We start from the raw sequence: 60,000 nt of genomic DNA on the forward strand, positions 1-60,000 counted from the left end.
GATCGGATAGACCTCTGCCTCCCGGGCGCTCTCTCGCAACAATGGCGACCCCTAAACCAAGGGCGCCGCAGAGGCCTCCCCCGCCTTCATCTCCGCCTCCTGGGAAGATGGCCTCGCCGCCATTACGGTGGCATCAGTGCCCTCGAGGGCTCCAACCTCCGCCATCATGGCCTCGGAGGACGTAGAAACAACGACCGCGGCCACTGCGGTCTCGGCGGTCTTACGCGCCCTGTCCTCCGTCGCCTCAGCCTCAGAGACCTCGGGGGCCTCGGCAACCAAGGGCATGCTGGCCCCATCCGACTCATGAGCCTCGCCCCCATGGGGCGGAGGCGCTCCCTCCCTCGTCTGTGTAGGGGTCACCTCGTCATCGGCAGCCCCACCTTGGGCGGCCAGCTCCTTCGGGTTGACCCTCGTCGACACTGCGCCGCGTTGGATAGCGGCTTGGGCCTCCGCCACCTAGTGGGCGGAGGAGCCGGGGCTTGCCTTGAGCGCCTTAAGGGGCGCCAAGGGGAGCTCGTCCGCAGGCCGCTTCCGACTAAAGAAAAATAACCTATAGGGTCAGCACGAGACCAAAAAAGCGAACGGAAGGCACTATGACCCTGCCAAAAATACACTTACCTTGAACGGGGGCGGCAACCGCTTCGCCACGGCAAACCTCGTCTGCAACGGTGGAGGCGGCGGCAGAGGCGTCGCCTCCGTATCCATGGGCGCCGGTCGGTCCTCGATGGACCCCGGCGCCCCTTCGGTCCTCTGCAGGGGCGGTGGCGTTGCCTCCACCGCCGCTTGTTCCACCATGGCCGCCGAGCCTAGTGGGCTGATGGCACGCTTGCCCAACACCCCCGCCTCGGGCGTGTCGGCCTCGGCCTCGGAGCCGGCAACCGCCGACCCCGGGTCCGCTTCTCCTCCCCTTCCCGGGAGTGCCGGGCTGCTTGCTGACGCCCTGGGCGCCACCTCCACTACGTCCAGAAGGTGGTCTAGGGGACCTCGCCCTATCTCGCCCCCATCATCCCCATCCAAGGCCTCTGTCGATGGTGACGTCGACGGGGATTCCTCCAGCGGGAGACCCTCCTTCCTTTGTTGACGGTGGCGCTTATCTAGCTCCTCGTGCGCGAGGAGTTGCTTCATGTGTTTCGTCACCTTGGCGTCTTTCCGTTTTTTCTGCGCGTCGGCGTGTGCGCGGTTGATCGCCCACCGCCTCGTGTCCTCAGGAACGGGCAAAGGAGAGGAGCGCACATCCCTCATCCCCTGCAAGAACGATGGACGTGCATAAGGAAACAAGGGGTAAGGGGAGATTGAGGAGGCTCGGAGGCTACGGCGGCACACGACTTACCAGCAAAAGGAACCCCCACGATGGCCGCATCGTGATAGGGGTCAAGTTGCCGCCCCTCAGCTTCGCCTCTACCATCTCCCCCACTCGACGAAGAATTTCCTCATCGGAAAGGGCAGAGGAGGAAATCCGGGTGCCCTCAATGGGCTCACCCAGCTTCATCTCGAATAGCCGCCGGTGCTGAGCCATCAGCGGCAGCACTCTCCAGCGGTGGAAGGCGGCCATGACCATAGCCACGGTGAGACCATGGCCCCGCAGCCTCGCCAGCCCCTCTAGAAGCGTCAGGGGACCCCCGACCGCCCTCTGTTCGAACAAAAAGGATATGTGAGGGTCGGATGAAAAAGTCAGGGGACCCCCGACCGCCCTCTTGCTCCAGGCGGAGGCTCGGGGGCTCTTCTTACACCCAAGACCAAGACAAATGGTCCCAGCCCATGCTAGAGGTTTAATTACAACACACGATAAAGGGCACCGAGCCCGTTACGGTCTAGGGGTTCGAAGGCTGGGCCTCCAAGAGGTTTCGACAGCTGCCCTAGGGCAACAGAGTCAGGGATGACTTCGGGGCGAGCCTACGAATGGCCCAGGCCCGAGCAAACAGTCGCTCGGGGCGTCCTAAGTCATGTCCGAGACCGGCAGGGAAGTATCCGAATGGGATCCCACCGTAGGGAGGCACCGAGCCACCGAGGCCCAGTGAACGGCCTCGGCACCCACTAGAGAAACCCTCTGGTACTCTTGGAGTGCGTCTCTAGACCGCTAGCTGTCCCCTAGCGAATGGGGTACGGGCCTCCACTCGGACTCACCCGATAACAGCTCACCGGAAGTGTCCACGCTCGTGCCCATCGAGGGTAGCCTAGCACATTCCACCCCTCCTTCCGAGCGAAAGGAAGCGTGAGGGTCGTACCCAAAGTTAGGGGGACCCCTGACGAACCTCTTGCTCTGTGCGGAGGCTAGAGGGCTCTTCCTGTAGCCTCGTCGAGACCCCCGCAACCCGAACTTGCGCTTATGGGCTCGGCAAATGCGATAAAAAGCTACTCGCTTAAACGCGAAAATGAAAAAAGCCCCTGGAGGAGTAACTCCACTCCTCCAGGGCCTCGGGGGCTACACCCGGTGGGTGCGCTCACGCGCACCCATCGGAACCTCAAGAAACAAAACCCAACTCCTACGAGGGCGGGTATAAACCAAGCCTCGGCAAACCCTCAGGGAGAGTGCACGCACTCCCCCGGAGGCTCGGGGGCTACTGTCGGGTACCTTAGAACGGGGTACCCCGAGCGAACAATCAAAGGGGTCACTTAAATCCCATCAAAAAACAAAGCTAGAAGGTAAGCCGTGGGCCCCTCACCCACCACGTCTGAGCCCACCAGGCCCTCCGCCTGACCTTGAGCCTCGCGCAGGAGGTCTCGGCGTCCTGACGCAATCTCCGCCTCGCGTGAGGCTCTCCACGGAAGGCCTCGGCAGGGAACACGATCTCTGCTTCACGCGAGGCTCTCCATGGAAGGCCTCGATAGGGGGTGCCTTCTCCGTATCGCGCGAGGCTTCTCACGAAAGGCCTCAGCAAGGAGTCCGATTTCCGTCCCGGGCGAGGCCTCATTCCCCGTATCACGCGAGACCAGCTTATCCATAGTCCGTCGCCCCCACCTCGGCCGGTCTTCCCGACAGCACATCATGTCTCATTAATACTTCAACCACTCCCACGATCTCAGCCGGACGATGACTCGACGCCACAGAATGGCCGACAGGACCTGAGGTCGCATCAATGCCATACCGGCTGGGACAGGGCATGGCGGGGATTACCGGCCACTGTGTTCTAACGCTGTGCCCACGATCAGTGCCCACACTGCACTGTACCCCGCGATCCCCACCTCAAAAACAACGCGACATGGACAACTTGGCCCGGGTTATCATCGCCTCCAAGCCGGTGCACCAGGACAGCCGCCCATTCGGGGCCTCGGCACTGTGCACCAAGGTCTTGGCTATCTTGGGGTTTGTGCCCACCGAGACCCCCCACTACGGTGCAGCCTCGGCACCGACCAAGCCTCGGCCTCGCGCACAGTCCGTCCACACCGGCTTGCACGTCCACCGTCGCACCCACTCCGAGGCAGTCCTAGGGCTCTCACGGCGCACAGGATCGGATGGGACTGGCACGCCGCCCCCAGTGCTCCAAGGACAGACCACTCCGACGACCATGCCGCCACAGGAACAGCCATAGGGCTCGGACATGCCGCCCCTATTGGCACGACGTCGCATAGTTAACATATGTACTGTCCTTGTCTTCCCTTCAACTATAAAAGGAGAGGACTTGGGCCACTTAGAGGACGGGAGGAACACATTGTAACACACACACACGCATCCCAACCGCCTGAGAGCAACGCCTCAAGCGGCCCATATGACACCCTGCCGAGACCTGGGACCAGCTCCCTCTCTCACCTAGCTTGTAACCCCCTACTACAAGCACCTCGGTGCAAGGAATACAAGATCGATCTCTCAGACTGGACATAGGGCACCGATTTCCCGAACCAGTATAAAACCTTGTGTCTCTTTGCATCACCATTCGGGATTAGGGGCATGTAGTTCTAATTCACTGGTTGGTTGAGGACCCCCCAGTCCGGAACACCGACACTAACCCATTTCCTTTCTTGAAACATCTCCTTCATGCCATCCACCAGGAGGCTTTTGGCTTAAGCTGGGATTCCTGACAGCTTCCAATCATTTTTATTTTGGTAAAGAAACATCTTCCACTTGTTATCGACTTGAGTGATCCAAGTAGCCTTTAAGGTCTTATGGCTAAGTGCTTCAGCTTCTCCAACTTTGTCTTGAACTCCACGTTCTTTTTCTTTGGACAAAGATCACTCCAACCTTGGAGCATAACTATTACCTTTAATAACAGGGATCGCCCATCCTTCCACCGAATCCCCTAAAAGCATGAACTATTTCTTAGCATCTAAAGCCCCCATAGGGCAGCAGCACAGAACATATTATCTACTAAAAACCTTGAGTTACTCAGCCATATAGCATCTACAACAACAACAACAACAACAAAGCCTTTTAGTCCCAAATAAGTTGGGGTAGGCTAGAGTTGAAACCTAGCAGAAGCAATCAAGGTTTAGGCATGTGAATAGCTGTTTTCCAAGCACTCCTATCTAAGGCTAAGTCATTGGGTATATTCCATCCTTTCAAGTCTCTTTTTATTGCCTCTACCTAAGTCAACTTTGGTCTTCCTCTGCCTCTCTTCACGTTACTATCCTGGCTTAGGATTCCACTACGCACCGGTGCCTCTGGAGGTCTCTGTTGGACATGTCTAAACCATCTCAACCGGTGTTGGACAAGCTTTTCTTCAATTGGTGCTACCCCTAATCTATCACGTATATCATCGTTCCAAACTCAATCCCTTCTTGTTTGACCGCAAATCCAACGCAACATATGCATTTCCGCGACACTTATCTGTTGAACATGTCATCTTTTCATAGGCCAACATTCTGCACCATACAACATAGCAGGTCTAATCGCCGTCCTATAAAACTTGCCTTTTAGCTTCTGTGGTGCCCTTTTGTCACATAGGACACCAGATGCTTGGCGCCACTTCATCCACCCTGCTTTGATTCTATGGCTAGCATCTTCATCAATATCCCCGTCTCTGTATAGCATTGATCCTAAATATCGAAAGGTATCCTTCCTAGGCACTACTTGACCTTCTAAACTAATATCTTCCTCATCCCGAGTAGTAGTGCCGAAGTCATATCTCATATACTCAGTTTTAGTTCTATTGAGTCTAAAACCTTTGGACTCCAAAGTCTCCCGCCATAACTCCAGTTTCTGATTCACTCCTGTCCGACTTTCATCAACTAGCACTACATCATCCGCGAAAAGCATACACCAAGGGATTTCCCCTTGTATGTCCCTTGCGACCTCATCCATCACTAAGGCAAACAGATAAGGGCTCAAAGCTGACCCTTGATGTAGTCCTATCCTAATCAAGAAGTCATCCGTGTCTCCATCACTTGTTCGAACACTAGTCACAACATTGTTGTACATGTCCTTAATGAGCTCGACGTACTTCGTTGGGACTTTATGTTTGTCCAAACCCCACCACATAACATTCCTTGGTATTTTATCATAAGCCTTCTCCAAGTCAATAAAAACCATATGTAGGTCCTTCTCCTTCTCCTTATACCGCTCCATAACTTGTCTTATTAAGAAAATGGCTTCTATGGTTGACCTTCTGGGCATGAAACCAAATTGGTTCATAGAGCCCCGCGTTATTGCTCTCAAGCGATGCTCAATAACTCTCTCCCATAGCTTCATAGTATGGCTCATCAACTTAATTCCCCAGTAATTATTACAACTTTGAATATCCACTTTATTCTTGTAGACCGGTACCAATATACTTCTCCACTCGTCAGGCATCTTGTTCGATCGAAAAATATGGTTAAATAGCTTGGTTAGCCATACTATAGCTATGTCCCCAAGGCATCTCCACACCTCGATTGGGATACCATCCAGTTCCATCGCCTTACCTCCTTTCATCCTTTTCAATGCCTCTCTGACCTCAGATTCTTGGATTCTCCGCACAAAGCACCTATTGGTGTCATTAAAAGAGTCATCCAACTAAAAGGTTGTGTCCGTATTCTCACCATTGAACAATTTATCAAAATACTCTTGCCATCAATGTCGGATCTCATCATCTTTCACCAAGAGATGCTCCCTTTCATCCTTAATGCACTTAACTTGGTTGAAGTCCCTTGTCTTTCTCTCATGAACCCTAGCCATCCTATTTTTTATGTTTTTATTTTCTATATATGTGATGTTCAGGTAGTATACATTTAATATTTTATTACTACTTCACAAAATCTTTTGTGAGGAATTTGCAAATGGGGCTCCGAGGCGGGCGGGCCAGTGGCCCGCCTCCATTATTCGGTGGCCGGGCTGCCGGCCAAGCGCCCGCCTCGGTTAAAACTTAACGGAGGTGGACATCCTTAAGCGACCGCCTCGGTTAATACCGATTAACCGAGGCGGTTGCCCTTAAGTTCCCCGCCTCGGTTAATCCTAGGCTATAAATGCCGCGCCCAGCCACTCCCAACCTTTGTTCCTCACGGCTTCTCCTCCATTTTTTGCGGGGTTTGAGCTCCAACTCCCCAAAAATTGAGCATTCTAAGGGGGAAGTTTTGTCCTTAGATTTGTTGAAGGGGGGCACCGCAAGAGGTTGCTACACACTCTCCAATCCTCATTCTTCTCTCTTTTTTAACAATTGGGTGCTTTTTTCTAGATCTAGATCTACAGCTACATAGAGAGAGAGAGAGAGAGAGAGAAAACAGATCTAAAGCTATCCGGCTGCATTTTTTAATACAACTATGTTTATATGTCTTTTTCCGCTGTGGGTGCTCCCTATAACTTAATGTTGGTGCCTTTATAATAACTTAATGTTGGTTCGTGGAGGATGACATACGAATGAATGTAATATATGTTTGTCCTCTATATGCGTATTATCTGCTTTGTCTATGTTTAATTTGCGAAAATAGAATTCATATTCAAATTCAAATTTGAATTTGAATTAAAAAAAGTATTTTTCCTATAAAATCATTAACGAAAGCGGGCAAGTAATAAGAACCGCCTCCGTTAAACTAACGGAGGCGGGCGGTTAAGGGTGCCCCGCTTGGTTAATATGCATTAACCGAGGCGATTGCCGTAAGGTGCCTGTCTCGGTTAATGTATTAACCGAGGCGGGCGAACCAACCGCCTCCGTAGTCATGGATTAACCGTGATCTTTTGACGGAGGCGGATGGTTTGCCTGCCTCCGTTAATCTCTTTTGCCCGCCTCCGTTAAGTTTACAATAGTAGTGTATGTTGTGTTCTATCATGTTCACATAATATACATATGATGTTCTATTATGTTTTTGTGTTGTTCACGTAGTATACATGTGATTTTTATGTAGTATACATGTGATGTTCCATAATGTTTTTTAATGTTTTATGATGTTTTTTTTATGTTCACTTAGTATGCATGTGATGTTCTATGATGTATTTAGTGATGTTCATGTAATATATATTCGATGTTCTATGATATACTTAGTGATGTTCTATGATATATTTAGTGATGTTCACTTATTATACATGTGATATTCTATAGTATATTTTAGGATGTTTGAAAAGTATCTATATGATGTGGTTCAAAATTTTTCTCTATTACGTGTTTTTATTTTTTTCCTTATCTTTGCTCTAGATTTTATCTTTTTTATTTATGTCATGTATTTATTTATTTACTATTTCTATATATTTCATCATTTTTGTTATTATTATTTTTATTTTTATGTATATTATAATACCAATTGCATGAACCTAAAACTAGAATATAGTGCTTCTAAACCGAGAAAAATTTTCTTACGAAGACGGAACATTGTTCTCTGAACCTAGAACATCATCTCTTATCAATAAAAAAAATGTTCTATCTTCATAAGATAAATGTTCGTTAATAAAGTTTTTATCAAAATATATGCACGTGGGATCTTGTTTTGAAGGATTTATTGCAAGAAATCCAATTTAATTTGGATGTTTGATTTAGGAGTTATAACTTTTTTATTTGTAGGAAATCACTACATCACAAACTGACGCTACGTCCATGGGTGAGCTGATGTGGTGTGGAGGGGCCGTGCGTGAACGGGCCAATCGGACGCGAGCCGGAAGCAGAAAATATTTTATCGGCACATGGATTGCGTCCGAACAGCCGGACCCTATCATTGCCCAGTGCTTCGTGGCTCGTGCCGGGGAAGATGTTGCATGAACGCCATCTCCTCCCATGCCGAATTGCTTCGTAGCAAGAGGCCTACCTCGTGGGATCTGATAGAATCGTGATGTCTGCATATCACACCCCTAAAATTTCCATTTTGGACGTAAACAGAAAACACTAAATAAAACAAATGATTTTAGTATATCTCTAAAATTTTCAACATTTCTTTAATTTGTTATCAGTTTGAATTATGAAGAATGTGTTTTAAAAAATTATAGTTTAATAAAATTTGCTTGGTGCATTCTTGGGTGTTCGCTTTGATTTTTATTTTGTGAAAATGAATTCAATAATCTGTTTAAGCCTTGAGTAGTTTTTGTTCCATCATGAAAAATCATATTTCAAAAAAAAAACACGTGATTGAACCCAAGCCTTGCAAGAATCAGCAGCCCACCACATCCCATTACAGTTGGGTCGTTGTCCATCTATTATTTATTTGATCTAGCTGCTTCCTTTTCCATTGGCTCAGGCAGTCAGGCTGAAAAAGCCCATCATTAGGACGATCCCAACAGGCACCTGCTCCTTTTCCTGGATTTTTTTTTATTTTTATAACTCTTTTTAAAATTCTATTTTGTAAAAAATATTTATTTAAGTCAAAAAATTGCAAAACTATACTACTGCTTCCAATTGAATCGGCGGGAAGGACATACCGTCAGTTGAGCTGGCGGAATATTAGTTACCGCCGGGTGAATAGGCAGATTTTTTTTTCTGCTATTCCATCTTAAAAAAATCATAATTTTTATATATGAACTCACATAAAGATACAATTTATAGTTATAGATAAAAATGAGACCTACAACTTGGTAGTTTACGACTTTATTCATTTGATGTCGTTTTGACACCTACAAAAGTGATACAATGTTCAGATCTATATTTTTAGATCTAAACATTATATCGATTATTTTGGTGCCAAGATGGTTTCAAACAAAAATATTGTGAACTAAAAGGTTGTAGATTTCATCGTTAAATACAACTCTTATGTAATTTTTATCTTCATATCTGACTATATGGAAAAGTTGTAACTTTTTGAAGATGGTCTGAATAAATTGTCTCGATCGTCCACTAGCAGTGTAGTATATTTAGAAAAAAACATAACTTTTCCATATAACCACGTATAGGAATAATGTTTATAAAAATACTATAGTAAGATCTACAATTTTATAGTTTATATTATTTTATTTTATTGCCACCTAAATAATCAATTTAATGTTCAGATCTACAAATACACAGCTGAACATTGTATCAATTTTTTAGTATCAAAGCGATCTCAAATGAAAAAGGCAAAATACAAAGTTGTAGATCTGTTTTTTATGTACAGCTTTCATACAAACTGTATCTTCATCTGAGTTCATATATAAAAGTTATGATATTTTTAAGATGAGCTATCAGAAAAAAAGAAAATCTACCAATTCATATAGCGGTAACCAATATTCCGCCGGCTCAACCGGCTGTATGTCCTTCCCGCCACTTCCAATCGGCGGTAGTAGTATAGTTTTGTAATTTTTTTTATAAAGACCAATATTTTTGCAAAAAGTAAATTATAAATTATAAATAAGTAAAAATTCCTCATTTCCATTTTCTTGTGCCCCTTTCTCTCCCGTTGAGTAATCTCTGCTTGACACTTCAGTCTGGACCGATGCCCCCTATTCCTCCCTTCCATTTCCTCAAATTAATCACCCATGTTCAGTGGCGAAGGAAATAGCCGTGCAATCTTTTCTCTTATCCCAATCTAGCATCGATGCACCCTCCTCTTCCACCCCTCCTTCCCCTCACCTATAACTAATAACTCTCGGTTCACTGGTTCCATTTTGCCTCTTAATCTCCAATTCTCCATCACATCCCATCTCGATGGTATAGGTACACAGGCTGCCGCCACCGCCTTTGCCCAGTGATGCGGCCCGTGGCCCTTGTGGTGGAGCTGCTCCCTTTCTTTCACTACTTAAAAAAATGATTTTTAGAGACCTCACCTTTTTTTATCCAAAGAAGGCTCAATCAAAAGTTGTTCTAAAAATGTTTTAGAGACAACCTATCTCTAGAAATCGATTTCTAGCGGCGTTTGGTGTTTCTGGCTGCATCTAGAAATCCTAGATTTTTAGAGGCAAACATGGTCCACCACTAAAAATAGGTGTAGCACCAAAAATTTATAACTTTTTCAAATCAAATCAGATAAAGACAAACTTTGTAGAGGTCGAAGGGATCTATAAATGTCGTTGACATCTTTTTCATTTGAAATGGTTTAGTGTCCAAAAAGTATGTGTTAAGCTCTTAGATTTTGAAATTCATTTTTTTTTGAAATTTTCAAATGACCTCAAATGAAGAGACCTAAACCAAACTTGTTGTATCTGACAAAATCTAAAACTTTTTAGTTCAATTTTTTCATTTGAAATCGTTTAAAGGCTCAAATATTCATTACATTAATATTCACTGAAGTGAATACAAAAGGATAGCATCATTTAGTTAGTCACGAATTAGTTTGGAGTGGAATGGTATGGGGAGAACGCATAAGGCCTGAAGTTCTGATTCGATCCCTCCAGATCTCTCATGTGGGTATTTTGTGTAAAAATCTTATGATTTGTCACTACAGATGGCAGTGCCCCATTCTCTTTGAGGTTCTGAGTTCGATCCCTCAAGACTCCACACGTCGGTATTACTCATAAAAATCTTATGGCTTATGACTAGAGATGTCAATGCCCCCATCCCCGTCTCTCAAAGCTCACTAGAATCAGTATTATAAAAAAAAATCACAAATTCATAAATCACACCACCACCACCAAGATCTGAAACGTGTCTTGATTTCAATCTAAAACTCTCACACACCTTTGTCTCAATCTAAAACTCTAGCATGCCTGGTCTTGATGCTGAAGTTCACCACCACCACCACCATGGTCACCGCTCGCGTGGCGTCTGCCTCCAAGACTGGCGGCTGGTACTAGCGCATGCAGAAAGGACTGGTGGTGGTGGTCGGCAACTAGCAGGTGGACACGAACAGGGGCACAGGGCTAGGGCGACGATTGATGTGCTAGAATTGTAGTGTTGGGCAGTTGGACGGGTAGATAAGGTTGGGGAATTAGGGTTTGTGGGCACTTTTATATACTCAACTATGCGACTTGGGCCTGTAGATGGTCCTGGTGCCCTAGTTCACGCGCGATGTGTGTATGTAGTGCCTTGGTTCACACATGATACCTATATGCGGCCTAGAGTGGTAGGTTGGCGGGGAACGTGGATAGGCAATGGTTTGTCCATCCCCATCCACGCAAAACCATTTCCATCCCTGTCCCACAAAACCCAAATGGGATTGTTTTCCCATTTCATTTGGGACTAAATAAGCCCCATCGTCATCCCCTAAAAGGGGAATTCCCCATGGGGAATTAGGGCCCCATTGCTATCTCTACTTTGTGACTTGCAACCATGGTTGCTTGCTAGGCTTCTGTTGGGTAAATCTTTTTTTTCTATGTTTTGGCATGATTTACGAATTCTGTAAAATGATTTTTAGAGGCGAGCCACCTTGTCAATCACCTTTACGGTTAGATTTCAGCTCGCCTCTAGAAATCAATTTCTACGGGTGACTAGATACCTGCTTGTAGAAATCGACGATTTCTAAAAAAAATAGGGTGATAAAGGTGGACGAGCTAGCCACATCCAAATATCGTTTTGACCAATTCTGAAAATGGGCTCTGGCATAGTGCTCTCTATTGTTTGCATCACAGATGACTTGGTGATAAAAATAGAGGCTAGTTAGTACGATATCCTGCCAACAGGTGCCAACCCCCCGCCTGCCATCGCCCTTTGAGATGCATGATGTCAGGATCATCTCCCTTTTAAGTAGATTACCTAACTAAGTAGTCTTCCATTGACTACTAGGTTAGATAAACACTTAATTCGTCATCCTGGTACACCACTCATATGATGTACTAAATCCAACCTTCATCCAAGATCACTCAGGTGGAAAGGAATTATTACAACACACAGGTAGCTTCACATAACATTAAAATAGTACATTAAGTTTTACAACAAGTTGTTCACACATTAAGTCATAACACAGTACATTCATCCATCCAATAAAAGAGTACAAGCGGAAGTCTTTAAACAACATAGTTTTTAAGATAACATGTGTGGATTGTGCCATCTTCCACACATCTATGAAACACCGATTCTTCTACCATTTCTAATCCTCGCGGGACTCAGGTGCATAGAAGAAACCATAAGAGGAGCAAGACTACCTACAAAACTTAAACAATCACACGGTGAGTTCTGAAATGTACTCTGCATGACTTACCCAATATAAGTACAATGATTATACATTTGGCTAGTAGCAAGGATTGCATTGTGTTTTGCATAAAAGCATTTATATAGTAAGAGTAAATGTGAACCTTACAACTAAGCAATGACAAGCGCAACATGGTTCAAAATAAATGTAATCAACTTCCAATTGGATCTCGATCTTCCATGAGTCCTTGTTCAACTCTAGTCTGTATCTAGAAGCACAGAACTTATAGCATTCGAAAGTAAGACGTTGCAGAGGGGTACACATTAACCCCACCAAAGATAAGGGATATCACCTAAACGACCCCTTGGTACATAAGGGATACCTCGATGCCTCAACCTTTCCCAAGTTCGGCCATGGATGCCCACGAACGGTTTGAATAGGTACCAAGATACTAGCCTCCCAGCTACCCTATGTCACCCTCGCGCCGAACCCATAGGAAAATTGGTTGCAACTAAGTACTTGGCTTGCCACACTCATATATGACAAGTGGTTTGTACAAGTATGTTCATGTCTTGCTACCATAGATACATGGTACTTAACCGGTAGTGAGCTACGCCATTCAAGATCCCAATCATCTTGCCATAGCACAACCCCTCCATGACCATTCACATTCATTTTCATTATCTTGGTCAAGTTTTAGATCATAACTCCATATATATGTTGCTTAGTGGAAAAGCATTTCCTAAAATGCATGAGAAACAAGAAACCCATCATCGTCTCGACTTCTATCGTCTAAGCAAGCTAAACACGAATTATTCGATGAAAGAAATAAACAAGCAATGGTTAGTGGTGATGGATGAAACACAAGGGATGATAGCCCAAATAGGCAAACATAGGCATAATAGTCATATTGTAACATAGCAATGCATTTACTTAACCTTAGGCACATTATGCAATCTGCAAAAAGAGTTAGAAATATGCTTAGGTTCCTACCTTGAGATTGTTTGGACTGAGGCTCATCGGACACTTTTAGTGTTTGGGTCTCCTCGGTGTTGACTTCTTCGAAGACCTCGTTGCCTAAGAATCTATGATGCGAAATGAGTACAATGTGTTGAACTAGATGCTATGATATACTTTGCAATGATGTATAACATATGAGCTTCAATAATATATAACATATGTGTCAATTGTAACTCAATAGGTTCTATTGATGTTCTCACAGACGGTTCGTGTGAACACCAGATGGTTCGCCAGAACGGCCTGCCAGAACATTTCTAAAAAAATCTGTTGAGCCATCGGACGGCCCGTGGTGCGGCAGACGGTCCTAGAAATGCAAACCCGAAAAGGGTGTTCTTGGAGTGAATATTTGAATATTTTTCTAGATGGTCTGGTGTTTTCATGGACTACCTATGGGAACATCGACCGTCGAGACTAAGTGTTGAAACTCAGTGAGTGATCTCTCGAATGGCCTGATGAGCAGGTGGACGGTTCATGGGAACACTGAGTGTGCAGTTTAAGATCTCGAAATTGAAATCTTTACCTAGGGTTTGTACATGACCAAACTATGTTTGTGGGGTGTTCCTAGGGTTCTATAGACCACATCTAGCTAATTGAATCTAGGTACATTGCATCTAAACATCATCTAGTGCATTGGGGATGTTTTCTAGGTGATAAACACTAAATCTTGGTTTTTGGTGAGAATGATGGTTGAGCTTGAATCCATCTTACCTAGGGGAGTCAGGAGGTGTTGTTGAGCCTCAACAAGTTGGAGAAGTTGAATTCACCTCCTTCCTCCCTTGCTCTTCTTGATTTCTTCGCCTTGCTCCTAGTTGCTAGGGAGAGAGGACTCCTTCTTTAATCCCCAACTATTGTGGAAATCTCTGGGTTGATTTCCATGGTCTCTTTGTTGTTGATGATCTCCTCCACTCCTTCTCCCTTGCTCTTCCTTGCTCTAGGTGTGCTAGAGAGAGAGAGAGTGTGACTGTGAGACCGAGGAGAGTGAGTGAATGAGTGCTGGTGAATTCCATTCCCAAAAATGGAGATAGGTGGCCTAACATGTGGGGCCAATGGAGCTGTTGTGGTGACAGCTCACTGTTGTGCATGAAGTGTTCGGGCAGATGGTCTAGGTGATCACCATACGGTCTGTGTGGACACTGACTTCGTGAAAATTGCTAAGTCTATGAAGATGCTCTCGCGAATGGTCCAAGATTGCACAGGACGGTTCGAGGGAACACAACAAAGCCTAGAAAGTACTGTTTTATGCATATGTAGTTCAAAATCAGAATTGCAATGCATATGATGCTCATGATGATTATGAAATTGACCATGTCACGATCGGGTCATGACAACTGGAAATGAGGTTGTCACCATGTCCACTTTCTATTTGTCACTACCTGTCAAAATCCATCACTCATAGCTAATCCAATAATCTCTCACTAGATCCTTTATGTGTTCTCTGTGCCCCTCATGGAGGTGTGATGTGCCTTCCATGGCTGTTCAATGCATGGTTGATTTCCTATTATAGAGTTTATCGTCCGACTAGTAGATCTATGATCTATGCGTAGGGAATAAGAGGGGTAGCACGAATACACATATGTATACTAGCTCAGGTACGGGGTACTCTACATCTAGCGTGGATGGCTCCTTACATTTCGTATGCTCAGGATTTACAGGGGCACTAGTGTTTTAGTCTAGGGTTCCTAGCAATGAATGTTGAGGCTCTCTAAATGGGTCATCCCTGTCTCCCCTTATATAACTCAGGGGGAGGGGTAGGGTTACAGATGGGATGCCAAATGATATGATCTGCAATTTCCTAGTTTTTTACAAGATAATTTTATCAGATCCTATCATATCAACATTATTTGCTTGCTCTCAAGGCTATCTATCCGATACCTTCTTTCCATGTAGTTGATGCACCCTGTTTGGTTGGGCCTCTTCCTTAGCAGGCTCAACCCACCCTATCCTGGCTAGGTTTATCTCTTAGTGGTGAGAATACCCAAGGCCCAAGCGCAATATACTAATAGTAGCCCCCCAAAGGTCTTTATGACAAGCTGATCGAGTGCTTGGTCCATTAGTTACTCCATTGAAGGCGCAGTCTTCAATCCTCTAAATATTTCTCATCTTGAAGGCCTATTAAAGATAAGGATGCAGAGGTAATGGGGGAATATCCAAGCTGCTTCATCTTCCTCGCCTCTCCTATTCTGCTCATGATGTTGAAGTGTGCGGATCTTGGTTGTCCGATCCACCTACCCCTCTCCGCTAAAGGCCTATAAAGCTCGACATGGCTAGAACCACGTAGAGTGCTCCATATCGTCTTCTTCATTGAGAACTTTTCAGTTGAGTGAGCTCACCATGTCTCTTTTTCCCAACATCGGGAAACACGTGCAACGACATTGGGAAAAGGCCATTTAGGTTAGTCTTGTCTGACATCTTGATGCGGCGGTGGCTGCTCAACCAAGGTACCAAAAAATGCTTATAAAGTATGGGTAGCAGTCAGCAATGGATGTTCTAGGACACCTGCTGCTGATGGTGGATCACCTTCAAAGTCTCCCAAGGTTTCTCACTGTTGCCTCTTCGATAGCACTAGTGGGGAAGTCCATCGCAAGTAGGCGGTGGAGGTGAGTGTGGCTTTAATGCTAGATGACAGGAGGAGCTAGCCATTAGTGCTATTATGTAGATGGTCACGACGCTGGTGACCATGGCTTTAAGGGTAACAATAGGTAAGCATGGTGATGCTTTCCATTGTTTTGTTGTTAGTCTCTGTGCTAGATTGATGCTCTTGTTTGGTTGTTGGATTGAAACAAAGAATATGATACCAAAGATGTTCAATGACATTCCCGTGGAAGCAACTATGAGGATGATGACAAGGAGGTGCAGTGGTGGCATTGGATGTTCCCCATTGCTAGATTTTTGTTAAAAAATTATTTAATTTCTAGAGACAAGCATCATAATGCACTCACCTCTAGAAAGACTATTTGTAGGCATATAGTTGGACCACCTATGTTAATGACGATTAATAGAGGACCTCCCCTAGAGGCAGGCAGTTTGCCTAACTCTAGAAAGCCTTTTTGCCTGTATGTGAAAAGGCTTAATGTAGTAGTGCACCTAGACTTAAAATTGTCTAAACCCTTGGGTAAACAATGGAAAAGGTTGGGGATCCTTATCTAGGGTTTCCCCTTTGATGAACAACAAGGAAATAGATGGGAAGCTACCGATCTAACACCACTATTGTTAGTCCTCTCCATGTTCATGTCCCATTCCTACCACTTTACTCCTTAGTTTTGCTACAATGGAGGGTTGGGATGTGGAGGGAGAGGGATATGGGAAGGAGAGGTGGTGCATAGGGAAAAATAGGAGCCGCACAGGGGTGGGGTGATAGGGAAGGGAGAATTGGAAGGGCTAGGGTAGCTTTCCTTCATTTACATCTCACCTCTTCAAAATTTTATCACACAAAATACCATGATCCTTACTTTGAATATTGCATATGACTAGTCAAATGGAATGCACTTGATGAGCTCTAAGAGCAATGGATCAAAAAGTTTTTTTTGGCCACTATTGATATTTGTAAACTCACAGATAAATCCACAAACCAACAGATACCGATGTAGCTCTTTCACTTGGAGGTATAATAAGGTAATTCAATCCTATCAACTATCCTAGCAAGCTAGGCTAGAAATGTAAAGCACACACCAAGGAATGCAAAGTAAATGTGGAATGTAAATGAGTTAGAGAATGTAAACTCCCATGATGTCAATTTTTCCTTAGGTATCAAAAAGCTCGCACCCCTAGTACTCATTGCAGAACCTCACAAGGATGTTCTCTAGCATGGGTCAAGTTCCTAGTCGCATAACTTCATGGATAGCCCACATGTCTTCCTAGCATGCAAGTGGTCTCCATGTGGCCTCATTCAGACCACTCCCTACCGTCTTCACTATGGATAGCTTTGGTCAAAATGTCAAGGGCCTCTCGTCCCTTGTAATTGTTGATGGTCACTAGACACCAACTTTGACCATCAACATTGCGCCAAAATTGAAAGTAAATCAACACCATAGTAGTGATTTATGTTTACAATTGACCTATTTCCACTTGTACTTGGAGATCTTTGCTTATGTAGGAAAACTATACACATACACCAAAAATCAAGCACTAGAAGCAAGTGGAGCAAGGCAATGCCGCCATAGGCCACTTGGTGGGGTTGGCCGACCCCACCAAGCGTCGCCTGATGTGGCTCCACCAATGCACCTCACCAATCCATGTGATTGGCCAAGAAACATGACTCCTGAGCCCTGACCATGTAACCGTACAGAGGTTTAGTGTTGGTTGTATTCATGAAACAAGTAAGGACTAAAATAATAAAAGAAACTAAAAATGACTAAACCTTGATTCACACAGTCAGATATCACTTGACTGCTAATCTGCTGTATAGGGCTGAGACTCTCAGCCTGGAAAAGCTTCACTTGCATGGGTATTTGTGTTATCTGAAGCAGTTTACAGAAACCCAAATTATAGGAATCTGTTTTCAAATTGATGTATGTCCATAGTTGAATAGTTAGTTGGTGAGTTGGATGGTTCTGGAGTATTTGTTCTGTAGCATATCTGTTTTTTAATGAAAGAGAAGGTCTGGAGGTGTGTTTGGAGCATTTCACATCTGCTGCTCTGTTACTCTATCTGCCCTGCATGGGTGAGGATTAGTTTAATTTCGGAAATTGGGTCTTCTTACAACCCTATGCAAGTGGGGGTCTACATTAGTGATTAAATTGGATAAAGGTGAGCTGCAAAAGTTAAATTAAGGTTAGATAAGTGGAATAATGCTGGTTACATTCCGATGGCATAACATTGTATTTTCAGCATCCATCGTGCCAACCAGATGCCATCTTGTGTTCTTAGTTCATTCTGCATCGTCACACACAGCTGACCAAACAGAACCCTGACTTGTATCTTCTCTTGTTCAAACCAATCTGGGCCCCAGCTGTATTATTTGATTCACTGCTTACAAGTAGAAATTGAAAGATAGCTCTTCTTCAGAGAAGACCAGAATAGGAAATCAGAGATGCTTGTACCAAATAGGAAATACTACTGGTATTATCAAAGCTACAATTCACTTGAGTATAATACATAAATTATCCATAGAGTTATATCCCAAAATCTGGTTTAGCCCTTCAAATGCATATATGGTTCAACGTGAGCAATGCTGGCCTGATCTGAATCCTCACATGTAAAAGAAAAAGTTCATCCAAATAACTTCTACCTTGATTTGTGAAGAAGCAAAAAGAAACCAAAACTGAGATATGAAGAACTTAATCCTTTTAACTGACGTTACAGTCATCACCATATTGAATGAAATTGGCACCATAAAGCCCTTTCTAGAAAATTATGGGTCTGTCTACATGTCTGGCGACAGATTTTTCAACCAGAAATCTGTCAACTTTTTGGCAAATCAACAGCTAACACGTCACCAACAAAAAAAACTGACAGATTTACAATACCAAAATCTGTCAGATTTTCAATACACGGGTAAAGATCAACAAAGATCCAAAACCCGTTAGCTGCTTGCTCCTATCTGCCCATGTGGCTTTTGCTGCTGCTTCTGCTGTTCCACCAGTCCTTGTTCATTTAGCTAAATAGGCAAAATGGCAACATCATAATTAACAACTCTTGGCTGAACTACAAAATCCAGGTACTCCTTTTCAAATTGCCCATACTCATGCCTCGGTCTGCTCCCGCAGGCGCCAGATTGAGCTCCTGACAGTGACCGCATTAGCAATGCTGGAAATGCAGAGAACAAGTACACACGTGCTTATCCTCCTCTTCTGGGATCTTCTGTAGAGAACAAGTTCACAAAAAGAATTAACTTTAGAGATGTTCAGTTAACTTTCTGAATGATCAGGGTTGCGATGTGCCAACCTTAATATTGGTTGGATGAGCCAAGTTGTCCTTGACGAAGCTCTTGAACTCTTGGAAGTTCTCCTCTGTCGTCCAGTAGTGCCCGCTGAGAGGCCAAATCACCTGACACAAAAAAACAGGTCTGCGTCACCAAGACATCAAACAAACTGGTCATCGAAAAAAGTGAAATTGAATATTTGCTCATACTAGAATGGTAGCAGATTGATAGATACCTTCAAAGTTCCATTATCAACAACCAATAGCCCGGCAGTACGAGTGGCCCCTATGGCAAGTAAGCTAGAGTGTTAAAATGTTCCCTTTTTCTTCTGCATTTGAAGTTGAAAGTTAGAACCTGTCCACTCACATGAGTATACCTGAAAATGGGCATCTAACTTTTACATTGCAACACACACACACAAAAAAAAGACGAACCAAATGGTGAACCTACAAACAAGCTTAGATATACTAAAATTAGTTACACAAAAAAAAAAGATCTCAATTTTATTGTTCTAAAACAATTAGTTAGCCAAGTCAACCACTTGTAGTTAAACACTTACATATGGGAAGTACATACAGTCTTGCAGCAGTACTCAGAAAATACTAGTAGGGATCATTCTATTTTCTCTTCAGACACATCTTGCATTGGGTGAAAAAGAAAACACCCACTTGCGTGCCAACGAAAAATAAAAATACACACCCTTTTTCAAATCACAGCAAAACAAGGCCGGCATGCAGGCTCGCATAGTTTGGCAGAGACCAAATGCTGTGGTGAACATGTGGAAAATACATGCTGATGCAAGAGGCAAAACACAAAATGGATCACAAAATCATACAGCCTGCTCGCTTGTGCTAGCTGCAGCAGCTGCCGCCACACTCAGACAGCAGTTGCTATTGCACATACAAATCAAACAGCAGCAGCTGCAGCCAATGTGAAAGAAGGGCAGCCGACACAGCCATAAACACTAACACCAGGATAAATCACAAATCTCAAGGGAAGGGACAGACAAGCATGCAGGACATCCATCTATTAGGGAAAAAACATTGGAAAAAACATGATGGTTCAGTCAAATAAAAGCAACGAGGAGCATCAGAGCTGCTATCCTAGCACATGTCAAATCAATAGCTAGTTGCACGCAAAGTTCCAAAGCAAACCAGAAAAAGCTAGCATCAGTGCACACCACCTCCCTTCCACAGCAGATCACAGAAAAGCTAGCAGAAACCGGGGTTCCAGTCCATGTTCTCACATTCGGGAGAAGGCAGCATGAATCCCACCACAACCGCTCTCTCCAGGATGGCAGCATCGGCGACGGAGGCGGAGCTCATGAGCAGCGCCACCACCCATTTGATTCCCTCCTGGTTGAACTCCTCGACGAGGTCTTGCTCCCAGTCCCGAGGCCGGCCCACCCTCATTCACGTCGCGACCGCCTTGACGAGCTGGCGCCGCGCCATCGCCACCTCGTTCGATCTGCGCCTCCGCTGACGCCAGTGACAATCAGCGCACACAGCAGCAGCTCCTCAATCAATAGCAATCGACGAATAACTACATGAAAGAACAACTACACTTACAAATTCGACCGCGCGCGTCGGAGTTGAGCGCATACGCACGAAGAGAGTCCGAAGAACTTCCCCGCAATCGACGCCTTGTCACGCAGGGGCACCTCTGCCGCCCTCGGCACAGGGGAAAGCGGCGGCGAGGCTCGCGCTCCACCCACCGCCCGCGCAACCGCGACGGAGGAGACGAGAGAGGTGGAGGGGATTGGGTGTCATGGATGATTGGGGAAAAGGAAATAGAACGGGGTTTGCGGGTTTCGTTGCGCCAGTTTTAGAATCCGCTAGCGTAGGTTTATGCCCGAAACACCACACGAATCTTGAAACACAATGAACAGCCCAAAATCTGACAGATCCAAATCAACAAAATCAGTCGACAGAAATATAGCAAAATTCGAAAATTATTATGCTTTTATTTGTGTTAGCACTGGTAGTGGATCAGTATCCCTCTGCTTAAACCATATATTCTCGAGGGTCAACAACTATAGAATCATACAATCGGTAGAGGTCCCCTGTATGACTTATTGGATTAGTGAGCACAAGATCCTATATTTTAACTAACACAGTGTTCTAAAAAGTGCTAGGTGGGTCCTGGAGTCGTGGTGTCTTGCTCCAGATTGTGTATTTGTTATCCTTTTTTGGTCTTCTGCTGTGAAGCCTACATGTATAATCAGAAAGTTCCACTTTTCTATTTTCTTTAATTTTTCAGGTAAAGGTTTGGTTATGATGAAGGGGTTTAAAGGATCATTTCCTGATGCTGCGTCATCTGCTAAGGTATAAGGATATTCTTTCCACATGTGGATACCACTTTGTGCCTATTGTTTACCAACATCTCATGGTGTAAATCTTGCCTTCTTGATCTAGATATTTGCTGTTCTTGCTGGTGTTCAAAGTTTGGTAGCCTGCTCTTTGAGAAAACTTCGTGGAAAAGATGATGGTTTGTATTTGTCTGTGTTCTGTTTGTTTCTTTTTTTATTCCTCTGGATTAATAAAATGCTAAAAATGCATGAATGCATTAACATGTCAATTATTTTATTTCCAGGAATCAATGCAGGAGTCGCAGGCTGTTGTACTGGCCTTGCTTTGAGCTTTCCAGGTAGAGTTTCAGGAAATGTGCAATCAATAGCTTTGAACTTTTTTAATGTACAATTGTGGCACAGCCTGTTCCTTAATGGCCTGGTGAGGACAAAGGTTACACAAACAATAGCCACATTGTTTATGCCGAGTTCTGGCTACGAGACAATTGCTCTTTTTATATATGCTCTTTGCAATTTTGACACTGTTTGTTGAAAAGTGAAAACACAATGTCTGTGTTAAAAAAATTATGATCACTTGCTCATGTGTGGTTCTTGGGTTCTACCTTTGCTTGCAACCCTTGATCTAGTTGACCTTTGGAGCATAGCATAGAAACCTTCCTATGCCGGGGACTAGAGGAAGCTGGTTGTAAACTTGTGTTAGTTGATGGCATGCCTGTTTCTTTAGATTGAATGGTCTGAGTGTCTGTTACGAATAGAAAGTTTGATGCTAATTATGCTTAACAATTCCGCATTTTGATATCTCCTTAGGATGCCTCCATAATCAGTTGTGGTTTGTCTCGTGCACTATGGAGTATCAATGTTTAGATTCCAATTACTCTTCTGTTGATGTCCATGGCATACATTGACTATTTGCATTCCATTCAAGTTAATTTGTTATGCTCACTTGTTTTTTGATTTCTTAGAATATGATGGCCCGGTGCAGTAATTGTTGAAATCAATATCACATTTTTTTATTGGGTTTCAGGTGCTCCGCAAACTCTGATTCAGAGCTGCCTGACCTTTGGGACTTTCTCTTACATCATTGAGAAGCTAAACAAGCAGCAGCCTGCGCTGGCGCTCCCGCCTGCGACAGGTGTGATGGATCTGAAGGCTGGACAAAGCGTTCTTCCCCCCTTCACACTTCCTCTTCCGGATGCGATGGACGAATTTTCCAAGTTCCAAAACTTTTTGTCATCCAAATTTCGGGGAAACTGAGTTATCCTTATGGAGTGACGCTTAGTTACCTACTCTGGAACGTGTCCTTGTAAATGCGTCAATGGTGTTTATTTCTTGGCGAACGAGTGTTCCCAAGGTAGTGTTTTGCTAGTGTTGATGATTCTACCCTGTTATGCGACAATTTTGCAAATAAGGGGAGCAGCTTGTCCTTTGTTCAACTGGTCGGATCTTCGGAGTTGTACCCACGTATCCTTACCTTGTCGACATTCACCACGTAGAGCCAACATGATTTACCACAACCATGGTAAATAGTATTTTTTATATAACTTTAGTTGAACTTTAAATTATTGACTCTTAAAAAGTGGAAATTGCGTTCTTTTGTGAAGGAAGAGAGTACTAGGCATTCGATCGATGCCCTGTTCGCTTGGCTTATATGTTCATGAACAATATTTTTTTCTTACAGTAAATTAATCGATAATACTTTCAGTCATGATTTATCAGTCAAATGAACATGGCGCAACACTGCTTCCATTTCAGACTCGTCCTCTCTTTTGTGAAGGAAGGGAGTACTAGGGATTCAATCAACACTGCTTCCATTTCAGACGACTCAACCTCGTATCAATCTTTCTTTTCGCGATCCCTGAAGGTGCATCCCCCTTTTTCAAAAAAAAGAAAGAGAGAGAGAAGCTGCATCTCTATAACCTGCTCTTCCATTTCATCATGCATGATCATGGTATTGGTCTGCTCCATCCATAACTTTATTAGAGCATCACGTTTATCTTCAACCTTCAATTATTGTACCGGAGTACGTTAGCCTACAGTTACATATCACATCACAGGACTGATGTGATGTAAAATTATTGAAGCAGCTGGAAGTGGTGGAGCGCCGGGCGACCGTCGAGGCCTTTCTTGTCGTAGTGCGCCAGGAACTCCGGGACCGTCACGCTCCTGTACAGCGCCCTTCCCGCGCCATCGCCGGAGGTGATGAGCTCCGCGATGGGTCCATACAGCCTCGTGGACCTCGCGATGTCCGCGTTGAAGAAGCACGCCACTGACACCCTAGCCGTGTCCCTGCTCCGGTTGGCCACCACCCGGTGCTCCACGCTCCTGAACCGCCCGTTGCTGACCAGCTGGAGGAGGTCGCCGACGTTCACCAGGAGCGCGCCGGGCACCGGAGGCACGTCCACCCACTCGGAGGCCAGCAGCGCTTGCAGGCCGCCCTGCGCGTGCTCGTCCTGCAGCAGCAGGGTCAGGAAGCTGGGGTCCGAGTGCGCGCTGCACCCCAGGGTGAGGTCGGGCTCCGGGCACGGCGGGTAGTAGTTGCACACCAGGCTGAGGCCGTCCGCGCACCCCATCCCGGCGAGGTGCCCGGGGCCCAGCCCCAGGGCCTCCGACAGCAGCGCCAGCACCCGCGCCGCCACCTCCCGCGCCGCGCCGCTGTACTCCAGCATCACGTGCCTGACCGCGGGCGGCAGCTCCTCGGCGCGCGGCGGCTCCGGCGCCGCCTCGCAGAAGAGCGTGTCGCGCCAGTTGGCCGCCGGTGACTGGAACAGGTCGAAGTTGGAGTTGAACCGCAGCTTCCGCCGGGCGTCCCGCGTGTAGTAGGCGCGCTTCGTCTCGGGGGCCTCCTCGTTGAACCGCCTCACCGACGCCAGCATCTCCGACAGGAGCTCGCCGGGAACGCCGTGGTTCACCAGCTGGAAGAACCCCACCGTCTCGGCCGCGGCCTTCACCTGCGCGACCACCTCCTCCCGCGCGGCTGCGTCCTCCGCCGACGCCGCCGAGAGGTCGATGACCGGGATAACGCTAATAGTGTTGCAGCTGCTACTGCTAGATGACGATACCTGCGGCCCGTCCTGGCGGTGGTGGCGGAAGATGGTGGGGACGGTCGTGACGCCGGCGTCCACGAGGCCCTTGACGCCGGCCTTGGTGTCGTCGAAAGCCTTCAGCTCGCTCAGGCGGCGGTCGTAGTCGTAGCCACCAGCTGCCTCTTCCGTGGTGGACATGGCTGCCAGCCGGCCGGGCTGGCGATCGAGGCGAGTTGGATGGATCGAGATGAGATGTCAGATGTCCGTGGTGTACTGGTGTGGTTGATTGGATACTTCTCAAATTCGTCAGCACGTACGTAAGCACGACTAGCAGCTTTGGAGCCTCGGACAAACAAGCAGATGGTTGAAAGTGGTGTTCGGATACGGTGACTACAAGTTTTAAAAGTTAGGCCTCGTTTAGAACACGGGAATAACGTAGAAATTTCACGGGTATAGAAACAGTAGGAAAGGAAACAAGATTTGCCGTTTAGAACGAAGAATGTAATCTTCCGTTCCGGAGGAAAGGATTCCATTCACGCACAAAACACGGGAACCAGAAAATCCACTCCGACCCAAGGGAACGGAGGGAACGCTCGGCCGCTCGCTCTCTCGACTCTCCCGCGCCCACTGCCTCCCTCCCGCCACTGCCTCACCCTCCCGCCATGGCCTAAACCCTAGGCACACGGGAGCACGCCGACGCACTCGCCGCCCTCCAGCTCGCACAGATGACGAATCCGTGACTTCAAAGACAAAAATGGATTACACCCCTTCCGTCTACAGCACCAGAACATGGTCTTGGCGTTCCCCAATCTGGAGGGGATGGCGAGATCCCACAAGAACAAGGTAATCAATTTGACAATTTTACTTTGTGACTGTATTGCCGTATTCATGTATCCCGACGGCGGCCGGCCAAGGCAGCCAGCCGGCCAAGGCCCAGCCCGGCGAGGTCGCGAGCACGGGCCACAGGCAGGCGCAGCCTCAGCGGGGTGCGGGCGTGGCCAAAGCTCGCGTTGCGAGCGCGGCTGAAGGGTCGAGATGGCGACTAGAGGGGGGGTGAATAGTCTTTTCTAAAATTAATCGCGTCGGCTAACCGATACAAATGCGGAATTAAAACTATCGGTCTATCCAAGACTATACCCCACTATATATATTCACTAGCACCTTGCAAAGATAACAATTATGCAACAAAGGTGCCGGGCTAGTTAGAGCTCTCCTAAACAATTCTAGGAGCAAGGTTACACAAACCTATGCCACTAGTACTTTAAGCAACAAGGAAGCTCCTACACATGCTAGTAAGCAAAAGCACAAAGCTAACGATGCTCACTAGCAATGCTCAGTAACAAGGCAACCAATGCCTAATTAGAGAGCGTAAATACTTAGCTACACAAACTAAGCAATGTGACTAACAAGGTTACTAAAACCAAATTAGCCACGCAAGAGAGCTACTTCTATGCTACACAAGCAAAAAGGTAATTAGCAAGCTACTCAAGCTATCTAATTACAAGAGCAACTACACAAGCTTAATATGTATAAAAGTAATTGCAAGCTTGTGTAACGGGGATGCAAACCAACGGGAAGAATAAGGTTGACACGATGATTTTTCTCCCGAGGTTCACGTGTTTGCCAACACGCTAGTCCCCGTTGTGTCGACCGCTCACTTGGTGGTTCAGCGGCTAATTAGCATCACCCGCTAAGCCCGCACGTCGGGCGCCACAAGAACCTACCCCTTGAGTGAGGGTAGCTCAATGACACGCTTTACTAGAGTTGCTCTTCGCGACTCCCGCGGGGCGAGCACAATGCCCCTCACAAGCACTTCTCCGGAGCGCCGCACAAACTTCTTGCGCGCTTCGACGGAGACCACCACCAAGCCGTCTAGGAGGTGGCAACCTCCAAGAGTAACAAGCACCACCGGCTTGCAACTCGATCACCTAGTGCCACTCGATGCAACCTCACGATGCAATCGCACTAGAATCGCTCACTCACATAATCGAATGATCACTATCAAGTATATGTGTGATGGAGGGCTCCCAAGCACTCTCAAGCATGGACACAAAGTCCCCCAAGGTGCTCCACACCAGCTATGGCCGAGGGCCACTTCTATTTATAGCCCCAAGGGCTAAACTAGCCGTTACCCCTTCACTGGGCAACGGTCGGGCCGACCGGACGCTCCGGTCGTGTTGACCGGACGCTGGACCTCAGCGTCCGGTCGCTTGTAGACGACCACGTGTCCCGGTTCCAACGGTCACTTGACTTGACCGGACGCAGCAACTTCAACTGACCGGACGCTGGACCCTCAGCGTCCGGTCGTTTCCAGTAAGCTCCCGAGCATGACCGGACGCGTCCGGTCGAACGTGATCGGACGCAGCCAGCGTCCGGTCACACTCCAGCTTCTGCGTCACCGTACGTCAGCCTGACCGGACGCAGCCTTCCAGCGTCCGGTGCATTCAGATCCAGCGTCCGGTCAGTTGACCGACGCCGGCATCTTCGTGACCAACTCGTTTTCACTTCTAACTTCTTCACCCTTGCACCAATGTGCTAACCACCAGAATTTGCATCCGGCACAATAGAAAATAGGCATTCCATTTTCCCGAAAGCTCGGCGGGAGGGAGAGAGGGACCCAAACCCATCTCAACCCTGCAAACACCACCGCCTTTGTAAATGTGCCAACACCACCAAGTGTATGTGTGTTAGCATTTTCACAATCATTTCCCAAAGGATGTTAGCCACTCAACTTGCCACGCCACTCGATCCTAGCGACAATGCAAAGTTAGATCACTCGAGTGGCACTAGATGACCGATATGCAAACAAGTTTGCCCCTCTTGATAGTACGGCCATCTATCCTAAACCCGGTCATAAACTTCTCTACACACCTATGACCGGTAGAATGAAATGCCCTAGGTTATACCTTTGCCTTGCGCATTCCATTCCATCTCCTCCAATGTTGATGCAACACATGCACCAACACGATCAACAATGATATGATCCACTTCATATCATCATATGATCATATTGGTTCATCGATCTTGACTCTACTTGCTCTTCGCCGTTGCCATCGTCCATCGGCGCCAAGTCTTGCTCAAGCTTCACCGCCACGCGGTCCATCACTCCAAAGCCTTCGACTTGCCCTTCACGCTTGCAACCGGTCCATCAAGCCAAGTCTTGTCTTGATCTTCTCCACCTTGATCACATGACTCAATGTCATGTCTCATGTGCATTTAAGCTCCTTCATCATCACATGTGTGAGCTTTGCAACATCTCCAAGCCATTTTCACCTTCATGGCATATGTTGCTCACACACATGTACCTGTGGACTAATCACCTGTGTATCTCACATAAACACAATTAGTCCATCTAAGTTGTCACTCAATTACCAAAACCAAACAAGGACCTTTCAGCGGCCGGAGCTCGCATGGCTGGCGCGGCCATGACTCCCACCCGCGAGGAGCTCACATGGCTCCCGAACGGCCATGGTGGGACAGAGCGCAAGGACGGCGGAGTGGGAGAGCACGACCTCGCGGTGGAAAACGTTTGGTTTTCTGATGGTGAGTTTCAGTTCATGGATCTAACGGCATATATTTTCATTAAATATTGTTGCACCTATACTTAAAAATATCATGTACATATTTTGTACAGGTCGTTATGCTGAAGGAAGGAGTTGTCATGGAATGGATCATTATGCTAATAAGAGAAAGCAATGTTCAGAAGTTCCTGCTTCACATTCACCTCCATGACATGGTCCTGATACTACATCGACCTTGCATTTTGATGTCGAGGGGACGAGAGATGATACTAATTGGTTTGGCACTAATGAATTTAGTCCTTTCTCAAATCTAGTTAATGCCTCTACTTTTAATGCCTCCCCAGATGGAACCCAGCCACAAGATTCTATAAATTAAGAGACATTTTTGGATATGGCATAAAGGAATATGCCTAGCTGCTCTTCCACAGATACATACCTTGAATCACCAAGAATGTTATTTTCACACAATCTGTGTACAAGATCTTGAAAAATCTCTCTTTCCATGTGGAACCGCCTTTTGCATAGGGCCTCATGCCCTGTTAGAGTTTCATGAATAAAGGTGGCTCCATTTCGGATAGAATTATGTATTGGTTTCTTTTTGGATGATTGGGATGAGGTGCCTTCTTCTAGTGTTGGGTGGATGAAGAAAATGAAATCATCTTCATTTTGTGATCGTCGACGATAGTTTGGATCCATAGAAAGGAAAGCACTTCCTATCTCTACAAAGATGGCTGCTAGCATTAGGATGACACATACAGTGTGTTTGTGTGTACTACTTGTCTTGCTAGTCTGCAGGTCCAAGTTATATAGTGACGAGAAGCAAGCAACGGGTAGAATTTTTCGGACCAGACAAGCAAGTAACGGCTACTGGCTTGCATGAGCATTAGACCAGGAAAGAAAGCAACGGCTACTTTGTCATTGGAAAATGTGAAGATTCAAATCTATTTCCTGCAATCCAAACGGTCCACATTTTTAGTTCCTATGGTTTGTAATCCTGTAGTTTTCGCTTTTTGCTTTCCTCCATTCCTGCGTTTCCTACCATTCCTCTGTTTTGCATTTCTTTGTTGCAAACAGGCCCTTACAGGGTGTTACGTGATGATATGGTATGGGGTATTTGGATACTAACAAATTATATAATTTGTCAGTACTCTATGAGACAAATTTATTAATACTAATAAAAAATAAATTACATAATTCGTCAGTACTTCACGAGACAAATTTATTAAGTTTAACTAAGCCGTCATTAGCGCATGTTTACTGTAGCACCATATTGTCAAAATCATGAACTAATTAGGCTTAAAAGATTCGTCTCGTAAATTAGTTGTAAGCTGTGTAATTAGTTTCGTAATTAGTCTATATTTAATACTCCATGCATGTATCCAAACATTCAATGGGACAACGACTAAAGTTTAGAAGGAGAAACCTAACATCCCCTTAATTGATTGGTTGCCGTGTTGTCTAAGTCTGGCTATCAAATAGCGTGTTTGGTTACCTTATTTGTTTTGCATAGAATCACCTCTTATTCATGCCAATAAGTATAACCTTTTTGAGAAATTTTGTCGATCAGGTGATGGGCGTGCAGCACCCCGACAAGCAGGGCAGCAGAGGGAATATTTACATATTTATCATCATTACGATGTGAGTGATATAAAGAATACCATGTCAGTGACTCATGTACGATGCCATCCGTAATAGTGGTAAATATGTAAATGCCCCGGAACAGAGGGAGCTCTTCCTCATGGCCATGTCGTCCTCCTCCTCTGGCGTCGCTGATCTTTCAGCTGGTCACGCCGTCCGGCCACGCCGTGAAGAACTACGCTCGGAGGAGGAACTGCCCAGCACGGGGAGCATCTCGACGAGCACCTCTGTATGCCCATCGTGGCCACGGTATGCCCGTCGCTGCGTCTCAGTGAGCACCTCGCAGGCCAGGCGGGTTCGCAGCGAGTTCACCCACGCACCCACGAGAACGTCAGGACGGAGTGCCACTGCCGCCCACACCCACCACGGGAACGACGGGAAGGAGTGCCATGTGAAGGCCACCGCAGCCGCTGTGGAAGAACGGGCCTAGCTCAAAAAAAAAATCGACCGCCACCTGCGTTTTCCTGGAGCCTGGCTCCTGGCTTCGGACGCCAGGCAACCAAACAAACACAAAGGTGACCTCCTACAGCCTTGGTTGGAGGTTAGCCACCCAACCAAACAGGCCCAATAAACATGGCCAGTGCCTGTGGCACCTGCATTTTCTTCACGAGCGCCTGAGAAATAAAAATGCTTACACAAACCTCAAGTCTTCATTTAACAAGGCGAAATTAATTATCCATTAGTGTCGTGCCGCTTTGAACCTGCGGTGATGTTGTATTGTTGCTGGTTCAATAGCTTCAATAAGATACACTCAACATGAGATCAAAAAAAAATGCACTCAACTAAAAATTAGTTTCTATATTTATTAATTAGACTAGCAAAAATACCCGTGCGTTTCAACAAGAGAAAAAATTATGAAATATTCATGAGAAACAACCATGGGAATGGTACATGACATCCATATTATAAGTTAATGTTGGTAATAATGCTATTAAGCCCGTATCGGATTAAAATACAACCACCTAGCTAATTATCCACGTTTCATCCATAACCAGCAAATTCAAACAGCACTGAGTTTTGGCCCTCACAAAGTATCCATCTATAATTATACTACCACACATTCTACTCCTAAGTTATACATGTACAGCAATGCCACCTACCACATCCTAATTTTAGCTAAGTTAGGAAGCACATTTTCCATGGAGGGACAACTCGCTGAATTGTCCTTCACTTATTCCATCCCTAAATAAACAAAACAAAAGTGTTGAAGTCTTCATCCAAGAGTTACCTAGATAAGTCAAGCACATACCTACAAATTAGAATCCTATCGAGCTTCCAGCCAGTCCTCTTATAGAATGAAGTCAGCAACTCCTTGCCCATAATTTAGAGACACCTTAGTTTCAAACTATCACCTCTTCATTCACAGCTCTTATGAACACAAATGATACAAATTACCTTATCGTTCTACCATTTACTGGAGTGCCCTTCTCTGCATCTGTACCAGTCCAGAAGAGATTCTGTATCATCTCCTCCCTATGTGTTTGCGCCGAGGCCAGAACTTTATATGTTGTGACTTGTGGCCAGTCCATGGATGCAACCACCTGCAAAAGGTTGCACCATCTATTCCATTACTTTGTGTCATGACATTTCCATGCATTGGGAGTTAATCTTCAAATGTGGAGTGAAATTTACTTTTTAATTCATAAAGCATTTGAATGAAACAATTGTTATTGTTAGCAGAGAACAAGAAACTAACAGCTGCAATAAAAGCCGAGGAATCTTCTCCTGCTGTAGGATGGATAAAATCAGCACCAAAAATGATTGTTGGCACATCTAAGACAAAAGGTATTCCATTAGGCACAAAGGCTCGCTCAAGCACTGTATTTTTCCCTCAAACCTGATAAAACATAGAATAAATTTCAATTTCCATATAACAACCGAAGCACAGATTTTTCAAGGATGCACATACCATAATGACCAGTAACATCCGGAAGAATCACAATAAGTAGCTGCAAATTCGGAGCCCTCATGTGAACATCCCTTAAAGCAGCTTCTATGTGATTGGGTGAGGCTGACTGAACTTCTGTCACCGGCCTTGGATGTAACAGAACCGCCCAATTTATACAAGATCAAGTACGGCTGTCCCCGCTAACACGTTGACACGCGCATACTTTCACTCATATAAACCCGGTAGTCCGCCGAGTGTCCCGAAAGACCTCGGTAAATCAACATCACAACCAAGATCGCGTAATTAAGCAAATACACATCACATACACAGGGTTGCAGCGGAAATAATATTACAAGTTTGGGTTTCAAAACCGATTAGTGAAAACAACATAGCTTTTAAAAGATTACATTAATATATGTTCCAAATACATTGCTAGCATAAATGACATCATCCGACAAAAGCATATAGATGAGAAGTAAGTATAGAATCACCGAGCCAACCAGCGGTTAGCCACCATCTTCAACAGGCCGAGAACCTCACCTGCAACATGGTGGGATAAACCCTGAGTACTCGAATGTACTCAGCCAGACTTACCCGTCGTAAACCAGAAATAAAGTGACACCAAGGATTATGCAAGCCTTTATTTGATGGAGCTGAGCTGACAACCTTTTTGCATAAAAGCTTGAGTAATCATTAGCATTATCCGCCTATACTAGCAGCGACTTTTAGCCATTACCTACCATCTATATTAGCACCTATACTAATCAATCACTTAATTAAGTTGCAAACAATAATAACCATATCAGGTAATTCATGGCTCATTATCATAGTCATCATCATCATCATTTAACCATATCATTAAATTTAGTGAGTCTACGTTGCCGCTGCTCAGTCAAGTTCTCACTATCCGGGAGAGACGGCGATTCGAATTGATTCCTATCCAGCTGGAGGGGTATTCCTAACACTCACCCAATCCACCTGATCAAGGGTTTCCTCAGGTCACCTTTGGTACATCTCAGGAATCGCGGCTCCGAGCAGCGCCGCACCCTCAGGGAGTCCACTCTGCCAGGTGGTCAATCTCACCTCGGACTTACGCCAATAGCTCCCCGCACATCCTTACTACCGCCAGGGTGCGCACTTTCACTTCTCGGTCTTCCGGCCTGAGTTGAGCTACTCAGCTTCACGGTCGGAACGAGTTATCCGGCCAACTAAGTGATAGGCATGCGTTCAACATGACATGAGGACGTACAGCGAATCAGTCCTTAAACGACACAGACGGGGATAGATTCACACCCAAGACCTCCATGCCTTGTTGCTGCACTATCATCATCCCGTCCGGTCTCTTTTCATTATTAACACATGGTCCTTTTCCATGATAGCAATTATAGCCAACCATGACCGGAGCTCATCCTACATCTCGTAGGTGACAGGAAATCACCCGACTTCTACCGGTCTAAGCATAGCTAAGCATCATTCGATCCTACACTTAATTAGGGTTCATAGGATTTTATCTGGACAAGGTAAGGATATAATGCAACAATTGGTTCCAACTAGTTCCTATACTTAATGCATCACCAACAATAAAAGAGACTCAAGATATTTGTAAAAACATTGGAGGCTTAGAATGCTCCAGGGCTTGCCTGGGATCCGACACAAGTCAGTTCAGTTAGGTTGTACCATCCTGGTGACATCTTCGATCCTAGCACTTGCTTAGTCCTTTCATCTTCGGGATAGATCCACCAAACCAAAACTTCGGGTTTGGCTCCAACATCGCATCCTTCACATGGTGCATCTATCGTACCTAGATGAGATGCAATATGCAAGTGTATGAATATGAAGAATAGTACCATGAGACGCATCGCAAAATAGTAAGCAAGACAAGTATAGTTTACACTCACACACTTAAGTACTTTGCGATGCTTTACTTAAACATCACACAATTTATCATGCTAAGATGGCAAAGAAGACGACAACACCAAGCATGACACAAGCTTCCCAAGATCTCAGGTACTCTAACTCAACCATCATCAAAGGTTTGAGCCACACTTAGCAATATACAAGCAAACAACTATAATTGGAATCTGTCAATTTCTGGACATACAAACAGCAGCTACAAGATTTAACTATAACTAGAGTTACACAAATCCAAATGACTTACAAGAAGACATTTTGGAAAGCTTATGGAATTTTCTACAACTTTGTTATTATTACCAAAAGCTCATTCAAATCATAACTAGATCAAACACTAGCATCTTTCAGATCTGCTCAGAATACAATTAAAACCTGACCAAATACTTAAAAGTTATGTAACTCCTACACTATCTGGCCTATGACCTCACAATTTGAACACAAGCAAGATCATGAAATTTTCTACAACTTTTGCATTCACTACAACCATAGTAAACATTATTTACACCACGAATATAATTGCACAAGCAAAACTGCAATTGCAACCCAACAACAGTGGTACAGAAAACTGATAAGAACTTCAGAGAAGTACAACTGGAGTTCTAGACCTCCAACAAACATGAACCATAACTTTTTGAAAAGCCTAGGAAGTTACCTACAACTTTCTTATTCTCATATTAAGATGATTCTACAGTTAGGAGGGTCAATTAATTCAATAATTGCATCTCTGTCCAAAACATAGACAGAAACTGACATGCCACTTTAAACAGCTATAACTGGAGTTATACATGTCCAATAAATGTGGTTCTAGACTTTTTAGAAATCTTATCAAATTATAAACAACTTTGTTGTAAACACCTAAAGCTAATTCTACTATTAAGAAGGCCCCACAATACCAACAAGGTAACCCTGTCAGAGTTTGGGCAGAAACAACCACTGATATTTAAGCAAGTATAACTCAAGATCTACTTAACCAAAAATCATGATATTTAGCTTTTTGAAAAGCTTAATAAGAGTACTACAACTCATGTATTATAATGAAGTCATGATTCATAACTTAACTAAGCCAAATAATTCAAGCATGCAGGACTATTCAGGGTTGGAGCAAAGCAATACAGTACATTTGTTATTTTTATAACTCTTAAAATATAAAACCTACGCTTCTGAAATTTTTACCAGACAACAACAATAACCTTATGAGCACTCCATAAAAATTTCACATTTATTTGAGTAAAATAACTGCAGTTATCAAAAAGACAAGACATGACTAGCATTAAGAACCTAACTTCCTAAATCTATTTTTACAGCTAAACCTTTAAACTAAAACATGTAATATTATAGATCTGGTGCACAGACAATTTCGCATGGATTCCAAAAAGTCCTCATTTACTATTTTACGATTTTTCTACAAATTACTACGAATTTTCAAAGTGGAGCATTCAAATCTGTAAAAACTAGAGAAAAGGAGTTGAAATCTTGCATCGGGGTCCTTGCGGAAAACACAAATTAAACACGAACAAATGGATCCTTTTAGGTACTGTTCAGATGAGTCATGGATTCTCACTTAGGCCCTCCAACTTATTCTAATTCATGCGTGCAGTCCTTCTCTCTCTCTACCTCACAGCAATGGAGCAGAGCAGAGAAGAGGCGCCGGGGAGGTTGGGCTCCAGGCAGCTGACGGCCGGAAGTGACGAGGAAGGGGATGGCTGACTCTGGCCATGGCTAGCCATGGCCACGCCTGGCTCTGGCCTTGGCCGGCTGCAGCTAGCAGCTGCTCGGCAGCGGCAGGATGCGGCAGCTGACGGGCACGGTCTCGGCGGCAATGCTTTATGGCTTTGCTGGTTGGGGACGGCGCGAGGAGACGCTGGAGGGGCATGGAACTGGGTGCTCAGATGGTGGAGGTGATGAGCTACGAGGGTGGATGGGGCAGGGCCTTGCCGTGGCAGCCATGGGCGCGCCCGCCATGGCGCTGGCAGCTGAGCGGAGGAGGAGAATGGAGAGGGAGTGGGGAGGCAAGTGAGGGGCATCTGGGCAGCTCGGCATCAACACGTCGCGAGCTTGGGCGAGTTGGCGAACGGGCACGAGCACTGAAGGCCACGCGGCAGCGAAGTGCTGTGGCCGGTCGGCCATGACGAGCTTCAGACGTTCCAAAAACTGAAGGAACTAATACTACCGCAAAATTACGACTGAAACTCCATTTTCAACGATCCATAACTCCAAATCTGTTCGTCCTTTGCCACAATTTCAGTAATACAAGATGTAGAGCTACATGGGAACTACAACTTTGTCAACATGAGTTAGAGCTGGATCGACCTAGATTGGGAGTTACATTGTTCCAAAGTATGAACCCTAAAACTGTAAAACAGCTTAACACTTAGCAAAATTTGCTAAGTCTAAAACAGCTCCAATTCTGCCATGTGGGCCACTTTTGAGGGTGTTCTGATCATTTTCATGAGATGACCATAAAACAACTTTTGTTCCTTAGCAAGTTTACTACAACTTTGCTTAAGGGTGCTCCTCCATGCAAACACTCCAAGCTGCACTTTTTAAATAGTCAAACAAAACTAGTTCTAGGGTCAACATGAGTCAACTAGGGCTTAGAAACCTAATTTGGACTAATGACCTTTATGAACATTGTTCCTCATGACAGTATAAATGTAGCTAGGGTGTTTTGGTGGGTCACCACATTCATTTGCATGTGATGCAATTGCTCTAGCTTCTCAAATCAATTTAAACATGCATTTGCAACACATGGAATGTTAACTCGAAACAAGCGAAACAATTCGTTGAAACACTGGACCCTAGTACATGGGACATGTACAACCCCTCTAGGGTACTAGGCATAACACACAGACACCACAGAAGGTACAAACATACATGAGCAGTAAAGAACACCGTGTTGCAACATGGAAACATAGAATGATGCACATGTGGTAATGATATGAATGTGCTTATGTGATGCAATGCAGATGCACTAATGTAAGGCAAACACCAGGGGTGTTACAGCCCTCCCCCCTTAAAGGAATCTCGTTCCGAGATTCGGTGCGAAAGACTTTTAAGGGAAGAGAAACTTATCATCCAGTTCCCAACATCAGTGATAGCATTAGGCTACTTAACTTTGGAGTATCAGAGAGGCTAATTTGGTCACGACACTTTCTGATACTTGCTCTTCATCATAAGCTATTGTCTGAAGAATTTCCTTTGTTGACGTCCATAAAGCATCGTTACATTGGAAGGAATCCAAGATAGCACTGTCCTGCGTACTTCGTCCATGATGTACGAAGAGTGATACAAGCGTAGACTAAATACTTGTAACATCTACTTCCCTAGTGGATATAACATAGACAGATGGACTTTGCACTAGATCGCAGTCGGTTGACGTATATTCCTTACAACGGGGTTATATTGGCTCCTAAGGTCTGAAAAGCAGTTCTCTACTCAAGTGGCTTGAGCACAATTTTTTGTAAAGGATGTGATCAAAGACAGGGTAAACATCCTTTGAGGGTATGAGAAGCTAGTTAACCAATTTCCAAACTGGTTGTAGCGGTGCACTCACTCATATGTCAACTGATGGAAAGCTACATACTGTTCCATGGGTGCAGTGCTCTTTCCCTGATAACAACACTGTATTATCTGAGTCTGTTGAGTGAGTGGTAACGTAATAGCTGACTCAGTCGGCTCAACGTTCCCGATGATCATTCCTTAGGGAACCTTTGGATCTAAGTTGCAACAGTGATCTGGGTTGAATCTGATGCAACCTATTGGGTAAAACACATATAAGGTACCAAAGGCATGTCAGCATTGAAGAATCGTTGATGCAGAAGGATGTTAGCGAGGCTTGGAGGGCAACACAAGTTGCAAGTAATCACAAAACTAGGGACTAGTTCACTACCAAGCAGGTTAAGTACAATTTTCCTTCGTGGTGCAGTTGCACATCAAGTTGGTTGACTTGCATTGTAGCAAAACCAGCTTTCTTAAACTATATTTGACGTCGAGGCTTCCATTCTTAGGCAAATCAATATCTCAAAAAACCATAATCCAAAAATCCATGGTTTGACACCTTTCCAATTACATTCGAATTGCACGGCACAATTGACCTCTAGAACACCTTGACTGCTCACGCATTGCTGATCTAAGAGGGCAAAAGCAAGGCACATAGGGGTGCAATTAGTCTTCTCAAAGGTATGGAGGGTTGTCTAACAGCAAGACATCTACAAGTTGTAATTTCTCGGTATGAATTACAAACACAACCGTCTAATGCAAAGGATGATCGCAGTCACAGCGAAATTGCAGATTCTGTACCCTTTTGTTTTCTATTCATATCTCACAAACTAGTGCTCCGTTGTGCATGAATTTTGGTAGGCACGTAGACCCATGGGTCTTCTAACTACTCACCAAAATTCAACTCAACCGGACTCCGTTTGACCATCCAAACAATTCGTCTACCAAAACTGCTCTGTTCTGAAATGGCAGCAAACCGAGCCGAGAAGATATCTCTCAAATCCGATGTTTTACGCAACCAATACTCAAACCAACTTAAGACATGGAAGGGTCCTAAGCAAGGAATGAGATCACCAAGTTTGGAGTCAATCCGATTTTGTTTGAGTCACTAATCGCCGGATTGAAGATAACCGGTTTTGCTGTTTCTTTGCTTAGCATTATTCTGTGAGATCTGGCCTTCGTAGTTACCACAAGTTGTTACCTAGCTAGAGATTAACCTTACTATGGGTAACTAATCAGTTGTCTCTCAACACTCAAAGTTCCAAATCCTGACTCTTGACCACAACAATAATTGCAATCAAGGCACAAACAGACGGTCGTCATCGAAGTCTGCAAATAAGGAGTCACACTAGAGATGGTTGATTTCAACTGTATGACCATCATGCACCTACAGATCAAGAACTTGAATGGGAGGTTCATTAGCACCCGGTGACCTGTTACACCACATGATATCGCCATCCATTATCATTAGATTGATAACTTGTCCAACATTAAGTGTTGGGTACCTTTCTGATCCAACAGGGACGACATAAGTTGCTCACTAGATGACTGACATCATTACAGGGACAACCAAGTGGAGTCACTTGTCTACCACCTCTTGTAGTCTGTTAATGTTTATGTCGGTGACCAGTTCTACAAAGGTTATCTTTTTTTGTGACTTCAAAAGGAAGCTCTACTACTTTCGGCCAGATATATGTATCTTCGATAAGATATGGAGATAACCAAGGAAGAGTTCACATGAAAATAACACATCGGTGCAGTTCGGTAATGGATCATGACTAGAAACCCTGATACCAGCGCGTGCCAAGCAGCACAGCCTTGTGTGTGCACCCACAGGAGGCTCTCGGTTTCGTCACGGCACCGTAGATTGCTAATCGTGGCACCATTACTGAACATACAACCCAAAATAATTTTCACGTGGCACAATTTTGGTTGCACAGGAGCAAGCACAATGAGAAGGAGGGATAGCAAACAAAGGTAGTCACAAGATTATGAGTCAACAAGTAGGGGATCCGAAGATCAAAACACCGTGCAAGAGAGCATAGCCTAATTGCCGAAGACAGCTAAGCAGGGAACTCTTGCATAATTTCCATATACGCCTTGTGTCCACCAAAGTGATTACCATATAATGATGAACATGAGATTTGGTCATGCTGAGCAGCAACAAGAGATCAAGACTGATAAACATCCAGGGACTTGAAAGGGTTACAGAGCCAAGGCACTGACTAGGGATTCAGTTGATAAAGCAACGACATGATCTACGAGGAAAAGGTTCCAAAGCAGGGTAGATAACAATTAGCGTTGCACCATATCATCAGTAGGAGAAAGAGCAATGAAGTCCGACAAGAATTTTTGAGCAAGGTCCTCCCACATAGGAATGGGACAACCACGACACATGCAAGCATTCTAGGGAATTAAGCTTGGGCCTAAGGTCAAGCAAAGGCATAGATAAAGTCTTCGTAGCACAATGTTCAAGGCTAGCAACCACGTGTATAGGCTCAGGCTCTTAAGAGAGAACTTAATTGGAAACAACAACTGTGCGATTACGTAACTTGAGCGTTGTTTTAGGATAAAGCTATTTGACACTCGTATGCTTACCGAGGACAAAAGGGTGACAACTATGGCACTACCTAGATAACGAGCATCCACGCCTACATCATGGTCTTAAGCGAGCATTTTGAAACACTCAATCCAATTAGCTTAAATGGCTATTACGAAGCACAAAGCTCGTACATAACAAGAAGTCACTTACAACAACACCACTACACATATCAGGCAAAACATGGTGGTAAGGCACTGTTATCTTTTGTTTCCTTTGGAAGCAAACATACAAGGCAAAGCTAATCACATCCTATCTTCAAGCACAGCTATTCAAGCAGCATGGGACAAGGCATTTTGGCTAGCTTCACACAGGGAAAATAGTGACATCACATTGATCATTAGTCACTTAGCATTAGAACAAGGTGAGGGAAGCATATTTATGCACAAGCACAATCATGATGCATGCTCATCCTATTCGTCCTCACAAAATTGCCAACCTAAGGTGGCAATCACGCTCTATGTCGGTGGCATAACACGTATTCTCTCGATATATAGCTTGTCGTCAGCTACATTCAATCTACGCATTCGTGGTTAGCGTACCTACAGGCAAATTCATTACAGCCCATCCCCACAAGAGATAAATAAGCACACAATGAAAGTAGTAAACTAAGATACTCTCCATATATACATCCCCAGATGTATATACTTCGATATCCATAGCTACCCGATAAATATACCCGTAATTAAGTACCTTCATATATATATGGGTGTAACATGTAAATATTCCAGTAACCACAGCTAACTCTCCCCTAGATCGACAGTTGGACGGTCATGCTCTCACAACTCACACTTACCTGGGCGTAGAGGCAATTGATCCATACATTACCATTCAAACGAAATGGCATCCATACAATAGCACGCCGTATGGACGACGAAAGTAAAAACCCCATGTTAGTACTTAGATAGCCACCTAATAGTCCTTAACTGGGCATGAAGGAGGATGTCGCTAGCATAGTTTTGCAAATTAGTTTTGATAAATTTGCCTGCAGCTAAAGTTTTAGTTAAAATAGGCTTTTTAAAACCAAAACTTTGTTTTTAAAACAATGTACATGACAGTATTATGCTTAATCTTTCCCTGATACCAGCTATAACAGAACCACCCAATTTATACAAGATCAAGTACGGCTGTCCCCGCTAACACGTTGACACGCGCATACTTTCACTCATATAAACCCGGTAGTCCGCCGAGTGTCCCGAAAGACCTCGGTAAATCAACATCACAACCAAGATCGCGTAATTAAGCAAATACACATCACATACACAGGGTTGCAGCGGAAATAATATTACAAGTTTGGGTTTCAAAACCGATTAGTAAAAACAACATAGCTTTCAAAAGATTACATTAATATATGTTCCAAATACATTGCTAGCATAAATGACATCATCCGACAAAAGCATATAGATGAGAAGTAAGTATAGAATCACCGAGCCAACCGGCGGTTAGCCACCATCTTCAACAGGCCGAGAACCTCACCTGCAACATGGTGGGATAAACCCTGAGTACTCGAATGTACTCAGCCAGACTTACCCGTCGTAAACCAGAAATAAAGTGACACCAAGGATTATGCAAGGCTTTATTTGATGGAGCTGAGCTGACAACCTTTTTGCATAAAAGCTTGAGTAATCATTAGCATTATCCGCCTATACTAGCAGCGACTTTTAGCCATTACCTACCATCTATATTAGCACCTATACTAATCAATCACTTAATTAAGTTGCAAACAATAATAACCATAGCAGCTACAAGATTTAACTATAACTAGAGTTACACAAATCCAAATGACTTACAAGAAGATATTTTGGAAAGCTTATGGAATTTTCTACAACTTTGTTATTATTACCAAAAGCTCATTCAAATCATAACTAGATCAAACACTAGCATCTTTCAGATCTGCTCAGAATACAATTAAAACCTGACCAAATACTTAAAAGTTATGTAACTCCTACACTATCTGGCCTATGACCTCACAATTTGAACACAAGCAAGATCATGAAATTTTCTACAACTTTTGCATTCACTACAACCATAGTAAACATTATTTACACCACGAATATAATTGCACAAGCAAAACTGCAATTGCAACCCAACAACAGTGGTACAGAAAACTGATAAGAACTTCAGAGAAGTACAACTGGAGTTCTAGACCTCCAACAAACATGAACCATAACTTTTTGAAAAGCCTAGGAAGTTACCTACAACTTTCTTATTCTCATATTAAGATGATTCTACAGTTAGGAGGGTCAATTAATTCAATAATTGCATCTCTGTCCAAAACATAGACAGAAACTGACATGCCACTTTAAACAGCTATAACTGGAGTTATACATGTCCAATAAATGTGGTTCTAGACTTTTTAGAAATCTTATCAAATTATAAACAACTTTGTTGTAAACACCTAAAGCTAATTCTACTATTAAGAAGGCCCCACAATACCAACAAGGTAACCCTGTCAGAGTTTGGGCAGAAACAACCACTGATATTTAAGCAAGTATAACTCAAGATCTACTTAACCAAAAATCATGATATTTAGCTTTTTGAAAAGCTTAATAAGAGTACTACAACTCATGTATTATAATGAAGTCATGATTCATAACTTAACTAAGCCAAATAATTCAAGCATGCAGGACTATTCAGGGTTGGAGCAAAGCAATACAGTACATTTGTTATTTTTATAACTCTTAAAATATAAATCCTACGCTTCTGAAATTTTTACCAGACAACAACAATAACCTTATGAGCACTCCATAAAAATTTCACATTTATTTGAGTAAAATAACTGCAGTTATCAAAAAGACAAGACATGACTAGCATTAAGAACCTAACTTCCTAAATCTATTTTTACAGCTAAACCTTTAAACTAAAACATGTAATATTATAGATCTGGTGCACAGACAATTTCGCATGGATTCCAAAAAGTCCTCATTTACTATTTTACGATTTTTCTACAAATTACTACGAATTTTCAAAGTGGAGCATTCAAATCTGTAAAAACCAGAGAAAATGAGTTGAAATCTTGCATCGGGGTCCTTGCGGAAAACACAAATTAAACACGAACAAATGAATCCTTTTAGGTACTGTTCAGATGAGTCATGGATTCTCAGTTAGGCCCTCCAACTTATTCTAATTCATGCGTGCAGTCCTTCTCTCTCTCTACCTCACAGCAATGGAGCAGAGCAGAGAAGAGGCGCCGGGGAGGTCGGGCTCCGGGCAGCTGACGGCCGGAAGTGATGAGGAAGGGGATGGCTGACTCTGGCCATGGCTAGCCGTGGCCATGCCTGGCTCTGGCCTTGGCCGGCTGCAGCCAGCAGCTGCTCGGCAGCGGCAGGATGCGGCGGCTGACGGGCACGGTCTCGACGGCAATGCTTTATGGCTTTGCTGGTTGGGGACGGCGCGAGGAGACGCTGGAGGGGCATGGAACTGGGTGCTCAGATGGTGGAGGTGACGAGCTACGAGGGTGGATGGAGCAGGGCCTTGCCGTGGCAGCCATGGGCGCGCCCGCCATGGCGCTGGCAGTTGAGCGAAGGAGGAGAATGGAGAGGGAGTGGGGAGGCAAGTGAGGGGCATCTGGGCAGCTCGGCATCAACACGTCGTGAGCTTGGGCGAGTTGGCGAACGGGCACGAGCACTGAAGGCCACGCGACAGCGAAGTGCTGTGGCCGGTCGGCCATGACGAGCTTCAGACGTTCCAAAAACTGAAGGAACTAATACTACCGCAAAATTACGACTGAAACTCCATTTTCAACGATCCATAACTCCAAATCTGTTCGTCCTTTGCCACAATTTCAGTAATACAAGATGTAGAGCTACATGCGAACTACAACTTTGTCAACATGAGTTAGAGCTAGATCGACCTAGATTGGGAGTTACATTGTTCCAAAGTATGAACCCCGAAACTGTAAAACAGCTTAACACTTAGCAAAATTTGCTAGTCTAAAACAGCTCCAATTCTGCCATGTGGGCCACTTTGGAGGGTGTTCTGATCATTTTCATGAGATGACCATAAAACAACTTTTGTTCCTTAGCAAGTTTACTACAACTTTGCTTAAGGGTGCTCCTCCATGCAAACACTCCAAGCTGCACTTTTTAAATAGTCAAATAAAACTAGTTCTAGGGTCAACATGAGTCAACTAGGGCTTAGAAACCTAATTTGGACTAATGACCTTTATGAACATTGTTCCTCATGACAGTATAAATGTAGCTAGGGTGTTTTGGTGGGTCACCACGTTCATTTGCATGTGATGCAATTGCTCTAGCTTCTCAAATCAATTTAAACATGCATTTGCAACACATGGAATGTTAACTCGAAACAAGCGAAACAATTCGTTGAAACACTGGACCCTAGTACATGGGACATGTACAACCCCTCTAGGGTACTAGGCATAACACACAGACACCACAGAAGGTACAAACATACATGAGCAGTAAAGAACACCGTGTTGCAACATGGAAACATAGAATGATGCACATGTGGTAATGATATGAATGTGCTTATGTGATGCAAAGCAGATGCACCAATGTAAGGCAAACACCAGGGGTGTTACATTGGATTGAAATCCTGAAATATCATTGACATCGAATATGGGTTGACTGTGTAGAAATCACACAGATGCAAATATGTGTCGAGTCAAATATTTATGGAGCACAAAAAAACTACCTTCCAATATGACATTAAGAGATAAACATAATATATTTCTTGCATACATAAGAAACATAAACCATGGATTTCAGCAAATAAAACCCTGGACAAAATCGAGCAAGATGACAAAGAAATTACATATCTGTGTCAATTACAAGCGCTAGAAGTGCAGTGCTACTGATCAGGTATGCAAGTTGTCTGGTAAATAAATTCAAAATTGCAAGCTACCATTCACTCATCTGTATGTTTATTCTTCTTTTTATTTAATAAACATGCTAAATTCATCCATGGTCATGGTTAATTGGGTTAATTAGTATTCGTGCAGAGTTGCATACTAAAATTTCTAGAGTCATATGCACAAAGAGTCATATCCACATAGAGTCCGCGTACTAAAATTTTCAACTTTCAAGCCTTATAGTTTAGTAATAACAAGAATATTTACTCCAACAAATACAATACAATATGCACATATATAACTTGGTTCTGACATATCACAATTCCAAAACCCTGCTATGATCCACAATAAAAGATGAAAGGCACACAACAAAATTACATGTTCTTCTCTAAAAACTTTTTAGAACGATGATATACGTGATAGATTAGGGGTAACACTAATTGAAGAAAAGCTCAACACCGGTTGAGATGGTTTGGACATGTCCAACGGAGACCTCCAGAGGCACCGATGCGTAGTGGAATTTTAAGTCAGGATAGTAACATGAAGAAAAGCAGAGAAAGACCGAAGTTGACTTGGGTAGAGGCAATAAAAAAAGACCTCCAGAGACACCGATGTGTAGTGGAATTTTAAATCAAGATAGTAACATGAAGAAAAGCAGAGAAAGACCGAAGTTGACTTGGGCAGAGGCAATAAAAAGAGACCGGAAATAATGGAATATATCCAAAGACTTAACCTTAGATAGGAGTGCTTGAAAAACAACTATTCACATAACTGAACCTTAATAGCAACTCTAGCCTACCCAACTTGTTTAAGACTTACAGCCTCTGCTGTTGTTCTTCTTTCTCTGGAAACTTTTTCCCCATGGACGGTTGCTTGTCGTCAGCATCGCCTTTCGATTCCCTGTTGTCAATTCCAATCTGGCGAGACCAAGATTCAAACTTGGCAGGATCGGGTTCGAGATGCAGAGACTTCGCTGTCAACAAAGATTAATTTTTTTAGCAAGATTCGTGGGCTATTATATAAGAGGAAAAAAAGGCAAAAGAGAGAAACCTGTTCGAACACATTATGGAAAAAAGTGGAGAAGTTTGTGTCGAACGTGGAGTTCGTGTCGAACTTATCATGGATAATTTGCCGATCTGAGTTGGTGTCCCAATCCGAGCTGGTGGTTGGCTGGCTCCTCTGTGGCAGCACCTCCACCGCCGTAGGAGACCAGCGCCCGCGGCCACCGCGGCGGCGCCGGCTTCTCGGAAGAACGCGGCGACGGAGCCGCCGGGAGGCCGACGCGGCCCTGCGCGCGGACAAGATTTGCGCCGGCGCGGAAGACTGGCGTGCGCGGCCCGGCAAGCGGTGGAGGCGCCACCGCGGCAGGGGAGACGGCGAGCGCCGGAAACCGGCCACCGGGAGGGCGAGACGGCCCTACGTGTGGGCGGGAGTTGCGCCGGCGCGGGAGACCGATGCGGCGGAGCCTCCGCAGCGTGGGAGGAGGACGGGCTGCGGACGGTGAGCTCCGGCCGCCGAGAGTCACGCGTGGCGGCGGCGACGCGCAGGAGGACAGCGGCTCCAAGGCAACGGCGGCGGGTGGATCAGCGGCGCTGCGGCGGAAACGATGCGGCTGGGAGACGATGGTTTTTCCTTTTTTTTATCGGAGCGATGGAGCGATGTGAGTCACGTGAGTGGGCCGGATGCGAGAGAGTGGACCGGACTGTTGAACCAAATTGAATGGGCTGGACGAAAAAATTGGGCTGAAATTTTGTCTTTTTATTATTTGATATAGATTAGAGTATCAACTACGCAAAAAGATGATACGCCACTATAATTAATTAAGAGAAATGAGGAAATAGTTTTCTAATAAAAAACCATGCCTACACAATAATCAAGATATAAAGAGATGCCATAGGTAGATGATGAAAAGAGAAGATAGTTTATATGTGTAGTGTCTATCTAAATAATAGACATAGAAACTACTAGTAATTGTTAGCATTGGGACTGTCCTAAAAACATCTCCAAAAGGTCCTCTATGTAAGTCTTTATAATAAAATTTAGAAAACAAATAAAAACATACTTTAATAGACTTTCTAAATCACTCTCCTGTCTTTTCACTATCCAAAACCACCTTTCTCGATCTCTACTTTTGGAAAGGCTACATGGCTCAGTATTTCAATTGAGAGTGCTGATACAAATGATAGTGATAACTTTACTGGTTGAAGCCCTCGCCCGACGGTGCTGATTGAGCACTACCACAAAAAACATTATTACTGTCGATTTGTGGCTTCAACCGATAGTGGTAGTACAACTGACAGTGATAGGTGGACTATCATTGCTGGCCCATGTTTTCAACCGGCAGTGATAGGCATTGTACTATCACTGCCAGTTGAAGCCACAAACCAGTAGTGATTGGTCCACCTATTACTGGTTCATGTCTTGAACCGCCAGTGATAGGCTGCTTTGCACTAAAAAATGTAAATTTTTCATATGAGGTCGTATCAAAATAAATTTTATATCAAAATTAGAGTTTAAAGAGATATAAAACTTTGTAGTTGAGAACTTTTTAATTTGAGATGGTTTACAAGTCCAAATATTCAATATAAGTTCTCGGATTGAATTTGAGATAGTTAACAATGTTGAATGGTGTAAAGTCACCATTAGAGTTGTAGTATTCGACGAGATCTATAACTTTGCAGTTAACAACTTTTTCATTTGAGATCGTTTAGAGTGTCAAATATACAATACAAGATTTGAAATTGGGTAGTTAAAAGAATAGCATCAACTGTGTATAGTCACATTTGTTGTGTAATTCAACTAGTGTGGATGCTTGAGAAAATATGAATGTTGAGGTATTGAGTTTGAATCCTGAAAAACTCACACTTTTTTACTTTTAACACTTAGAATCGGCAGGTGATGGACTTGCCCCATCACCTGTAGTGATTGGTTATAAACGTTGAGGTATTGAGTTTGAATCTTGAAAATGCATATATATTTTATTATTATTTTTTATACTTAGAAACTGACAGTTATGGACTTGCCCCATCACTAACAGTGATAGGCTAGTGATGGACTTGCCCCATCATCGACAGTGATAAGCTAATCTAGGCATATTCTCACTGTCAGAAAACCGGTAGTGATGGACTTCCCCAGTCACTATCGGATTCACACTATCGAATCCGAATCGGTAATATCAGGTTTAGACCCAACAGCGATGGGCTAATCTGGAACAGTGAAGGCCTTATCAAATCAGGTGACACTAATTGATAGTATTACAAAGCAACTATGCTGGTTGAGGCCACTTGACATAATGTTCCTAGCCTATTTAAAGAGTAACGCCTCGGTGCCTAAGCCCGACTACAATCAAGAGTTCCTGTCTTCTTTCGTCGGCATAGCTTAGAGAGGTGCTACACAAAATCTTCAAGTTTTTGGCAAATATACCCTCCTCAAGTGATCTAATGTTAGTAAACACCATCCCATTCCATTTCTAGTTAGATTTTAGATTTCTTTTTAGCCTGCTAGCACATTAATTTAATTACATGAGTTATCTCACTTGCTCCCTCTCGATTACTCCTAATCACCCCCAGTTACAATCTTACAGATGGGTGGCCTCCAAACTAGATTCTGTTTGCAATGTGCCGGTCATGTAAAAAAACTAACGAAACTGTTGGCTTACTCATATGGTCATATTTGCTGTGACATTGCTAACAATAATTAGCCGACTTTAAAAATCGAGCACCATGAAGTCATGTACCACCCAATTACTATTTGGCACACGTGCGCTGTGCCATGTAGCAGCGCACAGACACATGGCGCAAGGGGAAGCGAGGACTAGGCATGGAGGCTGGAGGGTGGACGGGTGTTGATGTTTTGAGTAAGCACCGGCCAGTGAATTTGTATATTGCGCGTTGGACCCGGATGGTGTGCTAGGAGGACACAATGATTATACTGGTTCAGACCGAATGTCCCTACGCCCAGTTTTGAGCTGCTCGTGTTAATAGCACTGAGTTTGTAGTAGGGGGTTACAAACTGGCGAGAGAGGAAGATAGCTCCCAAGTCTCAGGTTCGGTTGCTCGGTGCTCGATGTCTGATGCGGTGCAGTGAACCAATGAGTCCTTGTCCTAAGTGGGATGCCCTGCTTTCCCTTTTATAGGCCAAGGGAAAGCAGGGGTTACAGCCGAAGGGAAGGGGGAAAAAGAGAAAAAAATAAGGCTCCCGGAGGTATACCGTCCTCCTCTTCATGTGGGTCCCACTGAGCCTGTAGATCGTGGTGGCAGCAGCGTTGTACCGGGATCCTGTTGGTCGCTGCAGCTTACGTGCGGGCGTCGCGCGCCATTCTTGTCTTCTGTCCCATTCGAGCGGACGAAATGGTCAGAGGGTTCCCTGACAGAGGCCATACGAGGGGCTGGCGGTATAAGCGCCAGTCAACTGACGCCAGTTGACTGACGTTGGATGATGCTCAGGCAGGGAGTTGACAGCACAGTGTTGGCCTGTTGACGCGATGGGTGACGTGAGTTTCCCAGCATGGCCCGATGTGACCTCCAGTTGCATCAGGACACATCCTGAGATGTGCTCCTAGGCGTGTGCCTCCATGCCATAGTGGTTGAAGCGGTTCGAGCCCTACCCTAGGACCACTGCTTTGGTCCAGGTAGCAGATCCGATCCCTAAGGATCGAGCGAGGTGGAAATCTCTCCCTAGGATCCGGGCGAGATGAAATCTAAACCTCGGGGGTCGGACAAGGTGGAGCCCTCCCCATGAGACCAAATGAGGCATGTCCCAGCCCCTAGGGGTCGGACGATGTGAAAACCTCATCCTCGGTGTCGGACGAGGCGTGGCCCAGCCCCTGGGGTTCGACAAGGCTGGAAACCTCACCCTTGGAGTCGGACAATGCAGAAACCTCGTCCTCATCATTGGACGAGGCATGGCCCGACACCTGGGCATCGAACGAGCGGAAACCTCACCCTCGAAGTCGGACATGGCCATAGTTGCGTCTTTAACCATCGTATGAGGCGACGTGACGCTCTTTAATCCTTTAGCTCAAATACCTAGGTATAGATATCCGAGAGTAGTCCCCGAGCCTTTGGAGGAGTGAGACACTCCTGCAAAGGCTTTTTTTTGCTATTTGTTGCTTCTATGGCCGTTGTGCCATGGGGACGGGTCGTTATTGGAACTTTGGTGTTTTCCCCCTCGGTTCATTATACCGCGTAGGGTAATCGAGTAGGAATTTATATACCAAGCCTCTATGTGGGAGACTGACAAAGTGGACACGAGCGCCTAGACACTCCTGCAAAGGCTTTTTGCGATCCATTGCTTGAGGGTGCATGGGGGTACTAGTTTGTTATTGTCATTTTGTAGGATGGCAAGCTACGTATGACACTTATCACTTGTCTGCGACCGTGTGTTCGGTCTCTTTGCGATGTCGAGCCCTTGAGCCCCCGCGCATAGCAGGGGTCTGGTCGGGGGGTCGGTTTGTTTTGTAGTCAGTCATCCCCCATGCGTTATTTGCTAGAACGAAGGGGCTGAGCCAGTGCCATGCTTTCCTCGCTGGACAGAGCACGATGCTCGATGAGTTGTTAACAGGCTTGTTTGAGTGGAGCCTTGGCATCCTGAAAGGTCCTAATATGGCTAGAGGGGGGTGAATAGCCTATTTAAAAATCTACTAAATCAACTAGAGCAATTTGATTAGTATAACAAATAGCGAAATGCAAACTTGCTCTAGCTCTACAAGGGTTGCAAGCCACCTATCCAACAATTCTAGTTGTTATAATCACTAGGCACACAATCTACTGTGTCACTACTCACTAAGAGCTCTCATAATTGCCACACTAAAGAGCTCCACTAGATGAACTTAATCTACAAAGCAAGCTCTCAATTCTAGCTACACTAAAGAGCTTGCTATAGCTAGTTTGCGGGAATGTAAATGAGTAAGTGAGGTGATTATACCACCGCGTAGAGGAGTGAACTAATCACAAGATGAATACTTTATCAATCACCGAGAGAATACCAAAGAGCAAGAGACAACCAATTTTCTCCCGAGGTTCACGTGCTTGTCAACACGCTACGTCCCGTTGTGTCGACTAACACTTGGTGGTTCTTCGGCTAAGAGGTGTTGCACGAACCTCACCCACACAATTGGACACCGCAAGAACCTACCCACAAGTGAGGTAACTCAATGACACGAGCAATCCACTAGGGTTATCTTTTGGCACTCTGCCGAGGAAGGTATAAGTCCCCTCACAATCACCAGAGATGGCCATGAACAATCACCAACTCATGCCAATTCTCCTCCGCTGCTCCAAGCCGTCTAGGTGGTGACAACCACCAAGAGAAACAAGTGAATCCCACAGCGAAACACGAATACCAAGTGCCTCTAGATGCAAACACTTAAATAATGCACTTGGATTCTCTCCTAATCTCACAAAGATGTTGAATCAAAGATGGAGATGAGTGGGAGGGCTTTGGCTAAACTCACAAAGTTGCTATAGTCAATGCAAATGGCCAAGAGAGTGAGCTTGAGCTAGCCATGGAGCTTAAATAGAAGCCCCCACGAAATAGAGCCATTGGCTCCTCAGTCCACTAAAAAAATGGGGCAACCGGAGGCACTGGTCAGATCGATTGGACGCTGGACCCCAGCGTCCGGTCGCGCGATACATGCCACGTGGCCCCTGCTTCAAACACAGATCACTCGATCTCAACGGTCATCAATACATTTAAGTTGTGACCGGATGTGCTGCTTGAAAGTGACCTGACGCGTCTGGTCATGCCTGACCGGATGTAACATCCCGGGTGTTTAAATATTAAAAACATGACATGTCATCATATGCATTGCAAGGTATTTGGTCAAATTGCAAACTTTGATATGCATTCACTAAAACAAGTTTACATTTGTGTTATGAGTGTTGAATTGAATCGTTTGAATCATGTCAAAATTTGGTTTGGATTTGAATTTTCCAGAAAACCCTGATTTTCAGTATTTAAACCCTACCCTGAAAAATTCATTTCAAAATCTAAGCATATTTTGGGGTTGAGCCCAAAAGCAAAAGTGTAGAGCTTGACAAGTTATACAAAGTTTATTTTTGGAGTTTTTCAAGTTGTTTAGAAAAATTTGGAGTAATTCGAAAAGGCGTAATTCGTTAAATTTCCCTATTTCAAATTCAAAAGTTCATTTCAAAATCTAGACTGAATTAGGGGTTGGTTATAAAAGTAAAGTTGTAGAACTTTTGATTTTGGACAACTTTTATTTTTGGAGATTTTTGAGTTGTTATGAAAATTTGAGAGTAATTTGTGAATTTTGGCGAATGGCAAACTTGTAAATACTGTGAACAGTGTTCACCAGCCGTAGCTAAACCGCCGGCGACCTTCGGTTCGCTTCTAGGCGCGCGCGTGGACGTCCTCGGCTTCGTGCTAGCGTGGAGAAGTCTCCTGTGTGGCTTCCTTGTGCTTCTGAGCTACTCTATTTAGCCCTGGCCATCGCCGTTTGCCCCGCTCCTTTCCTCTGTTTCCACCGCCACCGTTGCCATAGCTCCGTTGAGCTTTTACCGTCGAACCAGTGCCTGAGCCATTGCAGCAAAGCATGTCCTAGCTCTGCTAGTTCCTTACGCGTCCAGCAAACCAGTCCTTGTGGCTTGTCTTCACCGGAAACTCGCGGTGCGCGCTCTTCTTCCTCGCGGCCGACAACGTCCCCGTCGCGAGCGCTTCGCCGTGGTCAGCGTGTTACGATGATCCTCTGCCCCTGCTGAGTCTTGTTTCAGCTTTGCCACAATGCTATAGTACTCCATGACCCATTGATTTCTCATTTTGACCACCACAGCTCCCGGAACATCACCACCGACGACGATCTGCTCCACCGTGCTTGCTTGGAACGTCGACCCACCTCTCCGTTGCTCCTCCGACCCTGCTCGTTGCTCAGTCGTGTTCGGGGTGAGGTGCTGAACCCTTCTGTGCTAAGCATTTAACCTCTATCGTGCTTGCATCGCCAGTGTAGTGCTGCTGTGCCGTTGTGCCCGCCATGGCTGGCGTAGTGCTCGATCCAGTCCATAGCTAGTCCCGCTTGTGTCCTAGATCGATGCGCCTAGTCGAGGGGAGTGTTTTGCTGCTTTGGCCGTCGCCGTTGGTCTCGCGGTCGTCGAGATATCACCGATCAGCGCCGTTGTTGTCCGTGGTCAGCGCGCGAGGTTAGGGATGACAGGTGGGGTCGGGTTGTCAGTGACTCAACATTCAAATGGAATTTTTCTATTTTTAGATTTGAATGAATAGTGTCTATTTTTGTTAATTTTGTGTAGATTTATTTAGAGCTCTAAAAATTATGAAAATTTTTGTGTGACTTCTCTATGATGTATAGTATTTAAGAAAAATATGAAATAATGCTTTTCAGTACCTTTTGAATGTGATAAAAATTACTTAATTTATTAATAAATGGATTTCCATGAATTTTCTAGGCTTATTTAATTGTCCAAAAATTATGAAATTTGTTTTGCCACTTACTTATTATGTAATGAACATTTACAAAAAGTTTGAGCTCAATTAGAATAAGTTGATTTATTTCATAATTTTGAATTAAATAATTAATTCATAAAAGCAAATAGTAACCTTTAATGAATTAGGTTTTGTTTGAATTTTTGATTGAGTGATGTCCTTGGGTCATTAGTTGATAATGATCCTTGGCAATTGATTTGGGTGTTGCGAAAAAGGTTTGATTAGTTTGACTTGCCACGGTACCGCGAAGGAAAGTTGTATTCAAATTGTTAATTTTTGCATCCATCATCGAGCATCATGTTTCGTATTCCGCATCATGTTAAACATGGCATTGTTACTACTGTGTAGTGAACGAAGGTGAACACAGTGGTAGTTAATCAAGTTGTGGAAGAGGTTAATCCATCTGCTGAGGTCGGATCGAATACTTGTGAAACGTCGCAGGAACCAGACTTTTCCAGTCAACGAAGGCAAGCCCCGGATGCATACAACCCTACCTTGTATTTTACAAATTGATTTCGCTTTTGCTTCTTTTTACTGCATTAAGTGATTAGGAGTCAAGTACAAGTCAAATTGGTACATTACCAACCTTGTTATTCCATATTTACCATATTACTAGTTTTAAATTCGTATATGCCTAGTTTTGCTTAGCTATGCTTAGAACGAATGAAAGTCGGGTGATTACTTGCCACCGGCAAGTTTTAAATGGAACCTTGGTTACTTATGTTATCATGTGATATGGGAATGTGGAGTAATAAATCTAGACCGGGCGGACTCGGTGTGTGTGAGCCACAAGACATGGAGGTCTTGTGAGCGGGTTCTTTCCTGCCTGTGTCGATTAAGGCACTGTCCGTTGTTGAATTGCATGAGGTGAGAATTTGTAGTACTAACCACATACTCCGGTAAGCCTTTACTCGGCTATTCTATTATGAGAATGGCTACTCGCGCACTAGGAGTGGAGAGATGGTGGGAATAGCGTGTACCCACGTGGCAATGGGCTGGATTGGTAGAGTACTGTATTCTCGGGTGGCTGCGGACCCATTCTTGTTTTAGAGGATCTGAGTGTAGGTTGGTATATGTAGGTCAGGGACCTGCATATGTCGTGTGGTCTGGAATTCCCTAGCTGGGTTTAATCAGTTCGAATCGTCGTTGCTCCTCGGTTATGGAGACTCAACTCACTGTTCATCATCGTAGTATTAATAACTAGGAACTTGAGAAAGGTTTGTGAAAGAGATCAGTATGAAGTTCATGATCTCATTACGGATCATGGCAGATTCATATGTGGTACTTATAAAGTTTTACCTTTGAATTAAAGAATTTTGTTAAAGAGCTTTTACGCAAAAGAACTTGATTATTGTTAAAGCCATACCTTGAATCCCATGAGCCGGCATTCCTGAGTTCTATCAGTTTTATTTCGGTTAAGTCTTGTTGAGTACTTTTGTACTCAGGGTTCGTTGACCCCTTGTTGCAGGTGAGCCTCATGAGCAGATCTATTTTGGATCGTGCTGCATGACAGTTGTTCCTTGTGATGACGATGAGAAGTAAATGTGTGGCCCTTGGGCAGGGCAGTTTCATTGTGTGTTTTGTATTATATTATAATGCCACTCCACTATTTTCGTTTTGTAATAAACATCGAACCTAGTTGCGAGGTTTGAAACTACTATTTTGTAAATTATGTTATTGTAAGACTTCCGCTGTTTTTACTCTGGTATTGATATTTGAATAAATGTTGTAATACTGCAATGACTCTGTAACGTGATCCTGCTCAGAAATCGTGGATGATTCGGGGTTCCCCGAGGACACCCGACAGTCTTTTTAAGTTAATGGAAACATATGCATAAATGTCAAAGGTCGTCGGACAGTGACAGGTGCATGTGGGCCCTATAACTTAGGAGGTTCTGCCACAGAATGGTATCAGAGCGATCGTTACAAGGTTTTTGTTGTATTGTTTTACAAAAACTTCAAAATGATTTGGGATGACTAAATTTAACTTGATAGTTTGGTCCAAATTGCTTCTGACTTATCTTATTTCTTTCTCACCATTCCGTATTTAATTAAAAAGGTTTTGTGTGGTGGAGTAGTAATCTTACTATGCCCTATATAAAAATAAATGTTGTTTATGTGCATTATAAACTTTGATGTTTCTGTTCGTAAGAACGATTCATGCATCATTATTAATTCACTCGTTACTTCCTTCACCTCTTAGTCTGGAGTTGAGTAGTGAGACTGGTTTGAGTAATGTAATCCTTGATCAAATGATCTTACTTGGATTAAATTGGCTTCCTACAGTATGGCTCGTGCCAAGATGACGCCCCAGTAAGTCCACTAGACCCAAAGGAGTTCCTCGTCACCAACTTGCCCCTAGAAATGATGGTGCTAGCAGTAGCAGTTCTAGGCCTGATCCCCAAGCAGAGATATAGAGGATTTCTGCAGAATTAGCACAAGCTACTAGAGATAGGGCTTTGGATGCTATACAGGTAGGAGAATTATAGGATCAATTGAGGCGTCTCACCACCGCACACAGGAACTGCGAAAGCATGTTAGTTCGTACGGTGGAGGGACGAAATGAGGCTTGGCATAGGGAAAATATAGCTAGAGCTAGAACTCATGAGCTAGAATTCTATGTAGAAGATTTAGAAGAACATAATACTTATCTGCATGAGGAAGTTCATAGGCTTAGCAATCTACTAAATCCGAATCATGAGCCCCAAGCTGATGCCATGGACCCCGGTGTCATCCTTGCCGATGATAACGAATTGGAAGAGGAAGAAGAAGAAGATCCTGAAGAATTAGTAATGATCAATGAAAGTGATGATGAAGGCGGTAATAATTCCGGAATGGATACCGAGCCTGAAGTTTGAAGTAATCACGGAAAAGAGTAGAGTTGTATAATAGTTAGTTATAGTTAAGCTATGTATCTTTGTTTTGGTACTTACAGGTTCTGGTGTTTATATTAGTAAACCCTATGTAATGTGTCTGGAGTAAGCTTTTGTGCAATTCAATAAAGGCTTGTGAATAAAGTTTGGTTTGTTATGAGCAGATGCGTCGTACGCGGGGTTCGTATGTTCCTGGAACTTCACAAGATGAGGATGGTATTCCAGATCCGCCACCAGTTCCAACAAATCTAGCTGATGCTATAACCGCACTTGTCAATGTGACGGCTGAAAATTCCCGTTTGCTTCATGAGATCGCTCTAAGTAATCAGAATCAGATGCAAGGAAACCGTGGTCGCCACCATAACAGATAGGAGGCTACATATGTTGATTTTACAGACACAAGGACCACCAGTGTTCACCAAGGCAGATGAACCATTGGAGGCTGATGACTGGCTTCGAACCATGGAGCAGAAATTTGACCTTATTCCATGCACGGAATATCAGAAACCTACGTTTGCCGCCCAGCAACTTAGAGGAGCAGCAAGTGCTTGGTGGGCGAACTTAGTGGCTATGCAACCAGCTGGCATTCCAATAACTTGGGCTGAGTTCCGTACTGCCTTCAGAGCCCATTATATCCCTGAAGGAGTGATGGCAATGAAGCTAGATGAATTCCTTGCTTTGAAGCAAGGAGATCAAACCGTGATGCAGTATGTGGGAAGATTTAATCACCTGTCACAATATGCATCAGAACATGTCAATACTGATGCAAAGAAGAAGAGGTGGTTTATGAGAGGTTTGAATACCAAGCTGCAAACAATGATGACAACTTGCACCAATGTCACTTACCATGAGGCCGTAAATATTGCAATTGCTTCAGAGTCAAAGTATCGGCAGCATAAGGAGCTCAAAAAGAAAAAGAGTATGCCATCCGGATCTTTTGGGGGAAATCAGAAGAGGCAGAGGGTGATTTATCATCCAGTACATCATAATCGTCCTCCTTACCGTCCGCCACAGTCTCAAGCCGAGGCAACAGTCAAATGTCCATCCTGCTATAACCTATCTGAACTCACAGTCAACCAATGCTCCTGGTGGCAATGCTCCCACGTCCTAGGGTCACAACTATCCGTGTTACAATTGTGGAAGGACTGGTCATTTCTCCAGGGAATGTCCATATCCTAGGCAGGCTAATCAAAATTATCAGAAGGCTCCTACAAATCAACAACAGGGTCAGGCACCAAACAAGAACCCCAATCAGAATACTCAGAAGGGCAAAGATGAGAGGAAGACAGGACTGGGTGTTCTATATTCAAGCTGGAGAAATTTCGGAAGGGGAGCCAGTGATGATGGGTATGTTTCCTATTGCCAATCACCCTGCAGTTATACTTTTTGATTCTGGCGCATCGCATTCATTCATCAATAGAACATTTGTCGTGAAGCATGAAATTTCAATTGGGGCAACAAAGGAAAGTTTCTTTATACAGTCGCCTCGGGGGACGTCTGTGTACTAAGGAAATGGTATACCAGGTACCCATAAACCTGGGTGGGCATATTTTTCCCACTACCATGATTATCCTTAAGGATCAGGATATAGATGTAATCTTGGGAATGAATTGGATGTATCAGCATAAGGCTGTTATAGATGCGTTGAATAGGACATTAAGGGTAAGTTTGCCTGATAGTACTTCTCAACTTCTCATCCAACTTCCAACCCTAAGAAGATCAGTGGGCAAGATTTGTGCAACTGCTGTCAAAGAGATTAGAGATATTCCAGTAGTGTGTGAATTTCTGGACATGTTTCCTGAAGATTTACCCGGTCTACCACCTGATAGGGATGTACAGTTTAACATAGAGCTGCAACCTAGAACAGCTCTGATTTCTCAGAGAGCTTATAGGATGCCACCTAAGGAATTGGCCGAGTTGAAGACTCAGTTACAAGAATTAATTGAGAAGGGGTTTATCCAACCTAGTTCCTCACCTTGGGGATGTCCGGCAATTTTTGTGAAAAAGAAAGATGAGACCCTGAGGTTATGTGTTGACTATCGTCCAGTTGAATGAAGTGACCATCAAGAATAAGTATCCATTACCTCAGATAGATTTGCTTTTTGATCAATTGGCCGGAGCCAAAGTTTTCTCCAAGATAGATTTGAGATCAGGATATCACCAAATCAAGATAAAGCCTGAAGATATTCCCAAAACGGCATTTACCACAAGATATGGATTATATGAATACTTGGTAATGTCTTTTGGATTGACAAATGCTCCAGCTCATTTCATGTATCTGATGAACTCAGTATTCATGCCTGAGCTAGACAAGTTTGTAGTGGTGTTTATTGATGACATTTTAGTATATTCCAAGAATAAGAAAGAACATGCGGAACATCTCAGAATTGTTCTAACCCGCTTGAGAGAACATCAACTATATGCCAAGTTCAGCAAGTGTGATTTTTGGCTTAAGGAAGTGCAATTTCTTGGACATGTCTTGTCAGCCGAAGGAGTTGCAGTTGATCCCAGCAAAGTGAAGGATGTGCTTGATTGGAAACCGCCAACCGTAGTTCATCAAGTTCGGAGTTTTCTGGGATTGGCGGGGTATTACCGTCGGTTTATTCCAGATTTCTCTAAAATATCAAAGTCCATAATGGAACTATTGAAAAATCAAGTCAAGTTTGTCTGGTCATCTGATTGTGAAGAGGCTTTCCAGACCTTGAAGAGATTGTTGACTACTGCACCAGTATTAGCCCAACCTGATATCGAGAAGCCGTTTGATGTGTATTGTGATGCTTCAGGTATTGGTATTGGATGTGTGTTGATGCAAGAAGGCCGAGTCATTGCCTATGCGTCCAGGCAACTTAAGCAACATGAAGAACACTATCCGACTCATGACCTGGAGTTAGCAGCTATGGTTCATGCTCTGAAGATTTGGCGGCATTACCTGCTTGGTAATACGTGCCATATGTATACAGACCACAAGAGCTTAAAGTATATCTTTACCTCAGTCAGAGTTGAACATGCGACAAAGAAGATGGTTAGAACTGATTAAGGATTATGATTTGGAAGTACATTATCACCCGGGTAAAGCAAATGTGGTTGCAGATGCCCTCAGTCGCAAAAGTTATTGCAATTGTCTGACAGTGAGAACAATGGGTTTGAATTTATGTCAAGAAATGGAGAAGTTGAATGTAGAAGTAATTCAACAAAGAAGTTTGACCAACCTAATTGTTGAAGCTACTATTCGAGATCAAGTTATTGCTGCTCAGAAGGAAAACAAGGGTATAGCCCATATCAAGGAAAGAGTCAGGAATGGAAAAGCGGAATGTTTTAGCATAGATGATGAAGGTGTGCTATGGTTCAAGGATCGTCTGGTGGTACCAAAAGTTCCTGAGTTGCGGCAGTCAATTCTAGATGAGGCACATGCTACTAGGTTATCTATCCATCCAGGAAGCAACAAGATGTACCATGACTTGAAGCAAAGATTCTGGTGGACTAAAATGAAAATAGAGATTGCTAGATATATAGCAAAGTGTGATACTTGTCAAAAGGTGAAAGCTATACATTTGAGGTCTGCTGGTGAATTACAACCATTACCTATTCCATCTTGGAAGTGGGAGGACATAAGTATGGACTTTATTGTTGGTCTACCCAAGACATCAAAGGGATTTGACTCAGTATGGGTTATTGTAGATCGACTCACTAAGTCAGCACATTTTCTTCCTGTCAAGACAATATATCCTATGATCCAATATGCCAAGATGTACTTAGCAAGAATCATGAGCTTACATGGAGTACCAAAGACCATAGTGTCAGATAGGGGTACACAGTTTGTCTCTAGCTTTTGGAAACACTTACATGCTTCGTTAGGTACCAAACTTCTATATAGTACAGCTTATCATCCGCAGACTGATGGACAGACTGAAAGAGTCAATCAAGTACTTGAAGATATGTTAAGATGTTGTGTCCTTAACTATTCCAATAAGTGGGATGAGTGCTTACCTTTGGCCGAGTTCTCATACAACAATAGTTATCAGGAAAGCATTAGAATGGCTCCATTTGAAGCACTCTATGGTCGTAGATGCAGAACATCGTTGAGTTGGTCTGAGCCTGGAGAAAGAAGATTCTTTGGAGTTGACCTTGTGAAAGAAACAGAAGACAAGGTTAGGCAAATACAGAGTAATTTGAAAATAGCTCAGTCCCACCAAAAGAGTTATGCGGATAGAAGACGGAGACCATTGGTATTTAACAAAGGAGATTTTGTATATCTGAAAGTATCACCAATGAAGGGAGTTAACCG

General features: G+C 44.3%; 3 protein-coding genes and 1 long non-coding RNA gene across 4 annotated transcripts; 1 reads left to right on the forward strand and 3 right to left on the reverse strand.

Annotated features, from left to right (window-relative positions):
• Positions 1-51: 51 nt before the first annotated feature.
• On the reverse strand, positions 52-1,405 carry LOC136532210 (uncharacterized). Its single transcript, XM_066524802.1, has 3 exons — positions 1,331-1,405; positions 772-1,245; positions 52-456 (listed from the first exon to the last, which is right to left on the reverse strand). The coding sequence occupies exons 1-3, from the start codon at positions 1,403-1,405 to the stop codon at positions 52-54; spliced, it is 954 nt and encodes a 317-aa protein (XP_066380899.1).
• An 18,160-nt stretch (positions 1,406-19,565) lies between these two features.
• On the forward strand, positions 19,566-22,927 carry LOC136532208 (mitochondrial import inner membrane translocase subunit TIM22-3-like). Its single transcript, XM_066524801.1, has 4 exons — positions 19,566-21,510; positions 21,601-21,673; positions 21,779-21,832; positions 22,519-22,927. The coding sequence occupies exons 1-4, from the start codon at positions 21,460-21,462 to the stop codon at positions 22,746-22,748; spliced, it is 408 nt and encodes a 135-aa protein (XP_066380898.1). The 5' UTR covers positions 19,566-21,459; the 3' UTR covers positions 22,749-22,927.
• A 518-nt stretch (positions 22,928-23,445) lies between these two features.
• Positions 23,446-24,810, reverse strand: LOC136532206 (DIBOA-glucoside dioxygenase BX6-like). The gene has a single exon (XM_066524800.1). The coding sequence runs from the start codon at positions 24,713-24,715 to the stop codon at positions 23,567-23,569; it is 1,149 nt and encodes a 382-aa protein (XP_066380897.1). The 5' UTR covers positions 24,716-24,810; the 3' UTR covers positions 23,446-23,566.
• Positions 24,811-30,590: 5,780 nt separating this feature from the next.
• On the reverse strand, positions 30,591-31,717 carry LOC136532209 (uncharacterized). The gene is made up of 3 exons (XR_010778193.1): positions 31,586-31,717; positions 31,373-31,513; positions 30,591-31,217 (listed from the first exon to the last, which is right to left on the reverse strand). It is a non-coding gene; the product is annotated as an uncharacterized lncRNA (long non-coding RNA).
• Positions 31,718-60,000: the final 28,283 nt, after the last annotated feature.

This window comes from Miscanthus floridulus, unplaced genomic scaffold (assembly GCF_019320115.1).
Source record: "Miscanthus floridulus cultivar M001 unplaced genomic scaffold, ASM1932011v1 fs_550_4_5, whole genome shotgun sequence".
NCBI classification, from domain to species: domain Eukaryota; kingdom Viridiplantae; phylum Streptophyta; class Magnoliopsida; order Poales; family Poaceae; genus Miscanthus; species Miscanthus floridulus.

Coding starts and splice junctions, on each gene's coding strand:
- LOC136532206 (XM_066524800.1), bottom strand. CDS start 24,715: ATGTCCACCACGGAAGAGGCAGCTGGTGGCTACGACTACGACCGCCGC.
- LOC136532210 (XM_066524802.1), bottom strand. CDS start 1,405: ATGGTAGAGGCGAAGCTGAGGGGCGGCAACTTGACCCCTATCACGATG. Junction 1,246..1,330: donor CGTGGGGGTTCCTTTTGCTG/GTAAGTCGTGTG, acceptor TCGTTCTTGCAG/GGGATGAGGGATGTGCGCTC. Junction 457..771: donor TGGAACAAGCGGCGGTGGAG/GCAACGCCACCG, acceptor TCCGCCCACTAG/GTGGCGGAGGCCCAAGCCGC.
- LOC136532208 (XM_066524801.1), top strand. CDS start 21,460: ATGATGAAGGGGTTTAAAGGATCATTTCCTGATGCTGCGTCATCTGCT. Junction 21,511..21,600: donor ATGCTGCGTCATCTGCTAAG/GTATAAGGATAT, acceptor TTCTTGATCTAG/ATATTTGCTGTTCTTGCTGG. Junction 21,674..21,778: donor ACTTCGTGGAAAAGATGATG/GTTTGTATTTGT, acceptor TTTTATTTCCAG/GAATCAATGCAGGAGTCGCA.